The 60,948-nt window shown below is 41.9% G+C and overlaps 2 protein-coding genes and 2 long non-coding RNA genes across 7 annotated transcripts; 2 read left to right on the forward strand and 2 right to left on the reverse strand.

The window, feature by feature from the left end:
* The first annotated feature begins 27,052 nt into the window (after positions 1-27,052).
* LOC121724364 (aquaporin-4-like) lies at positions 27,053-31,096 on the forward strand. The gene is made up of 5 exons (XM_042110885.1): positions 27,053-27,182; positions 27,726-28,143; positions 28,382-28,546; positions 28,827-28,907; positions 29,853-31,096. The coding sequence occupies exons 1-5, from the start codon at positions 27,097-27,099 to the stop codon at positions 30,126-30,128; spliced, it is 1,026 nt and encodes a 341-aa protein (XP_041966819.1). The 5' UTR covers positions 27,053-27,096; the 3' UTR covers positions 30,129-31,096.
* A 219-nt stretch (positions 31,097-31,315) lies between these two features.
* On the reverse strand, positions 31,316-46,004 carry LOC121720296. 2 transcript variants are annotated; one of them, XR_006034495.1, is made up of 4 exons: positions 45,930-46,004; positions 35,614-35,766; positions 34,713-34,946; positions 31,316-31,570 (listed from the first exon to the last, which is right to left on the reverse strand). It is a non-coding gene; the product is annotated as an uncharacterized LOC121720296 (long non-coding RNA). The 2 variants fall into 2 exon arrangements; XR_006034487.1 differs by lacking the exon at positions 45,930-46,004 and adding an exon at positions 42,265-42,749.
* Positions 41,255-54,362, forward strand: LOC121720280 (BTB/POZ domain-containing protein KCTD1). Of its 2 annotated transcripts, none has more exons than XM_042106287.1 (5): positions 41,255-41,715; positions 47,256-47,434; positions 48,711-48,855; positions 50,122-50,427; positions 53,577-54,362. In XM_042106287.1, exons 1-5 carry the CDS (start codon positions 41,707-41,709, stop codon positions 53,733-53,735), a joined length of 798 nt encoding a protein of 265 aa, XP_041962221.1. In that variant the 5' UTR covers positions 41,255-41,706; the 3' UTR covers positions 53,736-54,362. The 2 variants fall into 2 exon arrangements, with proteins under 2 accessions (XP_041962221.1, XP_041962213.1); XM_042106279.1 differs by lacking the exon at positions 41,255-41,715 and adding an exon at positions 43,373-46,060.
* LOC121720310 lies at positions 50,331-53,544 on the reverse strand. 2 transcript variants are annotated; one of them, XR_006034512.1, is made up of 3 exons: positions 53,522-53,544; positions 50,603-50,694; positions 50,331-50,419 (listed from the first exon to the last, which is right to left on the reverse strand). It is a non-coding gene; the product is annotated as an uncharacterized LOC121720310 (long non-coding RNA). The 2 variants fall into 2 exon arrangements; XR_006034506.1 differs by lacking the exon at positions 53,522-53,544 and adding an exon at positions 51,303-51,450.
* Positions 54,363-60,948: the final 6,586 nt, after the last annotated feature.

Raw genomic sequence — 60,948 nt, forward strand, 5'->3', positions numbered from 1 at the left:
TGCACACACACACGCACACACACACACGTACATAACATACACACACACACATGCGTGCACACTCAAACACACAGTCTACTCGCTGTCTGTTCCAACTTTAGCTCATTGGCCTTATGCCAGTTACACAGCCTTTTATTTCACACAGGTTTGTTCAGTAAAGCATAAATACAATATGGGTATCCGCCATTATATGGTGACTAGACCCATGATGTGACTTCATCTCTTATTACCCAGCATGTAAAAATGAGTATTACTCTCTCTCAGGCCAAACTGTGAGTTGATCTCGTAAAGGGAGCAATCCTCAGGGCACAGGTGCAGATCAGATTGCTCACAGCTATGATAGCTAACAGCTACATTCGTTTGCCTGTTTGTTTTCCTGCCTCTTATTTTTAACAGCGAGATTTACTACTCAACAGACCCATAAAAAACACCCACATACTGTATACGGCCATTGTGTGAGGGCCTGACATGGTTCCAGCACTCACATTCTTTTCTCACTCCATTATGCGTTGACTGGGAGAGGGGGGTTGAGTGTGGTACACTCATGCCTAGAAAAACAGTTTAGTCTTTTGTGTTTGTGGCCTGCCCAATGCTGGAGCCAAGCCATCGTGGTCAAAGGATGTTTTAAAGAACACTCATGCCCTCTGGAGGGCTTCAGCAGGTACTGCAAGTTAATCTGGGGTGAGGACTCATTTGGAATTTCCCAGAGCAAGTGTTGGGTCATTGCAAGTCAGCTCTTTGACTTAATTGGGGTGAAACGTCCGGTTAGAATTATTTTCTTTAGAATCAATCAAATGGTCTTGCTTAATTATGAAAAAATACTGAGGTCAAGTGGAAAATGAAAAAAAAAAAGACAGTTGTCAAAGACCGAAACATAATATTAAAAAACAGATCAAATAGTGTGTAAATCCATATAACAGCAATAAAATCCGTTCTATTAATCAAACATGTCATAACTAATTAGATTAATTAGAGGGCTTGTATTTTGTGTTGTGCAGCTTTGCGCCACTGTGGGGCTCTGTTAGCCTTAGCATGAGATCTGACTGGAAACCGACATGAGAAAGACAGGCCCTGGCCTTTGCCATATCATGTTCCAGGTGGGTATATTATAGCTTGTGTCCTTAGAGAAGCAACTGGGCTCTCACTGATAAAGAGATATTGCTTCTGGGAGGTTGAGGAAAGTCCTTAACCCCAGTATTCACCAGGGGCTGTCTGGCAGATTTATTTGTTTCTCCCCAACCTAGAACACACCATGGGCTACAACTTTTCACTGCACCTCACAGTTGCCAGTGCCATCCACAAATTGTCCGCTGGTCTAGCCTGGTTAAGGTATGGTCTAATATGCAGCTAAATCATAAATAGGACTACCCACACGTGTTATCTCACAAATGTGGTTATAGTCGACTCTCCACACAAGCTCATCTCTTTAAAGACGATTTATTAAAGACAAAGTATTCTCCTTTCATGCCGGTTTGTCAGTACCCATCACCTTGTGTGTAGTGTGTTACCTCAGAGCATGATCCCAGATGATCCCAGGCCCTGACACGGCTCACCTTTTGCCACATGCCGGTTGCAGCTGTGGAGATTCTAGCAGACAGGCGCGGGGTTATTCGATAGTGAGGCTGGCAGACATAGCCGCATGCCAGACCTCGTCTCGTCTGACCTAGCCCTGGACTGATGCTTCAGGCCTGGCTGGAAATCCACTGGGTGGTCTCGGCCTGTGTCTCCTCTGCACATCCCTCTCTCTCTCTCTCTTTCTCGTAGTTGACCATGCATTCATTTGTTGGCTAGTTTCTAAATGAACTGGAATTTTGACATGCTTGCCAGTAGCTGAGAGCAATTTAAAATACTCTTTGAATGACTAAGACAGTGCCCATTCCGGTGTTTTTCCACTGAATGCACCATCCTGGTAAATCCAGGACCGGTTAAAGTAACACCAAAGAGTTTTTCGTACCTTAAAATAATGTTTCCAAAATCGTTTCAGTGGTTCATCAACTCGTAACACGGTGAATGACACTTCGCGACCCTCTATCGGCTATAACTGCACTATGCAAGTTTGCCAGATCGGGTAGCGGATCTTTAGTTCGATGGAATGAGACATAAGAAACTACAAATTTGACTTGCTTCTGATATCTCAATACATCATACTTTCATAAAATCATGCAACATACTCTACCTTGTCTGTGGACAGCGTTATTTGCAAAGCCGGTGCTGGATAAACAAATAGCGTCCGTGCACAGAGGAAAAGTGCTTTGGTGTTGCTTTAAAGAAACACGCCAACATTTTAGAAAATTAGCTTATTCGCCTTCCCCAGAATTAGATAAGATGATAAATACCCTTCTCCAGTGTTTTCCCACTGAATGCACTGTCCTGGTAAATCCAGGACAGGTTAAAGGAACACACTAACATTTTGAGAAATTAGCTTATTCGCCATCTCCCCCAGAGTTAGATAAGATAATACATACCCTTCTCCTCTCTATGCGTGCAGTAACTCAGTCTGAAACACCCTCTGTTAGCCTAGCTTAGCATACTTCATTGTCAGACCCAACTAGCCTATAGCTCCCAAAAGTAATAAAACAAATGAGACACAGCAATTTCCTATAAGCATATGCTATAAGCTAGATACTTAAAAGCACCTGAAAAGCTCCAGTTTTACTTCTGCAAATCCCAATGTGCCGAGCAGAGAGTGCTTGAAAATACCGGTGAAAATATGAACTCATCATGCCAGGCTCAATACTCTAACACCGACATGAATGACTATCTCTTTAGGCTCAGAATGTAGATGTAATTGTGGATAGAAATAATTGGCCTACAAAATTGCAATTTTACTTTTTTGACAAGAGAAGTTTACCATAATTTCCCAACTATTATACATTGATTTTGCAAAATTTCTTCAGACTTTTTCGAACACTGTCCTGCGGCTTATACACAATGCGGCTAATACACAGGAAATTATAGATCTCTCCTTTACAAACCTCTCCTTCATAAGCTTCCCAAATCTATAATTGCTATATATAATATGTTGAATAAATTCCAGAATCAAATTTTCAAGCAACAATGTCAAATAATTGTTGATGGGTTTCGATTTCAATAACATGACTTCATGTATCCGCAGGGCTCAAAGAATCCTGAGAAGTTGCACTACTGGTGTAACTCACTCTGCCTGTCAGTGTCAGCAGGTCAAGTAACTACGTCTGCATGCAGATGTTTCCTCTCAAGTGCCTTGGAGATAGCCTGGCTCACACCAGACCGATTCTCAAGTCTCCACTGAGATTGTGAATGGGCCTGGTGAGCTTTCATTCACTTCTAATTTCCAAGGGGCATAACCAGCAGTGCAATTCAACTTAGATTGGTACAAAATCTTTTTGGATGTACAGCAAACACATATTTCTTGTAAATTAGTATTTTAAATGCAGTTGTGTACTCCATGTCGTTTAACACCGATGACATCAACACAGTCATTGCTTTTACTGAACAATGCTGCTAATGGTACACCATTTGTTATCACGTGTGATTGGTTCCTGGGTTTTTGGTGAGTTGGAAATTGCCTCCAGTGGTAAGGTCTCCAGACAAACCTGCAGAGCAAATAAAAGTTTTTTTTTTTCTTTTTGTTTTTAATTTCTTTCTCCATACCACAGAAGGAAAAAACTTGCAACATCTAGTGGCCTGCACCACTATGGGTCAACCTGAACATCTGGTGCGGCAGTGAAACTCAGATGTCCTTCTCAGCAAATGTTTAAAACTGTGAGAACGGAAAAGTTTAGTCACCATCCATCAGATATATGTTCTCTGTCAAAAAATCAGATGTAAAATATGATTGGTGGTGAAGATGGCTCTCTGAACCAGAGAACAAACATCTCGGCTGGAAAATACACATGCTCAGTCGCTTTGCCTGTCTGTTTTGTTATCTGACACATGAGAGATATTTGGTGGCCCTTTGATCAAACCCTAATCATGACCGAATGAAGCACCACTCCCAATACTATGGTATTCTTGTAGGGCTGTCATGTCAGGTTCTTTTGTACGCTAAGCAAAATAAATCAAGTTTTGCTAATTACATTTGCCTCCTTCAGAGTGACATTCTACACAAGATCTCAGCTTGTAACTTTGAAGCCTGAATAACGAAACACTTCATGCAGGTGACAACAGAATTATTTTGAGTGTTTCTTTTTTAACCTCAGACACAAACAACATTTTTGTGTTTTATTTTTCAGCTAATGTTCTTGCAGCATTGGATCTCCTGGTTATCTTCATTGCTGATGTTATCCTGCTGTTATTAATAGTGGTGATAATGTATGTGCTGTTATCCTGCTGTTATTAATAGTGGTGATAATGTATGTGCTGTTATCCTGCTGTTAGTGGTGATAATGTATGTGCTGTTATCCTGCTGTTATTAATAGAGGTGATAATGTATGTGCTGTTATCCTGCTGTTATTAATAGTGGTAATAATGTATGTGCTGTTATCCTGCTGTTATTAATAGTGGTGATAATGTATGGCCCATGTTCTGGTTCAAAAAAAATAAAATCATAAAAACTGCAGAGATTATAGTGGATAATTCTAATTTTTTACAAACCGCACCCTGATAATAATGGTCACCTATCAGAGATAACACAGCAGATATTTACCTCAGTGCAGTGAGCCACAAGAGGATAAATGTTTGTCTGCATCCCACGTCTCCCACTGGAATGCCGTTGCTTAGGAACGGTGAGGTACATGAAGTCACCTGCTGCGTCAGACACCTGGGCATATGTGGCACTGACAAATAATCATGGCGGGTCATAAAAGAAGACAGTGATAGGAAACGGTACAACTCAAGGCCTTGCGGTTTAAAACAGATACTGTTTGCTTGTTTGGAATCAGTGCAGTTAAAGCAGTATTCGCTGTCCAACAATAACAGGATGTTCTGATTGTGTTTGGCCTTTCTAGACATGTGGTAAGCCTGGTTCAACTTGTGCCTGGAGAACCGGAATGTCACCCAGACCACAATCTTTCTATGGTCATTAACTACTATGGTATTGAATTGTTTTATGGCTGTGTTTGCTGACTGACGGTGAAATGGACAGGAAAGAAGAATTGTTGTCATTGGTGACGATAATAGTTTTAGATGTCATTTCAGGTTAAAACAATATTCTGGAAGAAAACACTTCTCTTCATTCTCACACATTTGTTGCAATGCATATGCTGTATTATATTTTCATACCATGCTATGACATCTGAAAGTTCAGATGAAGTGCTAATAGATACAATGATACACTTTGTAAGATCTGAAAACACGATATTGTACATGAAAATAACTACTTGTAATGTCTACAGAGGGGTAATCATTGTTTATATATATATATATATATATATTTATATGTTTATATATATATATATACAAGACAGAGAATGTAGCTGAGGGTTTTCATGGTGCGCGGCATGCTTTGGTTTGTGCTGCTGATGAGGAGAGGCAGAGTGTGGAGTATGACTGAAAAGGATTAATGAAGCTTGGGAGGAATGTGCCCCCTCCGTAGTCTTTACAACACTAGGATCTTGTCAAGTTGTTTTTGCACTCTAATCCAATAACGTGTGTGTGTGTGTGTTTGGGGGTGGGGTGATGTTTTTTGTTAGTGTCTTCTGTCATCAATTTGTGTAGAGAATTTGTGGGAGCCACAATTTACAGCAATCTAGTCATTTGTGTTTGTATGTCTCTGTGCGTATGATTTTGTGTACTGTATATGTATGTGTGTGTGTGTGTGTGTGTGTGTGTGTGCGTGCATGTTTGTGTGCGTGTTTGTGAGTGTGAGTGTGGTGTCTTCTCATTTGCCAGCACAATGACCAAAACTGACAATTAACGGTCTGTTTTCTTTTTTTTTCTTTTCTGTCTCAGGGCCAATTATTGTGAGTGGGCCACAGATTCCTGTGAGTGGACAGTCCCATTTCCTTCATTTTCTTCAATAAGAATCAAGCTCGGGGCCTATCTTTCATGTGCCGTCCTTGATGGGGAGGCTGATGATTTGGCCTCACGTCAAGCGAATAGATTATACAACCCATTAGAGTCTGCTGCGTGCCGGCTGACGAGGGGAGAGCCTACCGTGAGTGGCTTAACGAGGGGGATAGCTCCGGCCCAGCCAAGCATGACCGTCACTCACTGCCGAGAAAAACATCTTTCCGATCACACCCGTCCCACCAAGCTCACTCCTGCCCCAAGGAGTCTCTCCTGACTGAGGGGAACCTTTGCTTCCCCCTCCTTTGGTTTGGTGCACCGAGTCATCTTTAGGAGTCTCTCCTGACTGAGGGGAACCTTTGCTTCCCCCTCCTTTGGTTTGGTGCAGAGTCATCTTTAGGAGTCTCTCCTGACTGAGGGGAACCTTTGCTTCCCCCTCCTTTGGTTTGGTGCAGAGTCATCTTTAGGAGTCTCTCCTGACTGAGGGGAACCTTTGCATCTTTAGGGGTGTGAGCGGCCGGGAAGACAAAAAAACACTGCCGTTGTTAATTCATGGATGCACATTATTTGCGCAATTTGAGCAATGAATAATAGAGGGGATCTTTATGCAAATTGAGTTTCCTTCAAAGGCCCCTAATGTGGTCTTAAAACTAAATTGCAAAGTCTTCAGGGTGCTTTTGAAATCAAACAAAGTCCTCACACTTTATCAACAAAGATTAGTTGATTCTACTGTAAAATACACAAATGCAAATAACTGAATTAATACAAGCTTTTAATTACTAAATGGAAGAAGTCTCTGATCTTTACTGAGCCCCGGGGTATAAGCTATATTTAACCCAGCAAGTAAACCTGATGATGACACTAATTAGTTAGTCTCATTTAACTAAGATTTTTATTCAGATCAGCTTTGAATCACAAGTAAGATTAACTTTGATGTCCCTCCAATCTTTGTAATTAAACAGAAGGAATGATCTCACATATTGAAACTAAACAGTAACTACAATACCATCCAGCCATTGCTATGGTCTCATTGATCCAGATCATCATAATTTCTTCAAATATTTTAACAGAATGAAGTTCCAATGCAACATCAATGAATGTGCAGAAGCTGTCCAAATGAATCTCGTTCTGGGTTGAGATTCACATTAGTCTGCAGGCTCTCCACCAGTCTCTGGGCAGTCAGATAAAAGCCAAAGTCGGCTGATTTGAGAAAAGTGGTCAATAAAAACAAGGTCTTGGTGTATTTTTCCATGACACACTCCTGCATGTCAAACCAGCATACAAATGGAGTTTAATATCAACATGTTGGCTGTGGCAGTGCTGTTTTTTGTTTGCTAACTAACAGAGATTAACACAAGTGCTTTCTCAAGGTTACCAGGACTATCACAGGTCAATGAATTGTTGGGAACATTTGAAATGATTACTGAACAAGTGTAATGACTTGATGTCTGTCACTTATCAGTACAGGCTGGTTGCACCTCTGGGTCACCGAGTAAAAATTGGACTGTACAACTGCAAGGATAATAGGGTAATTTTAACGAAATAACATGAACAAATCTAACAACATAGTGGAATGCGAAAGAAAAAACTGGAGGACCATTTTCTTTAAAAAAAAATGGATAGCAATGGAAACACTCACAGCTTGAACATTTTTGATTGATTCTCGAAGAGTATGCTTCTTTACCAAGGGTGACGAAAGAGGCGTGGGGTGAAACATTGGAATAGCTCTTGATAGAGTCAGTGGAACAAACCAGCCAGTTGCAATTTCCCATTTGACCACCAATTTCTGGCTATACCTCTGTTTACCCTCAAATCAAATGCAATACAAAGGACAATGCTGATCATCATATCCACAAAAATATTAACACTGCCAAAAGTTGTGCCAGAAGAGTTATAAAATGCAACAGTGCATTTTGATTGTGCATTGTAGTCTTTCAAACTGTATCTACTGTTGATTATGAAATGTAGATGATGTGAAACCACATAATTAACAAGAATTTAAGTGGTCATATGAATGTGTAGTGGAAACTTGTCAGAGAAAGACATACGTAGGTAAATATTAGCTATTTTGATAAGAACAGGGCAGGAAAGATGGAAAGTATAGAAGAAGGCATGACACAAGTCTCCCTTTCTCAATGTGACCCTCCTGGGGAGACGTGTTGTCTGAGTGCCTATGGGTCAGGTGGTGTGAGGCAGTGTGCTGAATAAATGAGTAACTCATTAATTGGTTTAAAGTTTACACATTAGATCCACTTCACTTATTTAAGTACATCTAAAATCAACAGAACTCACACTTCTGTGCTTGTACTATCAAGAGACTTAGATAGTAAGGAAAGGAATTCATGAATCTACATGAGATAGGAATCTACATGAGATAGGAATCTACATGAGATAACGCATGTAGGTAAACACTGCAATGGATCCTGATGGGAATTATTGTTTTTATGACATTTTCTTGTCCCAGACTAGATGGAGGCTTAGCTCCATTTACATTGAAAGTGTATTCTGTCTTTCTTGCTTTGATCTATTCAATGCAGATGTAGGTGTGAAATGCTCCCCACTGGGCACCTTTTGCTTATACCATCTGTTCCACAAGCTCCTTTGTTCTATCTTTGGGTAGACAAAGACCCATGGGTTAAAACTACATTTATTAACTGTAAATGTATTCATGTTTGGTATCATTTTTATAGTCTCAATACAAGGAGTACAATGATTTAAGTGTAAGAATGTTTAGAACATCCTGTATAACATTTCTACCTGAGGAGCCTGCCTAATATGTTAATGGAAAAATAGGTGTGTGTAGGTGTGTCTGGGTGTGGCTGACTGAACGGCGGGAAGAGAAAGCCAATCACAGGACGTTGTACCTATGACATCCTCTTGAACCACACCCTTGCAAATTGAGCATAAAAGGCCAGTCTCCTCCGGTAGTAGTTAGAATGGTAGTCGATGCTCCTGAGCTGAAGGCTGTATTCTCCCTTGACGCGTGTTATTGTAAAGTAAAGCCTGAATCTTGGATATCTGGAATTCTGCCGAAGTCTGCTGTGTTTTTGTCAAGTAATTATATCCACCCACAATTACTTTCAATCCTTACTGTAGCTTAGCTATATACTTATAGCCTAGAAATCTAGACGCGCCCCTAGCGGCAGCAAATTACATTTGCTGCCAGGGCTAGTCTAGAAACTCTCCGTTGGCTTGTGAGCTCCAGAAATCGAAACTTAATCAGGTCATTGAAATCGTGTATAGTCGTTTGGTGGGCTTAACATAATGATTGATGGCAGAGTTGCAACGGTTTGGCTTGAATTCCCTGCTACTTGAAAACAAATATCCTATTGCGTCCTATTGCGTGCAGAGGGAATTTGAAAGGCAACTGATTATCCCGCCCCTCGGACTGAGCACTGCGAACGGTGAGTGCCCAGACCCTACATTTTAATGTGGGTCTTGCTCGCCAGGCTAATACTTAGCTATTTATTAGCTAATACTTAGCTATTTGAGCAAGTTTACATTTCCATCAGTAACAATACATCAAATTATTCATCTTTTAACTAAATAACTGGTCTAAGTTTCAAATTTCAATGTATTGTTTTTGTTTGTACCAGATAGGCAATTTGTGCTGCAGCAGGCATGGAACATATGTAGAGGGTGGATGCATTGCTAAGACTGTATGACCATAAGCCTACATGAACTTCATATAAATTGGACTCTAGATGGGTTGTGTGTGTGTGTGTGTGTGTGTGTGTGTGTGTGTGTGTGTGTGTGTGTGTGTGTGTGTGTGTGTGTGTGTGTGTGTGTGTAACATTGAACTATGCGGGGGGTGGGACAGGACTGAATTGGGGTGATTACCATGGTTGGCTGTGAGCCATTCTTTACAGCTGGCCAAAATAATTAAGTGATCAACGAACAACGAGGATTGGTGCAGCGACTGCATAAAAAGAAGCACCGTGGATCTGCACGGGATGAAGGACGCACCGATCACACTGATTTGAACGCCTGCCGCCGAGGTCGCGACCCCCTTAACATCCGTCAGCAGAAGGAATTGGAAAGACCCCAAACAACGCTCTCAATCCCACACGTTACAGGAAAGTAGCCCTGCCTTTGCCTGTGTATGCGTGTGTGTTTGTGTTGACTGTCTACTGGCGTTAAGCGCGTCTCCCCTTTATTTCCCAGTCTGGAACGAGCTCGACCTTCCTCCCGTGACGACGGCCAGCCTGAAACTTCTCAACGCACCTGATTTTGCATTATTAAGTCAAGGGGGCAGAGACACCACTAGAGGAATCCCCGACGGAGGTGCCTGGCCACGCATTTAAAGAGACAGCGCATTGGTGGACGTATCACTCCAGACTGTTTTCAAAGTCGACTCTTCAATCCTGGGGGTTGGGCCACAAGTGGCACTGGACAGTAATATATTGTTTTCTCTTCACCCAGTTCAACTCCCCTTTATTAGTGTATTGTATGTGATTCATTGCAGGGTTTGGTCAAGTAGTGAAAGGCTGCCGCTGGTACAATATTAGCTTGATTGTGTTACCTACTGACAAATGTTCCTTTGTCACGTGTGTGCGAGTGTGTGGGGGATCTACATAATTTGTGTGCTGTGCTTGGTGTGTAGTGCTTAATATTGCCACTTGTAGTGTAGGCTCAGTTGGGGGGAAATAGTATCAGTGGCTCCACCCACAACCTGCTTACCCCAAGGTGTTTACGTACAATTGCCACTAGTCGCCAGCAGAGGGAGCCAACCCTTGACGTGTGTTAGTAGCGAGGCTCTAGCGAGAGATATATATATATATATATATATATATATATATATATATATACACTCTCTGCAGGTTGGCTACTCTTATAGTGTTTTTTTCCGTAGCGTAGCAGCTTGTGTTAGCATTTCCTCTAGGTCACCATGTATGTGCTTGCGTGTCTTTTTTTTTTTTGTTACAAAAGGTTGCTGTGTCTTATTACCATTTTGTGAGTGGTTCTTGTGTATTGTAGCTTACCTCTTTAGCCTTCCTTGTTGGTTGCCTTAGGCAACCCCTAGTAGCGCCCATATATTCAGGGAGAGCCCCTGGCTAAAACGCATACCCCCCTTTTCGGTTGGTTCCCTCTGTACGGAGCCTAACCCCATTATAGCCTGAGATCTCCCTCCTCTAGAGGGTGCCAGAATGTGGTATTTACATATGCTAGGCTATTGATTTGTTTTGTAGTTTCAGTTCTTTCATACTGGTCCTATACTCTAAACAGGCTGTGAACTTACATGGGCTATTGATTTATTCTGTGGCCCTTCATTTCTTTCATACTGGTCTTATACTGCAATTGGGTCGTGAACTTTACATAGGCTATTTATTGAACTGTGTTTTAAAACTTGATTGTTAATAAACTATATATTTTTATACTACGTCGTTGTATTGTTGTGTGTTTCGAGGGGAGAACCGCCGGTAATCTGTTACCGTTACACACACACGAAACATACAACAGAGCACAGACCAGACACACAATACTGACATAGAGTAGACCAGAGAACAGGGTAGCTAAACCAATACCAGCTGTACCAGTGTTAAGAATAAATAGTTGGTTAGTGAATTTAAAATAAATGAAATAAAAAAATATTGATAGAGCTATGGAGATGGACATACAGTATCAAGCTACCTCCTTATGCTGTCAGCTACCTCCTGCTGTTCATGGCTTAAATGGGGAGAGGGATGGAGGAGTTTGTATATCTACTCTTAAGGGCAATTCATACTTTGCACGTGACGTCACAACCACTGGCTGGCAGGCAAGAACGTCGTTCTCCAGCAACGAAATCCAGTAAATTATGGTGCATTCAGAGCACCTCGGAATGACAAGGACCGCCCCCATGGCTACTTTGTTTTTCCGACAGCAAGTGTTCATGTGCTTTGCCATCGGAATGTGTGACAAACACGGATGCCACAACAAAGGTTAAAACATACACTCACTAATCCTAAACAAACAACTGTATTTGCTTAAAATATAGTGTAAGATGCTCGTGAAAGAAAGATATGCAGCTTTCAAGTGATAAAAACGGCAAATTCCCAAGTTCACATTAAAACTGTTGGACATGAAAGGCCACATGGACTACAAACGAACTACAACGTGACGACAAAAGTGATGACGAGCCCCTAACTGGGCAACTCTGTTAGCAAAATCTAGCCCCAGTTTCCGACCTCTGACTCACACATTAACCCTTTAGGCGCCAGAGGTTTTTTTTCGAAACGTTCGATTTTTCGATCTTCATTTCAAAAGGCTATATCTTAAAAGTGATGAGATAGAGACTTTCTGTAAATTAGAGAAATATTAAGGATGACTCAAAGTTTATGTAGGGATTAAATGTTTATATCTAATTTGCATATTATGACGTCATATGGTGGCGGCCATCTTGGATTATAGAATTTTCATGAAAAGTCGCATGTTTGAATGATAAAATGCACCACTTCTTTCCCCCCAAAATGTCCCTCACCTTCTGTATGCTATATTGCACAATACTGAATGCTCAGGTAAATACTAAGTAGTAAACAAACTATGTAAATCATTACTAATAAATGGCAGAAACAAACCAAATGCATGTAGCGGTAGGCACCTTTTGCTGTAGAGATTTTCCATTTACTACATACAGTCGGCACTCTGATTCCATGTATGGGGCACATATATATTATTCAGATGACACACAAACACAAGTAGACAAGACCTGTTTAGTTCAAAAGCTCACTTGCCACGGCAAGGCACAGATCAGATCGTTGAGATGACGAGACAAGACAAGAGACAATGTTAGTATTTGTTTTCTTTTTGTTGTATTTGTTGATGTTTTTTGTTGTTTTTTTCTTAGCTGACAAAGACACACACATCACAAGGACATGAACACACAAAAAAGAACACATATATGTCCTAAATGGTCAGGGAAATAGATAATCAACAGTGTAAATCATTACTAATAAATGGCTGACAATTTTTTTTTTTTTTATGTAGCAGGCCTTTTGCTGTAGAGATAATGACTATCCATATCCATATCCTATCCATACAGGGCCGGCATTCCCATCATCTTGTGATAGACTATGCATGGTCTAATGGCTCTCCTGCCCCGTGTCACCACCTCTGCTCCTGTTGCGAGCAGCATGGCCAGATCTGTCTCGCGCTCGCGTCGAGTGGAGAGAATTTGCGCAGCTCGGACTAGGCCTACTGTCATTCTCATTGCGACTCCCCACACTGCCTCTACGTTCCCCCCTAACTGTCCTATGAGCACTTCGACCTCGTCTAACATACCCAGTGGCATTAGACAAAGGCCCCACCACGTTACTGTCGCCGCGATTGCGGAGAGGCACACGTTCAAAAGACAGAAGCTAGCGCTATGGACATTAGGCTACCTCCAGCCTCGTTCGCCACGCCCACTTCCCGATGAACACTCCGAACCCGTGAAACATTATTCCCACCAGTGACATTGGGCAAACGATTCAACGTTTGTGCTTGGTGTAAGCTAAACTATGGTGTAAACTCTCACTTTGTCCAGCTGCATCATTGCAAGGCAGGGACGCATCTGAAGCCTCACTAAACGAATCACCGTCATTTTCTGAAGGCAGATATTCCCCTTCAGAATCAGGGTCCGCGAATAGAAGACCCAACCCTTCATTTCTGGTAAACTTTTTTGATGCCATTAGACGATAATCTAATGCAAATACTCGCTGACGTTGACAATATCGCTCTGACAAAGTGGCTCACACGCACACTAGCTCCGGTATTTCACGCACTGATTCAATGCGCTGTAGCTAGAAAGTTTTGTTTAAAGCCTGACCTTTTTTCGACTTGGGGATGACGTATGACATGTCTGCCATCTAGTGGAGTGGAGATCGAACGAAATATGACACCCTATTTGACTAAATCGGCTGTTTTATTCAGTACCGCATCTTGTCGACTAAAGTCGACCGTGGCGCCTATAGGGTTAAGTGACGTGAATGACGCGGAATGATGATGTTTTCACTCGGAGAAAGGTTTTTCCGAAGCCCATGAACGCTAGGTTAGTCTAGGATCTGGCCAGGACGTCGGAAGTTTTACTATACAAAAGTTGGTGTTTTGAGGTGTAAATAACATAGTGCGGCAGGTTAAGTCCATATTCCAGGACAATCGTTCACTTTGTGATACAAGCACCAAAATTGGCATGAATAATCACTAGAACCTACTTTTTGAGGAAAGCACATTAGCCACCTGAAAATCCAACATGGCGGCCATTTTTCAAGATGGCCGCCAAATCAAATGTAAGAAAAACATTTTTTGCTGTAGAACTTTAATGGCTGGGCGTATTTACATGATCTAGACATCAATTTGTATGTATTTTAACATGGCAAAATAAATGGTGCAAAGAAAGAAATCTATTTCAAGGCTAGTTTCCAAGATGGCGGCCAGAAATAGTTGGACTGCACTCGAAAATCGTTTATCGAAGCTCACTCTCGAATATCGTTGATCCTCTTTCTCACTCGAATATCATTTATTCTCTCTCTTGAATATCAATCAAGGCCATACTTCTTTAAGTTGGGAAGACTGGTGTGAGAAGAGGCAGAAGAGTCCACAGTTTCAATTCTGGGAGCTCAGGTCTTTCAGAGAAGCAAACTTCGCAGTGCATACACTGCGAAGAAGCAGTGATGCACTGCTCAAAAAAATAAAGGGAACACCAAAACAACACAATGTAACTCCAAGTCAATCACACCTCTGTGAAATCAGCCTGTCTAGTTAGGAAGCAACACTGATTGTGAATCCATTTCACCTGCTGTTGTGCAAATGGAACAGGCAACAGGTGGAAATGAGAGGCAAGTACCAAGACACCCCCTATTAAAGGAGTGATTCTGCAGGTGGTGTCCACAGACCATTTCTCTGTCCTCATCCCTTCTGGCTGATGTTTTGGTCACATTCACATTTTGTCAGTGTCCCACCCCTGGAGGTACCATGAGGCGGTGTCTATCACCTGCTGAAGTCGCTCAGGTAGTGCTGCTCATCCAAGATGACACATCAATGCAAGCTGTGGCAAGAAGGTTTGCTGTGTCTCCCAGCACAGTGTCCAGAGCATGGAGGAGATACCAGGAGACAGGCCAGTACACCATTCGCCATTGGCGCCCTGTGCTCTTCACGGATGAGAGCAGGTTCACCCTGAGCACATGTGACCGACGTGACAGAGTCTGGAGACGTCATGGAGAACGTTACGCTGCCTGCAACATCATCGAGCACGACCGGTTTGGCGGTGGGTCAGTAATGGTTTGGGGAGGCATTTCTTTGGAAGGCCGCACAGCTCTCCTTGTGCACGCCAGAGGTACCTTGAACGCCGTTAGGTACCGGGATGAGATCCTCAGACCCATTGTGAGACCATATGCTGGTGCAGTGGGCCCTGGGTTCCTTTTGATGTATGACAATGCCAGGCCTCATGTGGCTGAAGTGTGTCTGCAGTTCCTGCATGATGAAGGTATTGATGCTATGGACTGGCCTGCCCGTTCCCCAGACCTGAATCCTATTGAGCACATCTGGGACATCATGTCTCGTTCCATACACCAATGCCACGTTGCACCACAGACTGTCCAGGAGCTGACTGATGCTTTAATCCAGGTCTGGGAGAGGATCCCTCAGGAGACAATTCACCGTCTCATCAGGAGCATGCCCAGGCGTTGTAGGGAGGTCATACAGGCACGAGGAGGCCACACACACTACTGAGCCTCATTTTGACTTGTCCTGAGGAATTTCCACTGAGGTTGGATCAGCCTGAATTCTGAGTTTCCACTTTTATTTTGAATAGGATTCCAAATCCAGACCCCCATGGGATGATGATTTAATTTTACGCTGATCATTTTTATGTTATTTTTTTCTCAACACATTCGACTATGTGATTAATAAAGATTTTCAACTGGAACATTTCATTATTGATATCCAGGATGTATTGTTTTAGTGTTCCCTTTATTTTTTTGAGCAGTATATATATATATGTGTGTGTAAGGGATAATGTATAGATAATGTATAGAAAATAAGTTCGCCGGTTCGCCCTGTCGGGACTTATTTTCCCAATAATGACCGGCGTTCTATACATTATCCCGCTTATTACACGGCTACTTGCCAAAACAAAATAATAAACTCCCACGATATGACTTTAGCCTACATAGCCTAGCCTATTTGTTACCGTTCATCATGGCATTTGCTAACACACGCTGAACTTAAATGAAACATTCTTTAGAACATAGCTGATCAACCGTCTGCTTTCACTTTTGAATGAAGTTCCAGTCCTTGCGTAGTGATATGAAAGATGTATCAGAAGCACAAAACCCGTTGCCATTGACAGCAGTAATTATATGTTTGCAGCGGTAATTACATGAAAATATTTTACCGTAGAACTTTGGGAAATCCCATTCAAGCCAATGGAGCATTCTACTTGCCTTGTGAAGAGTCGTGTAATAATATTATATATATTTAAACAAACACATGCATACAGGCTACGTGAAATCGTTTCAGGAAATGGGACCTGGCAACCTTCACAGTATACACGTCTGTGCAGTGACCATTTCATCAAAGGTAATTTCAACATTTGTTTGAATACAATGGGTGTATGATCATGTAATTAATCGTGTCTTAAGTTACCCTGTAGTTTCGTCAATCAACACCACCAGCTGGTTCCGCGAGTCAGCTGTTTGTGTTATGAGTCTAAGCTAGGCTAACAGCTGTCGTCTTTTGCTAACAACAACAAAAGTTGTGTGATAGGTTGTTTTGAGGTTTGTGATATCTATGGTTTTCAATGAGAACGAGATTACCCAACAGTAGAGCTAGATTATTTACGGAGGAATTATTACTGCTCGATTATAAAAAAAATAAATTAAAAAAACTTGTCTGCTTCACACAATTTAGCTAGTTAATCCTAGTCCTTTATGCAGGTAGCTTGCTAACAGACTTGATAGTTACTAGAAAGACCTGGAACTAACGTTACAGGACTCAGTGTTGAAAATACCCAAAACCTTGTGTGGCAATAACGTGTTTTATCTATTATATTATCTTATTTTATTATTTCAGGTGCCAAATCTGATTCCGTCTGGGTTCCGTCTGTCTTCTCTCACACCCCTGCCACCAAAAGGAGGAAAAGGGAGAAAGACATGGAAAGCTTGTCCCATCATTTTTATTTTGGCCACAGAGAGAAGAGCTTCGGCTGTCGATGCCCATGATATTTAGACAAACTTACCCTAGATGTGCCTGCATAATTGATTGTTTCGAAATTTTTATAGAAAAACCCAAAGACTTAGAAGCAAGAGCACAAACATATTCGACCTATAAACATCATCACACCATGAAATACCTAATAGGCATATCCCCACAAGGAACAGTCATATTCATATCTAAGAGATGGGAAGGCCGAACAAGTTTTAGTGTGTTGTGCCCTTACAAATGTGGCACCCTCAATCATTCCTTCTGGTTAAATACTACAATAATACAATGTAAATATGCAATGATTTATTTATACAAACATACACTGTAAATAATAATAATAATGAATATATGACATTTTATATATTACAATAATACATGTATTACATTTTCACTTTAAATACCTTTGTGCATTGTATTTATTTGTATTCATCTGTTTTATTTATCTATGTATGTGCATTTTATTTATTTATTGAATAAATCTGTAATTGTCTGTCTAACAGTACAATTCAAAATTTAGCACTTTTCATTTGTTTTCTTTGTGCACGCTTGCGTTTTGCCAATTCCTGTTTGCAGACACTGCACCTCCAATTCAAAACACTAAGATCAGTAGTCTGCAAACAACTTCTGTGCATGTACAGTCTCTTACAGATTCCTGATGTACACTACATGTGAGCACACTTCACCTAACCTAGTGGCCAAATCAAATCAGTCCCTCCTTTTCTACAGCAACCCAAGTTGTCAGAGGTGATTCATTCAAGCTGTATGAATGATGTACCTAACATAGAAAAATGTTTTAGTTAGATAAAGTATATCATTCACAAGCACAGTAACGTTAGCCTACAACAGATATTTTTTAAATAGAATAGAGTTTCTGAGAAATCCTGAGGTTGTGGTTGCACGGTATCTATGTATATATCTAGTCTAGACATTTTTCGAAGTGAAATTGCCAGGGTCTTCACCCACATGTCTGCCTCTATAAAAGGGACATGGTGGAATGAATGGAGGATGCATGCATCCCACATATAATTCTCCGAAATGCAGGGGACAAAAATGATCACTGGAGGAAATATGCTGTCAAAAAAGCTCTGCTCTAAGCTCTTGTCTGTATGAAACAAGGTCAGTCTGAGCCACTGTGAAATCTCACAGTGAATAGCTCTGTCTCTCTGTCAAAAGAGGACCAGATGAGCATTCAAGCCAACATTGCTGGTCAAGGTAACATCTCTGAGGCCTAGTCCACACATACCAAACCGATCTTTTTTTCCTCCGTCTTCCCTGGAACCGTATCAAGAATATTTGTGTCCAAACGGATCCATCTCAACAAGACTCAACACGTTACTTCATACCCCAGGCCTATAGGTGGCACTGTTTCTTTACAGAAATGGACCAAAGTTTGTGCTTTACAAAACAGACAGAATAGGCTACGACGAAATGGCTAGTGCAAGGAAACCAGAATTGTTTGTGTGGACTAATGGTGAAATGTCAACTGTAGTCAACTGTAAAACTAATAAACTTTATTTTACGGTTTGTGAAGGGTGCAGTCCCGTCCTTTATTTGGCTAACGCAGGTAGGCCTACTAATCACCTTTACTTTCTTTGGTTGTAGGATAGTCCGTGATTCACATTAGTTTTGGCTATCACCGCAATTAGGCTACTAAACGCAAGGCTTACCCAAGTTCTAGGCTATTCTGTCGCCACATTTATAATATTGCTATAAAACCTTCGTTAGTAACAGTCAATACGTTTGCCTGCATCAAATCGCGCATTTGCATTCAGTGTGCTACCATCGGCTTAACGTGAGTTCTAAGCGTCTTAGTATGCTTATATCTGATTTCACTCGACTGTGAATGCATGTATATATGTTGTAAGACATGTAAAATAAATGAATGACACTCGCACTACGCACAAATTAATGTAGCCTAAACTTACATCGCACTTTCCTAATAACCTAAGTTCTCTCGCTTCACTGACAGTAGCTAGAATGCATAAAAAAACACCGGGAAAAACAGTGTTCAGTCCACCAAGTCATAAACTATCGGCGCTGCGCAGCACCAGTTGTGATATTTATCTTACGGAGTGTAATCGTAGGTAATGTCATGTATGAAAACTAGTATTGTTAGGCAATACTATAAGTGCAAGTCCAGGGCAGCTGAGGTGTGGCGATGACATCATCGATACGCAAGCAGGATGTGCGGTTTCGCTGTCTAAACGAATTCAAACGGGCTACGATTTCAGATTTTTCCACTCTGGGACCAGGTTTCAGAAAAGTGCGGTTTCGGGCAGTGCGTTTACAGGATTCGTTTGGACGCTCGGCCAAGACGAAGCAAAACCTCTGCGTTTAACCTAAAAAGCGTCTCCGTGTGGACAGGCCCTGAGACTAGAGTCACACATTTTACCCTCAAGAAATGGTTAGGGTAAAAGATAATGAAATACAATGCCAATGTCATCATGTCAGTGTCATTTTATACCATTCTTTCATTCATGACTGTGAGGAAGATGCTGTGTGTTGAAACATTGGTTGTTTGCACCATTAAAGTCTGAAAAAGCTATTTGTGTGCTTTGGTCCTTCCCTGGGTTCAGTCATCTGAAGTGGCCCAGGGCCTGCTGCTAACATGGGTCCGTCTGTTATGCAAGTTGTTTTTGTAACTGTTGTGTTTTTGGTGTTGGTGTAACCAGATATCACCAATCTACTGAGATGTGTGCATTTCCCTTAGAATGGCAATTTCTATGGGCCCGTAATATTTGTTTTTAGAATGTGTCAGCATCTTGGATGATATGATAACAAGTGGTCAGCTAAGACACGTCGCTGTTCACACTTATATCCATGGTATACAGCCAAAGACACTGCTGACCACTTGTGTTTAGATTCCACCACTGCCAATGTCACATTCATTAGAACTCCCGTTGTCCAGGGCGCACCAGAACGCATTATCGCTTACACTAAAATATATGTGGTCTGATGCATCTCACACCACAATTGGTTTGAGTAATCGGATCACAATGCATCTTGGCCATTGTTTACACTTGTGTTTAGAACAGACCACCTGTGATCGGATCACCTAAGACGCATTTTTTAAATGTAAATGAGGTCTATAAGTCTTCAGTTATCTCTGTGACCCCTAACCAAGACAAGAAAAAATGTGACAGAGAGAGAGAGAGAGAGAGACATAATTGAAACTTTACTTCTCTTATTGACACAGTGTGCTTTCAACCATTACTTTGCAGGATCATGGCATTGGTAATGCAATCCTAGTAGATAGTTAGATAGATTAACCTTTTTAATCCCCAAAGGAGAAACTGGTTTACTACCATGGACAATATACAGTAACAAGACAATGACAAGTAGTGCAATGTACGACATACAGTTAATCAGTATATATACACATATAGTTACTTGCTGCTAAAAAGGTGCGGTCTATGTGGAGACATGGAGAGGCTTGGTAGATATTGTAAGAACCATTTTGAGAGCTGTGAATGCAAATAAAGATGTTTATATTGATTTTTTAAAAAGGGTATGAATACTTTTGGACATGCCATTTTTCATAATTTTTTTTTTTAAAAAAGAGATGAAAACGCATTTTCAGTCAGAAGAAACGTGGTCAAAAGAAAATCAACATCAAATCAATGTTTGCCGGGGTATGAATAATTTTGTTCCTAACTGTACAATAACTAGATGTACCGCATAGCGGTACAAAATATGACCGCCGCTCAGTCCTGTACAGCCGTTCCGCGAAAAATAAATCACACTTCAATTTGTCTCCATATTTTACTCCATCCCCCACTCTTGAAACTTTTGTGTATGCTTGTTTGGCATGCCTGAGTGTGTGTGTGCGGCTGCACAGAAAGTAGCCTACTGGTGCTGAAAAGGTGAATAGATTGTAGAATAGCCAAAGAAGATGTAGCATTGTTATAAAACCTTTAAAATCTCTAAACAATCACAAGTAGGGCAGTTCATCACAGTTCATCCATTGCAACTGGATTGATGAAAGGTCACTTACACCTGTAGGCTACATTGTATTTGGGAAAAGCAAAAGGTATCAGCATAATGTTATTTATTTATTTATTTATTTATTTATTTATTTATTTATTTATTTATTTATTTATGTATTTTTAAACAAAAACATCTCTGTCAGTTCCATGCCGTTTTCAACAGCTATCAAAAACAAAGGTCATTTTTGGATGGATGGATTTTTTGTGAATGTTTCTTCTTCTACATAAGATTTTAGTCATCTTTAGTTCATGTAATACTTTATTGTCAATGCACAAATTAAGTAACAGTAGGCCTAGTCTGAAACGTTATTGTTAATGCACAAATTAAGTAACAGTAGCCTAGTCTGAAACGAAATGCTGTTTTACATCTAACCAGTGGTGCAAATAACTGACATGTCCAAATGGGCCTTGATGAAATGCGTCGCTAGACTGTACACACTTTAATGGGCCAAAGTTGAAGAGTTTTTGTCCGTTATTGTTAGTGAAAATATAGGCTGATTCATGTTCCCTTGCATTGTTTAACTGAGGTCCATGGCTAGTCTGGCTTTCATCAGACCAAGCTCAATCTTTTAAGAAATCAAAAAATAAATAGCGGGCAGATCAGGCTGGGTTCACCCAGCCTAGTCCATAGGCACCCGATATTGTTTAATTTTCCGATTGAGATATACACGCTCTGGTTATTCTAAATGCAAAAATGCATCAGGGAGTTATGACAAAACGGTAAATAACAAACTAGATCCTAATAGAAAGCTGTTAGCTTCCCTAAGCTACAGGTAGGATTATAAGGTAGGCCTATTTACAACATAAATTGCCAATAGGCTATGCTGGCGACACAAATAAAATCTCCTTTGGAAACCAATGGCTTACGCCTTACAGTATCAAGCGGACTTAAACTGTCATATCGTGGCAAAAAATTGTAATAACATTCAAGCAGCTCCATGAGTCAAGGAAAGCGCGAATGAAGTAGCCACTTCTAAATGGGACCCACTACACAGTAGCTTAAGGTGTGTTGCTAAAGCAGCCATAATGAAATGAAGGTGTCATTGTTTGGGTACTTCACACACACGTGCTTTTTAATTTCACAAGACTACAACTACCAAGCTGTAATCAAAGCACATCGATTCCCCTCTCACACCATGCACGCACTTAAAACAAAATAAACAGGCGTCTCAGTCTCACGCATGTATAGGCAAAACTGTATCAGACCGGTGTAACGTTGGTAAATCTTCCATTGCACAGAATGATTTTGTAGCACGTGCAATTAATGACAGTCGAAAGATACAAACAGTGCTGCTATACATTTGCTTGGTATAACCGCATTTATAGTTTTCTACAAATGCAATAAATCAAATGCCTCCATCACTCAACCAACGCTAACGGTAACATTACCTAGGTCCTTATTGATAGTACAAGATTAACGTACCTGCAGTAAAAACCAAGCATGTCCGATAAACATCCTGAGATTTATTTCGGCTTCAAGAAGAAATGGGAATTACACTTCATGTGAACATCGTCCTATCCTTATTAGATGTTCGCTGCAGTAAATTACAGTCCTTGTATGAAGCGTCCATTGTTTTTTCCAACCCACTTTTAACGTCCAACAAAATTACGTCTCACTGCAACAATGCGCCATCTACTGGACAAACGACTACTTCTCGCCAATACTGAAAATGCAGCCATGATGATGATGATGAATATTTATTTTGGCTTTCTTTTAATCCTACTGAACCCCGGGGACGAAATGATTTTTTTCCGTAAAAGTCTAGTGGGGCTACATACCCACCAAATTTCATGTACCCCGGTGGTTCGGTGTCCCGGGTATCAATGACCAAAAATTCAGGGAGTAGATGACGGGAAAAATTCTTGAATTGTGTGCATGTGTGCGTGTACAAATTTATGTTTATGTGTGTGGGTGTGGGTGTGTGTGTGTGTGTGTATGTGCGTGCTTGTGTGTTTGCCTGCGTATGTGTGTTTGTGCATGTGCATGCATGCGTACATATGTCTACTGTGTGAGTATGTGTCATACGTATGATTACTGTAAATGTATGTGTGTGCGTGTGTATCTGTTTATGCACATGGAATGGGTTAACATGACCCCTGGAGGCAAACATACGGAAAAAATTGGTCATCCTAGGCCCTACAGTTCTCAAGATATTCACAGAGAACTGTGTCTGCCCTACCCTCCTTTCGGGGGGTCCAGTCCAGCGGGGGGCTACAGATCAAAATGAAGAATGACGGTTCCATGCTATCCATGTGGGGGTACATGCCCACCAAGTTTTGTGTACCCCGGTCTTTCAGTGTCCCGGGAATCCTTGTTGGTGTACGTCACTAAATGTACACATAAATTATTTTATTGTAAGGCCCCCCATGAACGAAAGTACACAAAACTTGGCATGCATTCAGAGGGTGTCATAATGATCCTACACTTTTAATTTCGTGCAGTTTTGACCTTGTCAGCCAGAGATATTGTGATGAAAACACCTAATTTTTTGCTTTTTAATTTTTAACTAGGTGGCGCTATACATGAAATAAGTGGTAATGGGATGGTTTGACATGCCCCCTTAAGACCAACATACATAAAAAAGGTGGACCTCCTTGGCCCTACGGTTCTCGAGATATTCACAGAAAACTGTCTCCGGCCACCTACAGGCCAGTTGGTGTATAGTAACATAAATTAATTTATTGTGTGGCCCCCCATGAACGGAATTCCACAAAACTTGGCGTGCATACAGAGGGTGTCATAATGATCCTACAATTCCAATTTCGTGCAGTTTTGACTATGTTAGGTCACAGATACCTTCAATTACAACACCTCATTTTTACCTTTTTGTGTTTAACTAGGTGGCGCTATACATGAAATGAGTGGTTATGGAATGGGTTGACATGGCCCCTTGAGATCAACATACAAAAAAAAAATGGTCCTCCTAAACCCTACAGTTTTCGAGATATTCACAGAAAACTGTGTTTGCCCTACCCTCCTTTCGGGGGGTCCAGTCCAGCGGGGGGGCTACAGATCAAAACGAAAAACGATGGTTCCATGCTATCCATGTGGGGTTACATGCCCACCAAGTTTCGTGTACCCCGGTCTTTCAGTGTCCCGGGAATCATTGACGGAAATTTGGGCATGCGAAAAAGAAAAAAAAAAGAAAAAAGAAAAAAAAAAAAAAAATCTGACTAAACCTATATGACCGCCGCTTCGCTGCGCGGCGGTCATAATAACAATGACAAGCACAGTACAACACAACATAAAACCTACAAAAATAAATAAACAAATGTGTTGTAGACATGCATACATGTTCTCCTTCACTGTTGGATACTCCCTGTAAACTATTTAATGTACTCACTGCAACTGTAATAGTATAGAAGTGAATAGAATAGTATAGAAGTGAATTTGTCAAGAATATGGATTCCAAGGACAAATTCAAGGCAAATACTCAGCAGGAAGTAGGATGTTATCTTAATAAATGGACTCAATGTTTGAAGTTTACTAATAGTTAACTCAAATATATATTCATCTGAGATTGCTCTACCGACACTCACTGTATTGACAGAGGTCAGTTGACTCTTACAACTAATTAACTTCCATACAGACATTTTCAACAATAAATTACTGTCTCACATTGTACACAATATTTATATTTTTGATGTGTCTTCATTCGTTACACGGACATTTAGTAGGCTAATATATGTGTGCTACTCAGGGGCGGAGCTTGAGGGGGTGCGAGAGGTGCGGCCCGGTGCGAGGGCGCCCCTCCCCCACCTCCGGGAGGTGGGACGGGCCTCTCCCACGGCACAAGGCCGGAGGAGCTAAGATCATGCAAACGGTTTCTTTTCAATCATTTTCATCAGAGTGGGACGTATTAGGCTTATAGGTTGCCCCAGTCAGGACGAGTTATGACTCGTGGTTGCTGAAAAGTTTTGAAATTTACTTTGATGATTTAGTAGGTGTAAAATATTGAATAAAATGTTCTGCTGTATGACTGGCTTTATTGTAACTCTCATATTGAACTTTACGACGTGCAAATTTACAAAATTGGATCATACAGGCGTCAATGAGAGAACACTTACACTTACATGATTTTGGTTTCGATTTTCTAATTGGAGTAAGTCTTTGTGACAACACGTCATGATACATTTGATAATGTTTGATCGTTGTTTTGGTATGAAGCATCTTTTACGTATAGCCTAATGAATGCGCTCTAGAAAGTGAAAGTAGCCTAACCTAGGCCTATGCGCTCTGTGTCTGAGTCTGCACGTCCGCAATTGATTACGTTCCTCAAATGGAGAACACATCAATCCCATGGTATTTTTTGCCCTAAAATGCATGAAACATGCAAGTGCAAAATCCCGCCGGTACGTTACATCTCCGTTTCATATTTGCCTAGGCTACTAGCCTACAATAAATTAATTGAACGAACTCAACTGACAACAGGTATACTGATTCGGTCATTGAGACTACAGAATACAGTACAACAAACTTTCTGTCTTTCTGAAGTTTATTTTTGTATTCCGGGGTACAGTAGCCTAATTGCCTAATGTCTTGACAATATTTTTTCTTACCGGCTTGCTGTTTAAACTTAGCCTGGCTAACGCCACCACTTCTCAATGAGACGTGGTCTGGGAACCAAACGTTCATTTTCTCGTATTTGAAAAAAATGCCCAGATCCGTTTATTGGGTGCCACGGATGTCTATCAAATGCGTCTGTGCATAGCTCATCATCGTCTTGCTTTCCCCCCTGTTCTGTGATTGGTTCCCTATCTCAGGCGAAAATTTGCTCCATGGTCTCCAGGCTGCCTTAGCAGCGTGAATCAAATCGCGCGCAAGGCAGCATGGGAACACCCAGGCTAGTTTAAACTGACTGCGCCGCTCTGAACTTTCCTGCCAGGTTTATGACGTAAACCGCTACATCTCGGCTCTGGCATTGCCTAAACTCATCGTGTGGGAAATCAGATTATCTGTCAACATTGGGCTTTGAAAGTAAGGGATATTTGCTCAGTAGGCCTAATAGTAGGCCTAGGCTACATTTTGTAACATTTATAGAGAAACCGAGGGGAAGTTAAATTAGAAATCGTTGGAAATTGAAAACACATACAAAAAAAGATTCGGGGCTTTTAAAAAGAGATTCGGGGCTTGAGCCCCCGAAGCCACCCCCTTGCTCCGCCAATGCAACCACCCAGCAGTAACTTCAGCATTCAGTGAGATTTGCACCCCCCTAATTTTATTTTTGACTCTTCCCCTCACCGTTGCAACCTCTGAGCGCTCATTCTCCAAGTTAAAGACCATTAAAAACCACTTGAGGAGCACAGTGGGACAGGAGAGACTGAGTGGACTTGCCATGTTATCCATAGAGAATGAGAGAGCAAAGAAAATGGACATAGGCCTACACAGAGCATCGTGGACGAGTTCGAGGAGCGCAAGGCTCGTCGTATGCCCTTCAAATAGTGCTGTGTATTATTGTTGTTTTATTATTAGGGGTCATGTAGCCTAATGTTTTTGTTGTTCTCTTGGTTACACTTCATGTACGTTCGATGGACTTCAAAATTACATAGTTGCTCTCCGTGGCGCTGACGCTTGTAAGACCCGCTGTTGCGGGCATGTGTAGCCTATGTTGTAAAATTATGTTATGATGAGTTTAATAAAGGGCCTGGTCATGTGCCCCGCCCCCGGCCCGTCTCTGACTTGTTCCGCCACTGGTGCTACTGTCTAAAAAAATCTGTCACCAATTTGTGCAACATGGAGAAATTACATATGAAGTAGGATCTTATTCAAAATATGTGGCTTGGTCATCTAAGTTGTTTGTTGGTCATCCATCCACATTACATTAGTCATTGAAGTAGTAGCTGACATGCAAACGCGCTGCATACATTCCACGTTTTCACATGTTGGTGTTTTGAAGGGGCGTAGCACGTGTGGTTACGCAAAGCAGTCTCCGCCTCCCTTACCCCGGCTCCTTGCTTAATTCTCGAGGGTGATGCCCGGTTGCTAGCGCAATAAATTTCCAGGAGGGGAACTCGTCACATAATGTGTGGATCGCTGTCTTCGTCTAGCGCGCCACAGGCTCTGTCCTCAGCTTCTGTACATCAACGGTATCTGTCACAGAGTTGTCCGTAAGTGAAAACTTCACTTGGGTTGTATTTCTGTGCTACTAACTATGTTATTGTGATGGCCTGGCATGTAAATTAGCAGGATAATTGGCGGATGGGTGTTCTATTTACTAATTACAATAAGAGTATATGTTGCTAGCTCAGGCACAGAAGAGTATTGTATTCTGAATTAAGATGTTAGGTTATCATGCATTTTCGCACGCAGTAATTGCTTTGCTACATCTTTTTGACTTTAGACTCAATATCTTTGTCAATATTTTTGAATCAAACATAAGCTGTTCTGTATGAGACCTGCCATGACAACTAACTAGATGTGGATATCTGCATGTCACTGAGAGTTTTAATGGCTTTAATGTAGCCTTTATTTTAGCACCAGTTTCTGTCTAATCTGAATGTAATACAAAGTATCATTAAAATTACTTAAGGAATTCCATATTATTATTATTATTATTATTACACTTTGAAATTCAGATAAATCTAAAGGTTATTGCTTTAATCATGCTCCTTGCATTGATGCCTTACTTTGCATGTACCTTCTCCATGCAGTGCGTGCCCACCTTCCTGCACAGTTGACAGAATCATGGTGGCCTTCAAAGGGATCTGGACCAAAGACTTCTGGCGAGCAGTATCCGCAGAGTTCTTGGCCACGCTGATTTTTGTGCTCCTTAGCGTCGGCTCGACCATCAACTGGGCTGCGGAGAAAGAGAACCAGCCTCCGGCCGACCTGGTGCTGATCTCGCTCTGCTTCGGCCTCAGCATCGCCACCATGGTCCAGTGCTTCGGCCACATCAGCGGGGGGCACATCAACCCGGCCGTCACGGCGGCCATGGTGGCCACCAGGAAGCTGAGCCTGGCCAAGGCCGTGTTCTACGTGGCGGCACAGTGCTTGGGAGCTACAGCAGGGGCAGGAATCCTCTACCTGGTCACTCCCAGCACTGTTAGAGGCAGCCTGGGAGTAACCTCGGTGAGCAATGGGAGTTCTTCACACTTGGTTCTTGGTTCTGGACCTAATGCACTGTTTCTGAATAGAGTAATGGGGAATAAATAAAGCATACTCTTGCTCTGTTACCACAATTACAGCCATATAAACTGAAATGCTATTTGCATCCATTGTTGGCATGAAGGAGAGCAGTTATACTTCACTTGTATACTTCAGCCTGTGATGATGACAGGATTTTTTAAATTATTATTATTTTGTGCAGGTAAATCCCAACCTATCAGCGGGGCATGCTCTTGTTGTGGAACTCTTCATCACGTTTGAGCTGGTCTTCACTGTCTTTGCTACATGCGACTTAAAACGGAACGACTTGAAAGGTTCAGCTGGCCTAGCCATAGGACTTGCCGTATGCATTGGCCATCTTTTTGCAGTAAGTCATTCATTTAAAGTCCTTGTAGACAGTATGCCTGTTCAGTCCACAGTAAGGAGCTTGGTTCAACATAAGAATGATGTGTGTACACAGTGTATATAACTGTATGCCAGTCAAGAAACTGTGAAAAAAGTATTAATGTACAATTAATTTTGTCACTGCATTTCGTCCAGTACACTTAGAGATGCATCATTGCATTGTCTCACCTAAATGAGTACTAACTTCAGTGGGCTAGATTTTTCCCTGGAGAATGTCATTAATATTTCTCTCTCATTTGCAGATTCCCTACACTGGTGCCAGCATGAACCCTGCACGCTCCTTTGGGCCTGTATTAGTAACTTGGAACTGGGAAAATCACTGGGTAAGAAAGAAACTTAGTAGTAGTACAGGTATTTGGAGGAGTTATCCACCCTGAGTGATCCATCTCTGCCGATGCTTTGGCTACATAGCTGAGGGATTGAAATAACTCCAACCCAGCATGTTTTGTTGTTGTCAGTGTTTTGAAAGAACTAGTATGGTGCATAATTATTTCATCAATCCAACATAGTATCAGTGAACCCTGTAACTCTATAAGGTCACTGCCATGCAATCAAGGACATCTTTACTGCTCAACAAGGGCAAGGGCAGATTAAGGACTGGTGTAGTAAACATTGGTGAATCATAACAGACTAATTCTGCAACTGCTCATGATTACATGAACCCAAGGAGCTAAAACAGTTGGTATCATCAAACCATCAGTGCCATCTTAAAAATAGCCGCTTGCACCGGTTAGGCGTAGGAGCTGCCATGACTGACCAAACCCTGTGTGCCTTGATCCGGGCACTGTTCCAGAGAGGATTGACATGGAGAAGAAGAGTGTGCCCAATACAGTGTGTGACTGACTAGGCCAGTGGCATAATTAGAGACGGGGTTGGAGGGGCTAAAATAGGTGTCATATTCTTCCATCAGTATCCCATCCAGGACAGATGTCTGAGCCGCCCACATTAACATCTTAATGGCTAAGATCTTGTTTTAATATGTCACTATTCAACTACTCAAGTTGTAACTAATAATGGTGAATGTTTAAAAGTTAATCAAGTCAGTTATCACACACATGTTTATTATAGCACCTTATTTTGACCTTAACATGTGAGTGTGAGAGTTACCTTTTCGGCTATTGGAATCCCGAGGGAAGTGTTCAGTCCGTGACGTGGCTACTAGCAGTTATCAAGAAAATCACATGTTGTTTTTGAGTTGCCATGGGTTGTATTTGTGAGTGTACTTACTGCAGAAATGACAACCCTGCGCCATTATTCCTTGTGTTCAGGTGTACTGGGTGGGTCCACTCCTTGGTGGGATTCTGGCTGCGGCTCTATACGAGTATCTGTTCTGCCCAGACCCTGCGATGAAGAAACGTCTCAGTGAAATGTTTATCAAAGACCCCTCTGGGAAATACAAGGAAGTGGAGTGTCCTCGTGGCCAGTATAACGGTGAGCCTGACGACCTGGTCATCAAACCCGGCTCGTTCCTCAGCACCGTGGACAAGAAGGAGAAGGAGGCGACGTTGCGAGAGTCCCCCGGGGAGGTGCTGTCCTCCGTATGACTACCACGTGCACTGGAGATGGAGACCAACCTGTAAGGCAGCAGGGCTGCCAGTTACCTGTGGCCAGGCCCTAGTTACCATCTACACATGAAAAAACAAACAAACAAACAAACTTTTGTGATCTCAGGGAGCTTGTTTCTCTCTGGGTTCTCACCCTGTGTTTTAATGCAGAAGACACCTTTTGTTACCCCTGCAGAATTTAAGAATTCTGCCCGCTCTATTGATTTATTACTTGGCATATTTGTGCTGCAAATTGGACACTTTCGTTTTCTAAATTAACTCTTTCTGCATGATACAACAATGAACCATAAATTGACAGTGACAAACCATGAAAGGATTCTCATGCCAAAAAAGGAAATTTTACAACAAAACATGTAAAACCATCACATTCCATTAAGCCGCATATGTCATCAAACTTGGTGGAAAGTTTCGACCTATTGCCTTGTTAATCTTGGATTAGTGTCTGGTTTCATACATCACATGTCATGACATCATGTTCATTAAGCAAATTACAAACCCCATGGTATGATGGACAGTGATAGGGTATGCGGCCGGTCAGAAGTAGGTTGGAAGTTTCTTGACCATCTGAGCCAGTGTGTTTACACATTGACTTGCTCCATTTGCAGTGCACAAATTTGGGACTGTCTTGTTATCCAACTGTATCATTATCTTCCTCAGCAACTCCCATAGCAACTCCCATTGCCTTACATTGTAGAATACATGGTGGTGGTGGTGGTGGTGGTTATTATAGGTCTTAAGATGAATATGTATAGAAAAGATAGATAGTGTGAATGAAGTTAAACCCTCTATACTGTATTTTTCAGTGTGTGATGCAAAGTATGTTGCTATAAATGTATGTGTATTTTTTTATTATAATTTATGTGATGACATAAGCTGTGACAAACTCAACCTCATTGATCTTTGAACTTAACAAATTGCTTATTTTTTCAATGCATGGATTGCAGCACTCAGTCAATAAATATACTCTAGTGATATGGTTGTTTCAAACAGCGTACACACAATCACATTCACACTCTCTGTTTCTATCCGTTGTGAGATGATAAAGCAAGCATTCATGAATAAGCACAAATTAAACTAAATCTATATTCAAGCATACCATAGACAGGGACATGACATACAATGCACAAATACATCACACTATGTCTCCATGTAGATGACCACACCAATGTCCTTTTATTAATAAAGGTACAGACATAGCAACAATATCCATGAACCCAGCAACACATGACACCACAGTCAGCTAACTAATCATTCCTTATGGGCTGGCCTGATGCGGTGGCATTTAAAAGTCCTGTAATCAGCTTCTCCCAGAGTTGTCCCAAAGCAAGCAGCCCCCGGAGCCAAGAATGTGGAGCGGCATGGCATTCATCATCCAGAAACAGCACTGGCATCAGCTGTACTGCCCAGGCCAAAAACACACCCTGTTCCACATTTGGAAAAGGTGAGACATCATACACACACACACACACACACACCTCTTGTAGGTAATAGCAGTCATGAGTATTATTCAAGCTTTTTCTGAATTCAGGAATATTTATACATGCAGTGGAATATACAGTGCTTTAGCTATTTTATGTCCAGAGACATTTCCAACACATTGTCCAACTCCATGCAGGCTGACCCTCATAAAGAGGTAAGAAACACTGTGGTGCCCTCTTCTGACAGTGAAACTGAACTAACACATGCAGTCTCATATGCTATAGGGTGCATTTTCACCAAAGTATGAATGAGAACATCAGTACAACTGAGGATATCACTCTGTTACTATGGCACATCACATCTAAACAGGTTAGGCTCTTTTTCAGCCACCTGTTGTCCATCAATCCTGAGATGAAGGTGTGAATTTTCACTGAGTCCATGACCTGGCAGCGGACTACACAGGGCTCCCCAATGCAACCTGAGATCACCACCACTGGAGAATGTCATCATTACAAGAGGTGACCAGAAGAGGGCAGCAACACACTTGGGTATTGGATATTGTCAGATCAAAGGGGAGGCTCCGATTACATTCAACTGACAATAGTTGAAATAGTCACCCTCAGTGTGGTTACATGCAGACCAATGTCATAAAATCGCCAGATTATTATCTAAATAAGGAATATTCCACTTTGCATGCCAAGTCAACTAGGTATGATGAATCTTTAGTGAGGAATGAAAACTTCAACTGTAACAGAGTTTTAGTTACATGACAGATCTAATCAGATGGAAATCAAACACTCCAGGTTATTTTTTTCTGATTTCATAAAATGGCTTTTTAATTCCATTACACAATTGACATGCCATTTTTTAATTTGAGTATAATCAGACTGAAACCAGATTGTTTATTTTCATGTGACCACGTTGAGCGATAAAGAGGTAGAGACAAACTGGGTGGAGTTTTCTACTCACAGAAAAATGTAACATCATTAGACACAGAAACAGAGACATACAGTCAGGATTATGAGATATACCTTCTGGTGCGTGAGTGTTTGGTCAATTAGGGAAGAATACTGCACAATATATATCTGCCATTTGGAAAATAGAACATTGATGGCTCATACCATAGAATGCCATATCTCATGAAGATACAGCAGTATAAATACAAATGCAGTAAATGCAATGTTACAAAATAGTCCAACAGATGATGATCCTATTACCAGCTGTCTAAAGGTAATTTTTCTATTCAAAAACATTAAAATCTCCGTAGATGTAAACATGGACATATTTATTATACATGAATACATGAATATGCATTATGTACTGTATGCGTGGCTCAGTCTTGTTTATGTACTATATGGTGTTATGTTTTCAGCAGGTCTGTTCAGTGGTGTGACAGATAATACTCCAAATACCATAACACTGTCATCAGGTGCAGATTAAACATTAAGGAGCCCAGCAATAGAGAGAAGCCCAACAGTCTTTGATTCATGGCAGCCAGTCTTACAGATCACACTGAGTTTTTATAGAAAAATCCGGTTTTGTAATGGCATCATGTTATCCTCTGTTATAGTAACATCTGAAGGCAAACTTGGAGAAAAGGTTGAAGCCTGAATTCTTTTTGAGACCTAGTCATACAGTGTCTTAGAAATTACTGATTCGTCAGATCTGATTCATACCAAAATCTTTTATTGTCCCTATAACATCATTGCTTAGATAATTGGACAAAGACCACTCTAGTCACTGTGAATATGTAAGTAGCCCTGTCTATGAATCTCTGCAAGAACAAGAAACCACAAGGTACTGCCTTAACCCTAACCCACACTGTTAGAACCGATCAGCAATTCAACAATGTCTAGACAAGCCTGTGGGAGTGTCCTTCAATGAGGCATTGAGATGAACTAAGCCCACATTTGAGATTGTATTCCTTATCAGTGGGGTGGTAAATGTGAGTATAGCAATACCACAGCCTAACCAGTACTTACTCCAAACAAACAAATGAACTGATCAGACAGCACATCACCGCTGGAAGGGGAACTGCTCTCTGGAGAAGCAGCATCATTCTGTTTTAGAATGAGAGGGACTAAAGCGACTGCGATGCTGATGAAGTTTTATTTGCACTGTGGAATACTTCTTCTCATCATTGTTTGGAATACTCTGTATCGCACTGGGGGTGCAGAACTATAATATCAACCATTGATATGGTTCACTAAGGAAATCAACTCAAAGCACAATACCACAATGCATTTCTAGAAATGTCTTTACTCACGCAATTTTGAAGGGGCCACCTGCATGTGCTAGTTTCAGTTTGATTATACCCTCCCATGAAGTCTCCATTTCAGATATACACAGGAGAGGTGTTGAATTCCTTGTGCTAGGTAACACTAGGGCTCTCCAACAGCGGCCAATCAACACATCCTATTTACCATAAAAAACAAAATCACTAACAAAGCAACCTATGAGGGTATAAAACAAGCAGGCAGCTTAATTCCTTCATCAGTGTTTCATTGAATTAGGCCCACAACACCTCCAGAAGGCTCAACAGTGGTGCCTGGCATCCCAGGCCCACACCGCTCCATATTCATGGTGGGTTCTCTACCAACAAATATCAACAAATTCTTTGGTCATTCCTCCATCCATTGCTGTGGCCGTTTATGATCTAGTCAGCAACATAACCAAACAAACTACTAGCCCTTGATGCAGGCACCCACAAATATCAACAAATTCTTCAGTCCTCTTTGTAGCTGTGGACGTTTATGATCTGATCCAATATGGAATGCCTTCGGTAAATCAGTTGATTTCAGTGTGATGCTGGCAGATTTCTTTCTTGCCGATTGTTGACATCAAAAAGCCAAGACTAACTTATAATACATCCAGTTCAGAAAGTTGCATCATATAGACATTGCTGGTCTTATCTTCACACTGGGGCTGCTCCCTGTGGTGGACCTACCATCTTCTCTTGCCTGAACTCCACTGTAAACTTACAAAAGGCAGAGACTACAGTTGTTCTGGGCATCATCATCACACTTGGCAACTATGTGAGGAGGATACATATCGGGGGATAATCCATGTCATACCTCTTTGTTGATGCTGAATTTATCACAAAGTTTCAGTAGTGATGGACCACTATCCAGGACGAAAGCTTACCTTGCTCACATTAAAGGACACTCGTCTGTAGGCCTTGGTCCATACCATCAGAGAGGCATGTAAACTCACGTCAACTTCAACCCTATGTGTGGTCTATGGAGAATCCCGAGAATCTTCTGACAAGATCATGTCTCCAATAAAGATGTCTCCTCTTGAAAGCAAATACATGTGGCTTGGTTGGTCTACATGCTGGAATGGGAAGGTCATATCTCCAGACCCGTGCTTTATGGACATCTAGAACAGCAGTGGAACCGTCTGTCAGACGGGTCACCTCTCATTTCAAACGTTTGTAAATGAGACATGAACAGTATTGACACTCTGAAATACAGGACCTGTCCAGCTAAGGAAAGTAGTAAATATAAGCAGACGTAAATGGAAGCAGACTGTTGATAGAGCTTTTCCGAGCAAGTCAAACAGGGACAGAAAGGGCAGAGAGGAGGTACCCCAGGGCAGATATCATGCCCTGAGAAGCTCATGTCATTGTTCGCCTCACCTTAATAACCCTCTTCACAACTTTGTTTTAATGTTTGAACATTTGAATGGAAACACTCATTTAAAATCACCCCCGTGTGTGTTTGTCACTGACAAGATGGACATGAATGGTGAAAATGTTGATTTTCCTATGATGCATCAAGGTGAATGCCACACAGGTGTCTCACAGCACAGAGTACATCAACTTTTAACAAGATCTGACAATAACACCACAAAATTATATTGAATATTTTGATTGTTTGGTACTACTTTTGTTTTTTGTTTTTTTATTTAAAAAAACATATTAACCACCAGAGACAATGATTCTGATGACTTTCCATGCAATCATAATTAGAGGGGTGTATGCAAAGAGAGGTCACTATAGGCAACTCTGGGAGAAACCGCTAATCTTTAAAAGAAAAAACCTTACCAAGCATGTGTTGTTTCAAAAGTGATGTGTTCTTCTGAGATTAGCGAACAGCAGTTACTCCTTAAGTTACCTGGATAAGCCAATAACCTCACTTTGTAGTATGACCCTCAACCACAGTTACACATGATGTGGTAGCCAAAGGATGCAGGAAATCTGTTGACATGTGAAAAGCATAATTAGTGGCTTTATTTAATGTCAAAATACTGTTAACTGTGTTATATCCAATGAAAGACAGAACATATTTTCCTAATAAAAGAATGTTTTTGCATTGTGCATGTTTGTATTTTATCTACATGCCCAATAATGGCATCAAAAGAATATTCCAGAGAAGTTGATAACATTAAAGGAATAGCTTTGTAGATGCTCCCACAAACTTAAAGCTGTGTTGATTGTTGTTTGTTTTGATTTATTGTCTGAGTTTAGTTTCCGAGCACATGTATTGATGCATTAAAGTCTTTGGTCATCTACAGCACCTACTCACTGTTTAGATTGAGAACACCTTGAATTCTCCTTTAAACAAATGAGTTACAATTCCACAAAACCATAGAATAAGAGCTGTTCTTGGGATTTCATTTATTTATTTTGGAACTACTGTATACGGAGTAGGATTTTCTTAACTATGACATACTGCATATTTTATGAATGTCTCAGATCCTACTATTTAACATATACTACTTTTTTTTTTTTTTTTCTACCATGGAATGCATTGGATAAGCATGCAATATTCATTAGTTCTCACATTTTATACATGGCATTTGCAGGTTCCCTAAACCACTCAAACTTGGGTTGAAAAGCATCTTCCGGCAAAATGAGTGTTGAAGGGCAAAAGATAAAACACACACCTTTAAGATCATTAGCAATTAATATTTAGGGATTCAAGAAAATAACACAGTTAAACACTTGGTTAATAATTCATACTATAAACAAGAAAGTCTCCTACTTCCTTAATAATTTAGACGTAAGCTAATGTTGATTTATTCAGGAAGGTCTCTGCCACCAGCGGTGCCTGGAGTGCCCAAATTTGAATTAAAGTAGGACAGTAGCAGGCAAGTCTGTAATAACATTTGTATAATTTTATTATTGCTCTGGGCTCAGTTCATTTCCTCCTCCAGTAGCTGCGTGAAATTGTTTGATTCTGCAAACCGCCCGAGTCTGCAGCTCTGGGGTTAGCGGGTGGTAGAGGAACAGGAAGGAATGCGACATTCTCCATCTTCTTTCTTTCTCTCTCTCTCTCTCTCTCTTGCTCTCTCTCAGGCACATACACACAGACACAAACAACCACACACACACCTCAGTCAGAGGCACAGAACGACAAATAAAGCTTTATTATTCTGGGGCCTCATAATGCTGTTAGAGTTGCTCACTTAATAACTCACCGTCAGGAATGACAGTTGTATGTCTGGAGAATGACATTGAAACCGTGCTCTCATCCCGCCACCAGTGATAAATATTGTAATGTCCCAGAATGTTCCATTGGCAGGATGGCATTTCATCACTATCACATCGCAAGGTTTGCAAGAGGGTAGACTTATTGCTCTCAAGGAAATGGTCTTGATCGGACAATTTTCATTTCCTCACAAAGGACTGGTGCTGTGAATCATTTTGCAGAATAGTTTTAATAATCGTGATAGTACTGGTGGTGCTATGGTCGCCATGGTTTCATAAGGAACCTTTCAAACACATGATCAAACGACAGTAGTCCTCAGTCAATCTAATCGGTATTTTTACACTGTTTCAATATTATTTACAAAACGTTGTCATGTCATGTACACAAGTTACAAGTTTGTCATGTCAAGTACACAAGTTTGAGTGCTTGCATTTTCTCCTCTCCGTCTTTGAAAAAAAAAAAAACAGTTTCATTTCACAAACCAGAGAGCACCATTCCTTTGTTTCCTTGCTTTTTGTCATTGAGATGCTCCTTCTCATTTTCGTTTAAAGGAGATTCATTTGTAAGCGCTAGTGTGCTTCCCAACAACCTGATCAACAGTGCATAAATAAGTTTGGGCATTATTATCCAACGCATGGCGCACCTGAGTCTGGGGATCGCAGACAGGATGGGGGCGGAGAGGCCCTGATTGGCCTCCTCAGGGCCCTACCAGCACACTCCCTCACTTCCCCACTCCTTCCTCCTCCTCCCCTCACACACACACACACACAGGACTGAAGGATGCTTAGACTGAAGCAATGCGTATTAGGTCCAACTCCCATTTTGATGCGGTCCATTTGTATCTCTTAACTGTTGCTCTGCCGTTGTGAAGCTCGGTGGCACAGTGCGCAGTCCACTGCAGGAAGGCTAATGAGATAGTGCGTATTTACATCTGTGGCCACGGGACTTATCCAGAGAGGAGCTTTTTTTCCCATTTGGGGCTGGCCTGCGCGTGTTATTAGGGAAACCTTTATTATTGTTGCCCTCTAGAGGGGAGCATATAATAGGATTACATTTTATTGGAGCCTCCCAGCATTACCCTACACCCCCAACACACACACACACACACACACGCACACACACACAATCCTCCATTTTACTCCCTCTCTCAGTTTTGATTGCAATGTCACTACCTCTTCCACAACAAGGGAATGTGTCGGAATGAAGCTACCTCCACCTGGTCCACTTTTTCTATGGATAATAATTGTAGTTTACTCTGGTTGTGACCAATGGTTCTCATGTTGAACTTGGGCCCATTTTAAGCACTATTAATTCGAATGATTAATAAAAATTCATCAGTTTTGTCTCTTTTGTCATGTCTTTTGTCTGTTCATGTCTCAGAAGTTATGATGAATAATCACGAAACCTAGCCAAGTCCTAATAAAACAACTGAATGAATAAAAACATTTTACTGTGACACTCTTTCAAAGACACTCTGTCGTTCAGTCTGCTGATGGAGCCACTGCAGATCTCTATCTGGACTTCATTGCTCTTCTCTGATGAGCGACCGCACCTTCTACAACCACCGAATCATTCACCTTCAGCATCATCATGGCTTTGCTGCCCTTGTGTCTTCATAACTCAAAACGGTAAAGTTGACTATAGAGGGAGAGATGTCTACAGGTTATGCTTTATGCTACGTTCAAGTACTGCATGATGTCATCCGAGCCTGCAGCCAAGCCATTTCTGTTTTGGGCATTCCACATCTGCAAGTCATTTGAGTAATTTCTTCACCAAAACTCTACTCTGTCAGAGTCCTCTTGTTGTTATTGCCACAGCAGCCAAGTCTGATTCCAAGGAAAACACGCCCTTCAGTTCACAATCTGAAAACAATCAGATTTCTTCTTCTTCTACACATTCTATTGTCCTAAAACCTCTACCTTAAACTTTAAAAAAAAAAAAAAAACAGTGATGGGCGCATTGTTTTAACCTGTGTAGAAGACAAATGATGCAGGGAAAACAGAAGCCCTGGGTTATGCTTACACTGTGCTACAATGACTTTGCCTGATGGGAGAGATACTGTATAGTGCAGGGCAGAGGGAAACAGAGCAGAAAGGGTCTGGGTGTTTGGGCTTTGGCTGCTTAACCCTTGGGGGCAAATAACTTCATCCAAACTCTTTAATCCTCTGTTTGTTTTCCTCTGGGACGGTGGTCAAAAAGCACAATGTTAGCCTCCCCACTCACTCTCTACCCCTCAACCCTCCAACAACCCCTCAGCCTCACCGATTTCCTGGACTGCACTTTGGTTTCTTCAGCAGCAATCGCTGATATGGCCAAAGAGTCACAGTGCAATGTGTGGGAAAACTACATATTAATTATTTCGTTTCCATTCAGTCAACACACAGCAAGCAGATTAGGAGACACTACTTCTATTTGTCATCTCCTTTGAAGTCGAATCTCCTCCTCCAGTTCTAGAGCTCTTTTTAAAACGTTTAGCTTCTATGGCATCTCACAAAGGAATATGACATTAATTACCGGGAGCAAAAGATAAAGGCTTTGCCACTCATCATAATAAAACTACAATAAAAAATATTGTAATGTATGTGCCAATACATACTGACATATTTTAATTTTCTTCACTAATTCTACGCATAAGCATATCACATGTGATCAAAGGGAAGCATAAAGGATTACTACTTAGATGGTGTTTCCCATCTCATAAGTAATATAATACTGTGTTCTGTCCTATTCCCTATTCTTCAACTGCGTGTTTGTAAGATAGGTGCCGATGAATCATGATTTCCCTGAACATTTCAGAAATGTGACTTTGAATCAATATAGGCCAGTGGTTCTCAAACTGTGTTACGGTTCCACTGGTGGTACGCGGACTCCTTAGTAGTACTCCAGGAGTCTCCAAAAATGTTTAGAAAGATGACAATCACTTCAAATTATATCAAAAGAACAATCACTGAAGTTAAATTTCAACTATTTTTTGTCTTTCATGAAAAAAGTAGGCCTATATTCATTTTTATGATCAGACAATAGGCCTACTAGGCTAGTTTAAAAGTATGGAGCATTAGCAAATGGGTGACAAGGAAGCAAACACGATGGGATCAAAAAACATTCATGCAATCATGGCTCCAAACTGGATGTATTAGAAAGAGAAGTGTGGTGAATATGTTGAGCAGAAACTGAAGGTGGTGACAATGAGCCCAGCAAAAGTGACTAGTGAAGCTTCCATGGCACCTGCCAGCAACAAAGTAAGTACAATGTACAATGTAATGTTAAACTGGCCTACACTATTGTATTTTAATGCAAGTAATAATGGTGGTACTTGGAGAGCCAATTGTTTTCTGAGGTGGTACTCATTGTGAAACGTTTAAGAATCACTGACTTAGGCTATACATTTTTATAAGGCTAAACAGTAAATTCTGTCAAACTATTCTTTCCAACGTGCTTTCATTTAACTACATTTTAAAGGCCTTTTGGCAACTTCTTATTGGCCAGTTGCAATATACGACAGACAGGGGGCGAAAGAGGAAATTATGGCGAGTGGTAGGCTAAGTTAAATGCTCAGTAAGTGACCGGTATGTTTCAAAACTGAAAAAAAAAAAAAAAAAAAAACAGAAATGAATCAACCTTGCATAACAATGCGTTCCCTTAACCTGAAATTGAACATACAGTATTATACTGTAATAAAGTATAATCCTGCCTCAGTAAGCATATAAACAGTCTATTTCAATATATCACACTCAAATAGTAAAATAACACATCATGTACATCTAAACCAAATGAAACCGGTTTATTTAACATGCATAGCATTTTCTTACTGCAAAATGCACGGGTTGTATTGCGCTGTGCCCTTTGCTATCAGTATCCCACAGTTTGAAACTAAAAGCTTGGGAGGGAAGCGCCTCAATTTTCTTGAAATTATGCATGGTTGAACATTTGAAATGAGCTCTCGTATCTGCCCCGGGCGCTGATTCAGACTTGATTGGGGCAAACCAGGCTGCAAGTGCTTATTTATATAACAACGTCATTCTGGAGGTTGGCCATAGGGAGGAGAGGGAAAGTGCGAAAGAAAATGTGTCATTTTTTTCCTTAAAGCATACATCCATTGATTAAAGAAGTTGATTGAAATCAACAAGTTCCAGGATCTCATGATGTGTGTGAAAGTCCACCAACACTTTGGACTTAAAAAGTGCCGTTAAAAAAATCAAAAGATCGAACCAACAATCTATATAATTATCATCATCTGCTGCCTTTCCTTTTTGGCAAAGAAACACTCCATCCATTTGCAAAAATTGCCCGCAGCAACATTACATCAAAACTAATCATAACGATTAAAATCAGCTTTTCTGTGGAAGAGTGCATTGGATAAGTTGGAAGGAGTGAGTCTGTTTGTGCCGAAAAAATATCTGGATCTTTACACGATTTTAAGATTAAAAATATAAATGTAGATAGTAGGCCGACGTGCTGCTTCGATGTTCTGTTCTTTCACCGGGAGTTTTATTTTGCAGATTGGTTTAGACTGGGCTAGAGACATGAGCTAATTGTATCCTGATCTTTGCCTTGAGGGGTTTCGAAGCCCTGGAGCAAGTATTCTCTGTATTTTGTTCTGTCTACCTTAGCCAAGCTATTGCATTTCTCTCTGGTGTAGCAAGGGAGGCAGATCGCAAGCGAAATCGGAAGGAATAGGTTCTCAAAAAGCAACTTTATGTTCATCAATGTTTCAGGTAAGCGCGGATTTATTTGCTTTGCTATTATTTCTGACGCTTGGTTTGACTAGGACATTCAGGGCGCAGTCGCTTTTACGCATGTGCCAGTCGATGAGCGCCACAGTTCCAACAAAAATATTTAACCACTTCCTGGATATTGTTCAGTGTTTTGTTCTATATCTGTATTTCAAGCTTGTGTCGCGACTGAAACGCATGATGTCTGGATTCGTTAGCTTTCTTTACTCGACCTTCACGGAGACAACTGTAAGCTAGCCATCGTCACGCTTCTGGCGTGTTGCTAAAGCTCTGTGGAACTCATTAACAGAGGTTCCGCGTCTGTTTGTCATACGTTTTAATACATCACATCTACACATTTCGAGTGAGGTTCTTTTTAGTTCCTGGCTGTTCTAAACCAGTTCCATTTACTGAGTGCCCCAGATCCGCTAATGAAAGACGCCATTGTGGAGTAATTTGCCGGAGGGGTTTTCTTATTTTGTAAGACAGGAGGTACCTATTCTACACACGTCAGTGCCAATTTCATGAATCATCTCTTTGTAGCCTACTCACCATCATTTTGTAACGAGAGCCCACTCTTTGAAAATTACAAATGAAATGTTGCTTTCCTTTTCTCACTGTTTGGCGTTTAAAACTAGTCACACATCAGCCATCCTCGATACAGACGCGGCACCGCAAACGATCGGTCTACCAAAAGTCTGACATGGCATGCAGCCTATTTGGACATCATTCGTTTGGAAGTTGGGCAATCGTACAGAATGACTTGTGTTTATATACTTCTAAATTTGCAGTTACATCCTGTGTGACTTACGCTGTCTTCTGTCTGCCCTATAATGCGTCTGAGTCACTCGCGATTGGGAAACTCTTCAGCCCGTAGTGTAACAGATAGGCTACTTAACCTACCAATGCCACACCTGGCTCCTCGTCGCGTCCCAATCGGCTCCAACCATATGCCACACTCTTCGCGGTACGAACTAATATGTAGACCCTCGAGGCTTAAGTATACGTATTGGACATTTCCAACAATAATTTAAAACACATGTTTATGAAGTGGTTTTACTGTTACTATAGTTTAGTGAACCATCTGTAGCTGACTGATAAAGAGAATGATTTGATGATAAAAAAGCATGTGTTAACTTTCTGAGGTATGACATGTCTTCTGTGGCTTGTAGGGCAGTTCGGGACACTGCATTGAAGATGCCTTAATTGAAAGATGCCTCAAATGAATTCTCACATTCCAGGGAATATGATCGGCTACACAATAGTGCTAACCCGACAGATGAGTGGACTATTACAGTGTACCTCTACTCCATTTCAACAGGCTGTCATCTTGAAAATATGTAGCCGATTCATCCATAGTATTCTTTACAGTTTGGAGTCTAGTTATAAGCTTAAATGAATCCTAGTTTGCGTTAGAGGTTTACTGTCAGTATAGATATTGAAATATGCATAATTCATACTTTTTGTTAAGGTGAGGGAAGAGAATCATACAGTAGAGGCCTATGCTTCAAGTGTTCGTTCTGAAAGTTAAGTTATGCCTGATCAAATGCTTGGTCATGTATGGATTCAGTGATAAGCAGGTAGTTTAAAGCAGACTTCAATTCAAATTTAGTTCAAAACCATCTACAATCAAAGGAATGAGTCAAGCCCAAACCAGGTCCAGATGTGTCTTCTGGCACGGGGAAGTAGTTAGCACATTCACAATCAAATGAATATTAGTCATTTGTGTGGGTGGCATGTTTTGCCTGGCTTAAGTAAACAGACCTGGCTTATATTTTGTTTTGGAACAGATGATGGTCAGTAACCAGTGAGAGTTAAGGTTGTACTGTACATTGTAGCATATTGCATGGTGAAAACCGCAACAGGTTAGTGTAATTTCAACTGGTGTTTGGATCATACACACATTGCTACTCAATACTGAGGCTCTTTTTAAAAACCTGTAATATGTGGAGACTTTCATGTAATCATAAAGCCAACCTTGTTTAATGATTGTGGGATGAATGTCCAAACACATCTAAGTTTGTTTGCATTTGAAGGTTAAGATGAGAGTGTGTGTGTGTCTGTGTTGAGGTGCGGGTGTCATACAATACTTCAAATCGGGTCCTTCATTTAAAAAAAAACAAAAAAACATTAAGGTTGGGATTTGATGTCTGTGTCTGTTGTGTGTTGTACTGGTGTGTGCCTCAGGGCACTTCTCTCAAACACTGCCCACACACACAGACACACACACCTTAATGATAACGGTCATGACGCCCGCTGCCTTGGCACATTAGCCCCCCGCCTGCAGATGACAAGCCTTTTAGGGTGGCCCGCTTCATAGTGCAGCTTGTTCACTTTCTATTTTTCCCCTTCATCTTCTTCTCCTTCCTCACTGTTGCTGGCTGGATTCAGTCAGACATTCAAACACACAGACACACACACATTCACTTGCTCGCCTGCTCACTCACTCACTCACAAGCGCACACCATCTCTCTGCAAATTAGTCAGGGAACAAATTACCTGCATTCGGAGTGTGATCCCACGCACTCTTCCATCTGCCTCACACAGGTCCCCCCTTTTGAAGAGCCGCTCGGCGCCCCGCGGGCCCCCTGGCTCCTGCCACTGATCCTGGAGTTGAATTTTTAAAACTATGCATGGCTTCTGCCTCGGCTCTTATCAGCTCAGGCACAAACGGCATGCAAATCAGGCTGGGATTGCTCACCACCACCACAGCCGCCGCCACCACGAAGACCAGCAGCACTCAAAGGCAGGCTTAATTGCTAATTGAGTATCTAGGTGTGAAACCGACACCTCCAACTTAGAAGTGAAACATGGATGTTTTAAAAAAGCCGGGTTCCTTTTGTGACACACTTGGTAATAATTTATTCACAACCTTCTTCTGAGCTCATGGGTGCATTTTCTCTCAGATGTTTGAGGGAAAGGAAGGCAGTAGGAGTTTGACTGGTCTACGTTTGAGGGTTATTCCTGAGGATGCTGGGTTTAAAGTTGCTTTCAGCAGTACATTCTCCAAGAACATGTTACGCCTATGTGCATCTCATAAAGAAGCTGAATCAGTTTATCCTTGGTTTTTCAGAAATATGCACATTTTAGTGAAGGGTATTTATTTCATATACACAAAATATTTAGTCTTTTCTGAAGCCAGTGTTTTTTAGAACAGAGCTAGCCTATGAGGTCATGGCAATCAGACCTGTCTCCTAACATATTTGTGCAAAATCAGTAATAGTAGAAATAATTGTTTGATTTGAATAGAACCCAATCACATTTAAACTATTATTGACAATTCTAGCTTCGAAATGCATTCTGTGGATCAGATAACCCCATTTAAGATTAGGAATAATTATGTGCAGGCATAGTTCACAGAGGCTGTGGCTATTTTCTAAAAACAAATGCCTGTATGCATAGTCTGCCCAAGCTTATGGAAACCAAAAGGAAAATGGGGGAGTTTGCTGTATAGAGAAGGTCACTACTGCCCTGAGGGTATTTGGATAATGTAGAGATTTCTGGATTAGCAACAGGAGGTGGGTTTTATTCACAAAGTTACTATCAGACTGCGTTGTAGCCTACAGTTTAATCCACTATGTACTGTGGCTTAAATACTTGTAATGTTATTCCCTCCGCACAGCTACAGTTTTGCCGCATTGCCTTAAACGCTGACAATATGTGGCAAATACCCCGGGCAATCATTTGAAATATGATCCATTCATTGTGCTGGGAAATGTGCACGCCTTCTGATGTGCTCTACTCGAAAGTGTGGATCTTCACCTGAAGCTGTTCCTGTGCGTTAGACAGAGAAAAGCGCTTGAGAGCTGGAGGTGAAACAACGAACTCACGATGAAGAACCACAAATGTATATATTAGACGCGTGCGTAATAAGAACAGATGAATGAATTTTAAACAAAGAAGGGTCACATTATGGGACAGGACTTTTACGATACCTTTCCGTAATATTCATTTCGAATTTTACCTCGGGCAGTTTCTGAAGCCTTATCACTAGACGAAAGGGTGGTTCATAGTGGATAACATTTCGCTGTAAGGAACCCGTTTTAGTTCATCTTATCTGTCCCATTTAGTAGGCTACTGTCGCTGTTATTCCGAAGGATGGTAAGGCAATACACGAGGAAACCGGTCTGTCTTTGAGTCGACTGCAACTCTTATGGATTTGATGGTTATCATGGACTTAACGAATCATAAAACGAAGACCCGACCACCCTCTTTACCTTTCTTGGATGGTACTGGACAGGCTGTAGCCAAAAGACTTCGTCCGACAGAATACAGAGATTCCGCGATTGTGATATCCATGAGTGACGGTGCCCTCCCACGTGAACAATCTGCCCCTTTGACAGTGCAGGTAATTGATATTCTTAGGTAGCTTATACAAAGAAAACACGAGCCTTTTAATCATGATGTGTGAAAGAAGAGTATGATGAGCGTTGTGGTCGGAAGTTATTTTTTCCAACTTTGCCTCCAGTAGACTGAAGGACTCATAAAGTGATGATGTGACGAATCCGGAACAGCTGCTTACTATTTGTAGTACTGAGATATCTGTTCTCGCGGTAGTCTAGTAAGAAAAGTATACATTTTGTCAGTGTCCTACTATTTGGGATTACTAGAACTTCCATTTTACTCGTTAATGCATCGCCGATCTTGATCTAATAGGCTATATAGCCTACATTTCCCCAGATGTCGTAAAAAAGGAAACTCTGACCACGTACATTACGGTTACAGTCCAACTTGTCTTATGGTTTGTAAAAAATGTAAAGTAAAAATCACCCTCCTTTTCCTAAGTCTTCTCGAGTTCTAATCCTCTACTAGACTACTTAAAACCTATTTGGTCCATAACCATGGCTAGCTTTTTCCATAAAGTCATCCTTGTGTGCATAGCACATAGAATGTCCATCTCATGAGGCAATTTCAAGAGAGAACAGAGGATAAAACAGTATACTCTGAATTGACCTGGAATCAGTGCAGGTTGGTTAGAAAGTTGTGCCCTGTGCATTGTGATATATTATCTTGTATTTTACCTCCTGTCACACGAGCGAATGTATGAAACATGTATAGTCAAACATCCCCATGACTTTTCTGCCAAATTACGTTTTGTTACCCAGTGATTTGTTTGGTCTTAATGCATATGTTACACATTTAGTTAGAAAGCCAAGTATTTTTTTCTTCTAATTGACACACTAAAGGTGTCCTTGTTTCAGAGCTGGTAATAATTGGACATATGGTCAGCCTGATGCTGCTGGTGGTTAAGTCACCATCTACACTAAATGTTACACTGAATTTGCTTCTTTCCTCCTCTCTCTGTTACTGTCAGATCTTTTTTTATCTCATGGGAAATGTATACATTTCAATGAATGGTGGCCACCAGTGCAAACAAAGCATATCAGAACAATGCTTTATTTTATTGTATTGTTTGAATAAAATGGAACTACATACCAACAAAATCAGGCTAGTTTGACATCATTATATATGTAGTCCAGTAACATGAATACAGCGTAATAATTTCTGTGACCTGCTGACCTTAAAGTTGTTGTTTTTGACAGGATAACCGGTCCAATATGTCCAGACCCATGATTACCAGATCACCGGCCTCTCCACTGAGTAACCAGGGCATCCCCACTCCTGCCCAGCTCACTAAGTCCAACGCACCAGTGCACATTGACGTTGGTGGCCACATGTATACCAGCAGTCTGGCCACGTTAACAAAATACCCCGAGTCCAGGTGAGCATTGCCTCCAGACCGTCTTCACATCACGCATCTTGTCACAGCAACCAGCATGCTTGGTGAAAATTAATTTTAGTTATTGCTCATAAAAGTGATAAATACAGGGATCTTTTACGCTGTATTTTACAGACAAGCACCACAACTGACAATAGCCTTTGTTTCACAGTCCATGTCTGCAGTGTGTAACACCCCAAGCAGTGTTGGCTGGACACTGTTTTGAAGGACATGGCATGATTCAGAAAGTGAAATAGATCTAATGCAGCCCCTTGTCTGTCTTGGTCATCTTTATTAGATCCGTGACCGCTGACTGTCATCCTCCATGACAGAACTGATGAATGTCAAAGTGTGTCTCTGTGAGTGGGGTGAAGTGCATGATGGATACACTCCCCCCCCCCACTTATTAACCCCAACCTGTCCTGGCATACACTCCTCCTGTTCACTAAACTTAAGCCAACTTATTTGTGTTTAGCACAAATTGACAGTCACTGCCAGATAGTAGGCAGCACTATGTCTGACAGATTATGTTCCACAGATAGGCTCATTAGAAATGTAAAATTGCGTGTTTTTTCCCTCATTGCTTCCGATATGCACTTTTTGTGTGTACGTGACTGTCAAGTGCGTGTTGGCAATACTCCACTCATTGCCTGACTTTCCTCAGTCATATCCCCACTACTTATCCCACAGCTGAATAAATCATGTCTTTTGAAATGTATTTATGTTAAACAAATTTCATCATCGTTGCATCACTGCCCTGCTAACTTTCTAAACAGCAAATATTCCCAGGCTTTTTTTTTAAATACCTTCTGTTACTGCGACTGTTTTTGGTAGTTGAACTGCTGAACACAGAGCCCAGACAAAGGCAGTTCTGTCACACTGACAGATGCCCCAGAAGCAGTACAGGTCCAAAGGGTATGGGGGCCATCTGGAGATGAAGGGCCACGCTGTCCCCTCAGGCAGGGCCCCTGGAGCACTCTACCCTGGGGCCCAACCTCCACCAGATGGCCCCAACCTCTGTGTCTGACCAGGGGTTTAATCCACAATTTCTGTAATAATTTATTTATTATTCAGTTCTGTTTTTATTGTTATTGTCTGTGTGGGTGTACAAGCGAGGGAGTTCAGCCAGGCTTGCTGTCGCTTTTGGTGCCACATGTTTGCCTCATATTGCATCTTCCTCTCATTATTTCTCTCTCTCTCTCCCCCTCTCTCTCTCTCCCTCTCTCTCTCCCTCTCTCTTTCTTTTGCTCACTCTTTCTCTCACTGTCTCTGCGAACAGAATTGGCCGTCTCTTTGATGGCACAGAGCCCATTGTCCTGGACAGCCTCAAGCAGCACTACTTCATTGACAGGGATGGTCACATGTTCCGCTACATCCTCAACTTCCTCAGGACCTCAAAGCTCCTCATCCCAGATGACTTCAAAGTGAGTGTCTGACTCAATTCAAAATGTCGTGCGCAAGTTTTATGGAAAGGATGAGTTTTTTTTTTTTTTTTACTTTCTAAATTGGTCCAGAATTTGGTCATCTCCAATTAGGTTTGTTGTAGCGGGCAGAGCAGCGGAAATGTTTACTTTCTCATGAAGAGCTCATCACTTTTGTGACATTTCCTTGAGTTCACAGGAGTCACATATGTCAAATAGCATTAGTCATCTAACTTCAGTGCAAACCCAACCAAGGATTCAGGAAAAATAAACATACAGACACACATTCTGAACATATATTCATGGTGAATACACCACATTTTAAAGTTGTTCCACTGGGTTTAGGATTATAGGCATTCAGGTCTGGCAAATATGAAGCATTTTAGGTCACATGAGTTCACTGTGTTCTTGGCAACATTGATTGTTAAATGTGCAACTAAATGCCATTTTCCTCAGGATTGGGAGTTTATTCCAGTGGTGTAGGTGCCAGAGCTAAAAAAAACCGCAGGGTTGATCCCCACAAGAACACACAGCAAATACTAGACTTGTATGCTGGGGGATAGACATCCAAGGTCCTTGAAAGAGTCATCGCCACTGGCCCATTAAGCAAGACCCTCAAACTGCCCTAGGGGTTTTCACCCTCATCGGTTGTACCCTATTTAGAAACCTGCCTGTCTGGGGATCACTGCACAGTGAAATGGGGCTTTAGTTGACATGCCCTATTTTTTGACATGAGAAAATATACAATGTAAGATAAAAGTAATAATCTAATAGTATAGATCAGTGTGCCAACTGTTTTGTGGAAAATGTTTTATTTTTAGCCTTGTCTGAGTGTGAGCATTAGATTCCTGTTTGCTAGGTCCTACATGCCATTTCGCTGTTAATTACAAACTTGCCCCGAGAGCAAACAAATAATCACATTATCTGATGGACTGTCCGCTGGGTGACTCAGTCTGCGCTTAAAGTATGTCAGATAAAACTAGCAAAGACAAAAGACTTGCTGGAGTTCAGTGTGAGGCCATGATCGCTCTTTCAGACAGTCTGAAACAATCATGGCCAGGTGCTTTCTATTCCATCAATTTGTTAAAGAAATGGCATTCTTGCTTTGGAATTTAGCATCAAATTGAATTAAAGCTCCTTAAAAGTGGGGAGAGATGATTTAAGACCGGTGAAATGACATGACGTTATATACTCTCTTTCTCTATCCCTCTGTCCCTCTCTCTCTCTCCCTCTCTTTCTCTCTGTGTCTCTATCTCTACTGCCGTATAGGACTACAGTCTGCTGTATGAGGAGGCCCGGTATTTCCAGCTGCAGCCCCTGCTGGCTGAGCTGGAGCGCTGGCGCCAGGACAAGGAGCTGAGCCGGGTGTCGCGTCCCTGCGAGTGCCTGGTGGTGCGAGTGGCGCCGGACCTCGGTGAGAGGATCACGCTGAGCGGGGACAAGGCTCTCATCGAGGACATCTTCCCCGAAATCGGAGACGTCATGTGCAACTCCGTCAATGCCGGCTGGAACCACGATTCCACTCATGTCATCCGCTTCCCCCTCAATGGCTATTGTCACCTCAACTCTGTTCAGGTGAGCAGAAGGGGGCATTTAGTGTGTGTGTGTGTGTGTTTGTCATGGGGGGGGGGGGGGGGTGGGGGGGTGGGGCATTACTATTATAATATATTTGATCCAGTGCAACTCACATATACCCGTAGAATATATTGAAGGAAAGGAGAATATATTTAAGTTATACATTGACACTTACTTCCTGTAGGGCTTGGGGTTTCAGTTCAAGAGCTTCAAGATGATATTGCACTTGAGAACCAGAGAATATTGCACCTCATGCCTGTAGGATCCCTGGTTTATAAATGATATCAGAAGAGACAATATAATAATATCACCTGAGACAATATGCTCATGAATTTTTATTTTAATGAACATGTTTGCGTGATGCAACACGCCATAAAGCAAATTGCAACATGTTTCTCTATGAGGATCAGCATGAGTTTTTGTAATGTTATTGTTATTATGTTATTAAGCTGTTTTTTGAGTAGCATTCCCATTGTTTTCGGTACAAGAGAACAAAGGGGAATATGTCAAATACACCTTAAGGTGTTGGAGATGAGAGTAGGGGAAAGTCTTGAACCGTATGAGTGAGATGCCTGGCGCACCCCAAGCTATTTATTTCAGCTGAGCTTTTGGACTTTTTTTGGACCTGAGTGTGCAGACTTCTTTCTGCTTTGACACATCCTCAATTACCCAGCAACACATAATAAGCTTGGGGCATTTTCTTTCCTGACCGCTGTGATTTTTAAATGAATCTCACACTTTGTCAATATCTGTTTGAAATTCACCACAGAGTCAAAAAATGTGCTATTCTTTCCCAAGAAACTTTCAATCAAGTTTGTACAGGAATGATATATTTTAACACAAAAACAGACAGACACGCTCACACATGCACTCACACAAACACGGAGATGCTTCTTGGTGTTATGAGAGTGCACTCCCTGGCAGGTAGTCCGCAGGCAGGGCCCATAATCCTGTTTGGTTATTAAAGCGAGCCCGCAGTGGGTGCTGTATCTGCGCCTAATGGAGGCTGTGTGTGTGTGTGTGTGTGTGTGTGTGCTGGGGGAGAGTAGAGATGGGATGGGGGTGGGGGCCGCCAGCAGAGTGAGACCTTTGTAGTTTTGGCGGGGGCTCCGGCCCGGGGCGCTGGGGGGACTTGCTGGGGATCTGTGCTGCCAAGTGGCACAGAGAGAAGCCTCAGCGCTCCCTGGGGGCGCTTTGATGGAATGCGATGATCCCACTGCCCCCCGGACACGTCTGTGGATGTCTGCGAGGCTGCAGAATGAGGGACAAACTCGTATGCATGTACAAACACACACACAGACTTGAGCGTGTGCACTTGCACACACACACACACACACACACACACACACACACACACACACACATTCTCTCTGTTTTCTCTTTACCTCTCTTCACTCTCTCAAAAAGGCATTTACATTTATCACAGCCAAACACAGTTTGGGTGTGTTTGTTGTGACAGTGAGAGATGGAGGAGAGTTGGGTGGGAATGTAAATTTTCTTACACTACATTTCATCAGTTTGTCTGCTGGATACTGAAACCATGTTGAAAATTAGGTCTGTGTAAAGGAGAAATTTGTCTCTTCCAAGAAGTCATAAGTTCTTCAGGGAATGTTTTTGGTTTTAATGCACAAATGTCAATTAGAGAAATATCTCGAAGGGAGATATTACAGCAGTAACTCGAAGAGAGACACAGTATATGCAGCTCTACTACAAGGCTCATAGAGTCACAGATTTTGGACTCTATGGTTTCCATTCACCAGTCCAATATCAGGTAGTTTTTACCTGTGGTCTATAACGGTAGGTTTCCACACAGCGAAACACCTCGCAAATTTCGCCCAACGAAATTCCGCCTCAGGGGTGTGGACGGCAAAACAGTAGGCTAATGGCTGAAAGCAGTGCCAAGCGATGTAATTAGGCTATCAGCTAGCTCAAAAGTTTAACTACTTAAAGGAGCACGCCACAGTTTTATGAAATTGGGTTATTCACTGTCTCCCCTTGAGTTAGATAAGTGAGCTTTTTTTTTTTTGTCTCCGTGCATGCATTGTCTTAGTCTGGCAGCTCCCCGATAACTTAGCTTAGCATAGTGAATGGAAACTCTCGTCGCCACATAGCATGTCGTGAATAAAAGTGAGCCAACAAAAAGAAAATCCCTAATTACTTCTTGTGGCCTGTGTTTTCACGAGTACAAATGGCGAAGCACAGGTATAGCGCAACACATAAGTACCTTGTCTCACTCGCCACAGCACAGACAATCTCTGCGCCCACGTAGCAGTGCTTCACCTGTGCTTCGCCCCTGCATAGTCCCAAGTGAATACCTGCCTAGGAAATCTCCTTATAAATGCATGCACGCCACAGAGACAAAAATTCTCTTGCTCAGTTATCTAACTCTAGTGGAGACAGTGAATTACCTAATTTTATAAAACGATGGTGCGTTCCTTTTAATGAAGATATACATGGGGTCTTTATGCCTCGACTAGGTTGATGTTGCCTATAAACAACAATTCATGTTCATAGAAACAACAAGGTCGCTAAGACATAATATATTTCATACCTGTTTTGTAGCATGTAGCCTAGCTGCCTGGCTAGGCTTACAATGAAATGCAATGTCCGGAAATGCGGTTGGCCTGTCGACTACCTGAAAAGTTTGAGTGTTTAAACTAACATCTACAGTGGTCTATTTGCCCTGACTAAGTTTGTGTGACATATGAACCAGAACCTGTGATTGTTTCTTGCGTGGTTCTCATTTAAATAAAGTTAAACTTTCACCAACTCTGTTTGCGTGCCTCGGCGAATTCGCTCTCATTTCACCAGGCCGAAATTTGCGTCAATGGAAACGCACCATACTGGATTAATGGTCATAATCCGAGATCATAATGTTTAGTCAAGGGCTAGCATTCCACCAATCAGATTGGTCATTGAGTCCAACTGCCCACTGGCTTCCACAAGTCAAATTTCTGTCTCTCTCTTTCATTTGCTTGCTCTATCTTTTCCACTGAAATGATTCCACAAGTCAAATCTGACAAAATGAACGCCGACGGCTCCTTCCAACTGATGACAGCACGGAACACACTGGCTTTATTGGCACACATCTTACCTGAGTTGTGTGTGTGTGTGTGTGTGTGTGTGTGTGTGTGTGTGTGTGTGTGTAGGTCTTGGAACGGCTGCAGCAGCGAGGGTTCGATATCTCAGGTGCATGCGGTGGTGGCGTGGACTCATCCCAGTTCAGCGAGTACGTGCTGAAGAGGGAGCTGCGGCGGGCCCAGCGAGGCCTTCAGAGCAACAGGATAAAACAGGAGCAGCTGGACTAAAGACCTCCAAGCATCAGGGGGCGCCGGACATTTCAACTACCACTGAAGCACAGACACTTCCTGTGTGATAGGTTTTTTTTCTTTACTTCTTTTTTTTTTTACGTATATAAGGAAAAAAAAAGAGAAAAAAGTGCAACTGAATTTTTTGCCACAAGAAGATACAGAACATTTGATGACTTTTTAAATCATCAATTTCCTTGTGACTTTCCCTTGAAGACTAAATAAAATTCCCCAGATGAAGTTTGTTTTAAAACTTTGATGCTACAGTATGAAAAAAAGAAATCTATGTATATAAAGGCCAAACTGTTCAAATACGATAAAAAAAATGAAGTTTGTTATTACCACTGATATTTTATTATTACATGCAACATTCCACAGAGTGAAGTCAGAAGAGTTTTGCAAGAATTCTCTCTCCGTATGTGATCTTTATGTTTTCCATGTTGTTTTTTAGGCAGTTTGTCCATTGTTTTTTTCTTCTGGACAAGTAACATGCTAAAATTAACAGTTGAAGTATGTAAAGATAGCTCAAAGAACTTTTATGGACAAATCTCACAGTATGCCAGGATGTCATGGCACATTCTCCACTCATTAAAATAAAAATGAATAAATAAATTATGGTAACCTGATTATCTCTTTGTCTGAGAGTACACATTTCGCTAAGAAATATCAATATCTAACTTCTCTCTATGTTATTGCATACAAATATGATACTGTGTTTATTTATAGGCCGAATATAGACGTGGCTCTGACATATTCATGGTTGAGATTTCTGGCCACTCTAGTTACATCATAAGGCCAGAAACAGCATCCCTAGGAGGGTGCCATTGCAGTGTTGGATTTAATATATATATTTATATTCATCTAATCCATCAATGTGTTTGAACCAGACATGCACACTTTCAGTAAAATGAAAACAAGTTTGTGGAGATCTGAAAACCATTATTCATTTGCCATTTTAAATTGCAATTTGAGTTACAGATAACAACATTTGCCTCAATGTTATGTTTCAGAGTGTGGCCCAGTTGATTGTGCTGAAGAACATTGTTTTATGTATTCTATATCCTGGCACCATAATTTCATTAATACATAAATATATAGATAGACATTGTATAGTTAGCTGTTTTGGATGAGAGTGTCCTCACTGACGGAATGTAATCCTGATGTTATGTTTTGAAGAATGAATGTGAAGTCTGAAGATAATCCAACTGACTTGACTGAAATGGAGTGTTGAATTTTCTAGGGTGCATAGTGCATACTGAAAAGCTGGTGTCTATATTGTGAGGAGGATGTCTTGTCAAGCTTAACTGGTTGTTGTCAATGCGGAAATCTAGCTATGGTGTTATTCCTGAGAAAAAAAGGTCAAGAGTTTAGCACAGGTGAAATCTGTATTCAATTGAGGAAGGACATTAATTGGTGAATGCCTTCACCCCTGTATTGACCCCCATGTCTTTCATCATTTTCCTTGATTAAACTAAAGTGTCATATAGTCTCCCTAATGTTTTGTGCTATGTCTCCCATCTCCAAGATTGAAAAACATTCAGACACAGAGCTTCAAATGTCCTGGTCCGATTGTGAGCTTTGACTCACTTGGAGAAGTGTCTTCATATGGTCTTGAACAGAGGAGTCAAATATAAAAGAGAGCAGAATAGTGAAGATTCTTGGAAAATGTGTTGTGTATGTGTTTCAAAGCAATCAGAGAAGCAGATCATTTTGGATATCTCTGTATGAATATATGTGTAAGTGCATGTCTGTGGGTTTGGTTGTGTGTGTGTGTGTGTGTGTGTTTGTGTATGGGAGACAGACCGAAAGTGAGTGTTTAGGGATGTCTGTGTCTACCCATCTGCCTGCCTGTGGTTGGGTCTCATGAACTGTCTCTTTCCATTCAGCTTGTGTGCGGCCGACGTTTCACTGTCCTCCGTTCCAAAAGAGGGGGAGCGGTTTCAGCATCCCTCTCTGGCTCAGCATGTGACCTCAAATGATGCTCTCCCTCAGAATGTTAGTGGTTGGAAGAACACAAATTGCACCAGCTCTCTCTCTCTTTCTTGTTCTTTCTCTCTGTCTCTCTCTTCCATTTGCTTGCTCTATCTTTTCCACTCTACCTCTCTTTCTTGCTGTCTCTCTTGCTCTCTCTCTCTCCATCTCTCTCTAATTTGTTTGCTCTATCTCTCTTTCTCTCTCCCGCTCCTTCTCACTGTCTCTCCTGCACTCTCTCACTCACTCACATACACACACACACACACACACATGCATAGACAGAGAGAAAGAGAGAGAGAGAGAGAGAGAGAGAGAGAGAGAGAGACTTCCGCCCCACCCTCCAGTCTCTGACGAGCTCTAGTTTTACTGTGTCCTTGCCCCAGGCGCTCAGGCTTCAGAGTAGCCCCTCACTGCCGGGAAAGGCTGCAGGGCCAGAGCTGCGGTGCGTTTGCTCAGCTCATCCTAAACTCCATTAGCTGCACTTTTATTTCTGGAGCTGGTCTTTAGAGAGAGGCCATTGTGCCACAGTCCAGTGCTCAGGCTAAGTGGAGGAGAGGCAGGCCCAGGAGACAGGGAGGAAGAGGAGGAGGAAGGTCTTTTAAAAGCCCAGCAGACTGAATGGAAACAGTGTCCTCACTGTGCACTCTACTTGGTTTCTTATGCATGCTGCTGGTCACCCATCCTCCCTCTATCACCTACTTGATCACCCCTTTACTGACTCACTCACTCACTCACTTATTCATTCATTTATTCACACACTCACTCACTCTTTCATTCTTACTATTCTGCCTTGAATTCAATTTCTCCATTAGCCTCTCTCTCTCTCTCTCCATTCTCTCACTCCTTCATTCACTCACTCATCCACTTGCTTTTTCATTCATTTTTCCCTCACTCACTCTCTCTCTTACACTAATTCACTTACTCAGTCAGTCACTCTCTCACTCCTTCCCTCAGTCACTACCAGCGCTCAAACTTTCAGGCTGTAACTAACCACATCATCAAATATTAAGCGCATTATGCAAGCAGGCTACTCTCTCGCAGGGAAACGTCTTACCTGAGAGGGTATGGAGTTGAAGGGGGGAGATTGATCGCAGGGAGCAGGCATCTCTTTACTTAGTGGCACTGAACGGAGCCGACTGCTGCACGCAAGCCCTGTCAGCTGGGTTTTGCCATATCCCTTCAGGACTCCAATCCAAAGTGAAATCCCACACAGAGGGCTGTCGTCTGTCTTTTAATGCTCTTGGCAGAATCCCCGCTCCCCTCAACTTCCCACGTTCTCTCCCTCTTTTTGTCTCCATTTCACCACGCCACTGACTCCATTGCCTTACAGACGTGTGTGTGTGTGTGTGTGAGCACAGTCTAGGCCTTTAAGAGAGGAAGGAGGATGCAGATGTACATTAGGACATGATAGGTAGGTGCAGCCCAGAGTCGAAATGATGCCTCGCTTTCTCACAGACTGGAAGAACTGCTCCGTCAAAAATGTCTCAGCCCCAAATGTACAATAGTAGAAGTGCAACCCTCCTGTGTAAAATATATGTAGTCTTAAAAATCAAAACATTTAGTAATTTTTAAATAGCCATAAAGAGCATCTACAGGCGAAATAAGAATGAAATATCGTAAAAAATATCCCTGAGAGTGCTTGAAACCTTAATAAGAGCTGAGTAAATATCTGGCACGTATCGGGACACATGAAATATTGAGAAGGAACAACTTCAGCACCCTGGCTCTGTGTTAAAGGGGAAAGAGGCGCTTTCCTGCACCCCTCTGAGTGACTCTTGCCTCACCTGTGGGCCAGGCGCGCTAATGAGGCTCCGTCAAGGCCCCGCACCTCATTTCCTGCTCTCACACCAAGTTGAAAAGGAATCAGAGATGGCCCTCACTGAGGCAACACACTCTCAGAGGAGGACCAGGAGAAACTCACATATCCACTTGCATATCTGATTTTTTAAATATATATATATATATATATATATATATATATATGTATACAGAGAGAGAGAGAGAGAGAGAGAGAGAGGAAAGCAGATTTAGTAGATCAGGAAAAGCCAGGGAGACAAGAAAGTGAGAAAATGAGAGAGAGAGAGAGATAAAGGAGAGAGAGAGAGATGAAGAAAGAGAGAAATTGGGATAATTTGAGCGGGTTCTTCGTCTGAGGAGTCTCATGCTCCAGTGATTTCTGCGGCTAATCAAAGGGCAGAACTGACCCTGTAGAGTCCTCTCCACACTGCACATTCTTAATTACGCCAAGCTGGATTGTTTGATCTCATCGGCCATCATCTAATATTCACCCTAGACAAGTAAAACCCTATTAGTTCTCTCTGTGTCTCTCTCTCTCTCTCTCTCTCTCTGCTATTCTTTATTTTAAAACCTTCACATCAATGTCTTTAAATAATTCACTCACACCCCCAATGCAGTTGACCATTTTCATGATTATGTTGCCCTATTTGCTCTTAGAGCCTGTTATGATCCTGTCACTGATGTGCACAACAACAATAACAACACACACACACACACACACACACACACACACACACACACACACACACACACCAATATACATACACATACATAGCACAAACCCAGACCCTCTCTCTCCCTCTCTCTCTTTCTCTCTCTCTCTCTCTCTCACACACACAAACACACACACACACATGTCTGCACCCACTCCTGAATGCCTGGGGGTCTGCTAGCCTGAGACTCACACTGAGGGAACAGACTGAAGCCTCATAAATACCTTTATTCTGTTATAATGACCACATTTCCATCTATTATTTCTAGAAAGTCAGAGCGGAGGGCGTCAGCTTCATTTGCCTGATGAATGCTCTAGCAGATCAACCCGAGCCCTTTGGCTCTCTGCATTGTCCTGCTGAATATAACCACGTCTAGGCCCAAATCCCAGAAGTAGAAATATTAATTCGCATTTTCACTAAAAGGCATGTAAGAATACCCTCACCATTCAAACGGACTTGTCACATTCTGTGAACAGGATCTCTACATTAATAGTTCAGTTCTCATGTGCAGTGAGCATTAAGCAGGAATCCTGATTTACTCTGTGTTTTTTTACTCGACTGTTTTTGACGCAAGGCTAGCCATGGTTGGTCTGGAACATCAACTCATGCAGGTCTGAGCCAATCCCATTTTTGAGATTAAATTCTGGATGTACACGGCATATTTGCACGTGTCACCAAGACTGCCCCGAGCGATGCCTTCGTCAGGTAGCTCTCGGGACATATGTGCATGACAGCATCCCAAGAGGAGACTAGGCAGTAATGGCTCCCTTGCAGAGATCTGCATTGTTTATTTATCTTGCCTTGAGTTGTAATGTGCTCTCGGTAAGGCATTTTAGGCTGAACCACACTGGCTCCAGGCCCCTTGGCTTGGACTTTCTTTCCGCAAGAATCATTTATATTCTACTCTTGAGGTTACAGAGGAACATGAGATTGGAAAACAGCAGAAATTCTATTCAAATGGCTCAGGGCTAATGGAAGCCGCAGAGCCAGAATGTTGCGGAGCATATTTAAACAGTTATTTATTTCCGCTTCCAAATGCAGGCCCATGCTATATAGGCGAAGAGGCTAGAGATGTACCATACCCAGACACAAACACACACTAATTAGAAAACATCTGATGCAATCTTTCCTCCTCTCTTTCTGTCTGACACACACAGAGACACACACACACACACAAACACACATACACATAAAACAGCTTTCTCACCAACACACACCCTAAATGATGTTCACACTCAAAACAACAGAAACATTTCTGTGACAAAAGACACAGTAGGTTCAGCTTTTCTAAATTAGGTTGCCTTCATTGCAATTAGCCCTGCAGTGCTGTCTTACACCTGAACACAAATCTGTGCCCTTCCCCCATACCATCAAGCAAAATATCTCCACAATGTGATGATTGCTGGGGTGTCCATGCAAATGTTTCACACCATCTTTCTCTCTCAGTCTAGCTAATTTCCACCCTGCCAGCAGAGAGAGAGACAGACAGACAGACAGACAGAGACTGACTGACAGACAGACAGACCGACAGACAGACAGAGAGAGAGAGGGAGAGCAGCCTGAGATGGGCAGGCCACACAGTAGCCTCTCCTACCGGCAGAGGGGCCGAGTAGCCCGGGACAGCCAGAACAAGCACCTTTAATGATTCCGCCGCTCGCCATCGGAAGGGGGCCGCCCATCCATCACGGTCCGCTGCCGCCCCGCGGCAGCCTTGGCTACAGAGGACAGACGTGGTCCGGGGCTATGTGGGACACAATAGAGGTCTTTCAGCAGACCTATAAATACATGATCTGTCAGCGCGGCAGGGCCTGCGGGCGCTCGCTCAGCCAGCGCTCAGCGCCTGCAGCCGGCCATCACTTATGCTAAGATATGCACCTGCCCGGGGCCAGCAGCTCAGGCTCAGTTCATTTCAGCCCCCTCATCAAGCCGTACGCGCTCCTCACCCCCAGCCATGAGAGAGAGAGAGAGAACAGGAGAAAAAAATATATATTTAAAGAGATGGGAGGAGGGAGAGGGAGAGGCAGAAAGGGAGAGAGAGAGAGAGAGAGAGAGAGAGAGAGAGAGAGAGAGGGAGGTGATTCATTATGATGGAGAGTGAAACATTAGCCAAGCAAGACAAACAGGGGGTGTGAGGTTAGAGAGGGATGCTATTGACCAACGTGTACCAGCTCCATTAGGTCTCCTGTACCAGCTCCATTAGGTCTCCTGTTCAACTCTGAAGCTCTGAGAGGGATGTTGTTCTTCTCATGCAGCCAGGGGTCCAGACCTCAAATGAACTACCCTCACTCCCTCCACCCTTACTCTTACCATATGCACAGACACACACACACTCTCTCTCACACACACACACTAAATGATTGACACTAAATGATTGACACATAATATAATGCATGTGACTGTTCAAACATAATCATGACTTCACAAAGTGTGCATGTTTTTTTGCAGACTTAAAGGGCTCAATCACACTTTACTGTCATGAAGATCCAGTCTCTGCAGAACACATCATGTAACCCAGTGATGTCGTGCCTGCATCTGGTGTGGGCTCCTTCACTCTCTTACAAAAGCAATCATCTCTCGCCCACACCAACCCGCATCCTCCAGGGCAAGAAAGAACCAGATTCTTCTTCTTCATCATCTTCTTCTTCTTCTATCCTCCCAAAAAAGAGGGCGGTGATGGCATTGAAAACGTTCTCTTCATCTTGTTCTCATTCTAACGAGCGGCAGGCAGC

The sequence above is a fragment of the Alosa sapidissima genome, chromosome 1, assembly GCF_018492685.1.
Source record: "Alosa sapidissima isolate fAloSap1 chromosome 1, fAloSap1.pri, whole genome shotgun sequence".
In the NCBI taxonomy this organism is placed as follows: Eukaryota; Metazoa; Chordata; class Actinopteri; order Clupeiformes; family Clupeidae; genus Alosa; species Alosa sapidissima.

Bases quoted from the DNA above. Each gene is read 5' to 3' on its own strand.
- LOC121724364 (XM_042110885.1), top strand. From the start codon at position 27,097: ATGTGTGGATCGCTGTCTTCGTCTAGCGCGCCACAGGCTCTGTCCTCA. The intron at 28,547-28,826 runs GTAAGTCATTCA...TCTCATTTGCAG, and splicing joins GCATTGGCCATCTTTTTGCA to ATTCCCTACACTGGTGCCAG. The intron at 28,908-29,852 runs GTAAGAAAGAAA...CCTTGTGTTCAG, and splicing joins GGAACTGGGAAAATCACTGG to GTGTACTGGGTGGGTCCACT.
- LOC121720280 (XM_042106279.1), top strand. From the start codon at position 45,866: ATGGATTTGATGGTTATCATGGACTTAACGAATCATAAAACGAAGACC. The intron at 47,435-48,710 runs GTGAGCATTGCC...CTCTGCGAACAG, and splicing joins ACAAAATACCCCGAGTCCAG to AATTGGCCGTCTCTTTGATG. The intron at 50,428-53,576 runs GTGAGCAGAAGG...GTGTGTGTGTAG, and splicing joins GTCACCTCAACTCTGTTCAG to GTCTTGGAACGGCTGCAGCA.